Below are 72,089 nucleotides of genomic sequence, written 5' to 3'. Positions count from 1 at the left end.
GTATCTGAGAGTCATACTGTTAAATTAGCTGCAGGCTCAAGTGAGAGACAGGCATTCTAAGATGACATGAAAGTGATTCTTCATGCCACAAGCCCATGATTCTTCTGCTTGAAAGAGAAATCAGCAGGTGTAGATGCAAGACAATATATCTTTGCCAGGCTACTCTGTATGTATTACCAGTAAGCCCCAAAGTAAGGCTTTGTAAGAGACTTAGTAAACGTAAGTTCCGAGTTGGAATTATATATTTGTCATTTATTGACAGAAGGAAACTTTTGTCTCTAACACAAGCTGTCCTGTCCTTTAGTTGTCAGGATGAATCAGCTGTCTTCCTAAGCATGTTTGATTGATCAATTGCTTAGCATCATTTAACAGAAACAGACAAGATGCTAGAATGACACTCTGGATTGAATTCTCAGTGTAAAAGACATGCTGTTAATTCAGGGGCAATATGGCCAAACTATATTTAATTTCACATTTTTTTAAAATATCTTCTCAGAATCTCTTTCAAATTGGACAGGGATTGCCTGCTCTATAGGATAACAGGATATAGTAGTCGACATCCTCATGTTGATATCAAGCTATTCTTTTCAGGATCGACTTGTTCTGAATAATGCTAATAAGAACAACAACAAGAACAAGATTTGTCAAGTGTAGGAGTCATTCTGCTGTTTGCATATATTATCTGATCAAATCCTAACAATAGCTCTAGGAGTTTGGTACCTTTTAAATCTATAATTTATAGATGAATGAGTGAAAGCTCAGAAATGTTAAGAAATGCTTTCTTATTCAGAGCCTCTAAGTAACAGACTAGGTTACATCTGTTTAGAAACTTTGCTCTAACATGCTGCTGCCTCAGGAGACTAGGATCTTACATTACACAACTGTTAAATCTCCCTGTTATTTCACTCATTTGATAGAATGAATGATGGTTTTTCTTTGGTTTTGGGAAAGCTACATTATAAGCTTGACTACTAGGTTATAGGGAGAAGACTTAATAGTCATTTACCTTGGTCATCTGTGATCACCGGGAAGGAAGAGAGAAGGGATAATTTCAAATCTCTTTCCCCACCATGGAGCATCTTTGCCCAGAGTGATCAATTTAGAGACAAGCATCATATGTAGTCACCACTGGAAAGTCACGAGGCGTATTATCATGACAAGGGATCTGAAAGGTACTGCAGAAAAACACTGACTCTTCTCTTTTTTCTCCTTTGAGACAGACAGAATTTTGCTCTTGTTGCCCAGGCTGGAGTGCAATGGTGAGATCTCGGCTCACTGCAACCTCCACCTGCCAAGTTCAAGCGATTCCTCTGCCTCAGCCTTCCAAGTAGCTGGGATTACAAATATGTGCCACCATGCCCAGCTAATTTTGTACTTTTTTAGTAGAGACAAGGTTTCACCGTGTTGGTCAGGCTGGTCTCAAACTCCTGACCTCAGGTGATCCGCCTGCCTTGGCCTCCCAACAAGCTGGGATTACAGGAATAAGCCAACATGCCTGGCCAACCCTGACTCTTCTTCACCTAGCTTTCCCCAAACTTTTGACTGTGATCTTTAATCTATTGATTGTATATCTTAAATAATACTAATATCCAATAGTACTGCCACTACACAGACACAAGATGGGAAACAAAGAACACACAGAAATGACTTGAATTTAATGTCTCCAGAACTGCCTTTATTTTACACTCAACTGAGAAGCAGTGTAATTCATACATAAATAGTCACATTAAAAATATAGAACAGGTACACATGTGCCATTATAGCATTTTTTATAATGGCCACATTGTGATATAATCATATACCTTAAAATGCACCTATTCAGGCCGGGCGCGGTGGCTCAAGCCTGTAATCCCAGCACTTTGGGAGGCCGAGGCGGGCGGATCACAAGGTCAGGAGATCGAGACCATCCTGGCTAACATGGTGAAACTCCGTCTCTACTAAAAAATACAAAAAACTAGCCTGGCGAGGTGGCGGGCGCCTGTAGTCCCAGCTACTCGGGAGGCTGAGGCAGGAGAATGGCGTGAACCCGGGAGGCGGAGCTTGCAGTGAGCTGAGATCTGGCCAGTGCACTCCAGCTTGGGTGACAGAGCGAGACTCCGTCTCAAAAAAAAAAAAAAAAAAAAAAAAAAATTCACCTATTCAAGTGTAAATGTAAGTAGTTTGTAATATATTTACAGCTGTGAAACTATCACCAATATCTCATTTTAGAACATTTCATCACCCTAAAAGGAAAGCCCATACCAACTATAACAGCAGTAACTCTCTATTCCCCTTTTGCCCAAGCTCCTGATAGATACTAATCTACTTCCATTCTTTATGAATTGGCCTATTCTAGAAATTTCACATAAATGGAATCATACAAGATATAGTCTTTTATAGCTATCTTCTTTCACTTAGCATAAGGGCATAAGGTTTTCAAGGTTCATCCATATCGCAGCATATATCAGTACTTCATTCTTTTTTGTTGTTGTTGTTGTTGTTGTTGCGATGGAGTCTCGCTCTGTCACCCAGGCTGGAGTGCAGTGGCCAGATCTCAGCTCACTGTAAGCTCCGCCTCCCGGGTTTACACCATTCTCCTGCCTCAGCCTCCGGAGTAGCTGGGACTACAGGCGCCCGCCACCTCGCCCGGCTAGTTTTTTTTTGTATTTTTAGTAGAGACGGAGTTTCACCATGTTAGCCAGGATGGTCTCGATCTCCTGACCTCGTGATCCGCCCGTCTCGGCCTCCCAAAGTGCTGGGATTACAGGCTTGAGCCACCGCGCCCGGCCACTTCATTCTTTTATATTGCCAAATAATATTCCATTATATAGATATGCCACATTTATTTATCCATTCATCTGTTGATAATTCCACTTGTTGGCTAGTAAGAATAATACTGCTATGAGCATTTTTGTGTGGGCATCTGTTTTTCTGTTCCTTTGGGTACACATTTAGGGGTGAAATTGCTGGGTCACAGGGTCAAACTATGTTTAACTTTCTGAAGAACTGCCAGACTGTTTTCCAAACTGGCTGTGCATTTTATATTCCTACCAGCAGTGTATGAGTGTTCTGATTTCTCCACATCCATACCAACACTTGTTATTTTCATCATTATTATTATTGTGAAGTAGTGTCTCATTATGGCCTTGACTTGCATGTCTAATGACTAATGATGTTGAGCATCTTTCATGTACTTGTTGGCTATTTGCATAACTTCTTTGGAGAAATGTCTATTCAAATTATTGCTGAGTTTTACAATTGGTTTGTCTTTTTATTGTCGGGTTGTAAGAGCTTTATGTATACACTAGATACAAGTTCCTTATCAGATACGTGATTTATAAAAATTCTCTCCCAATATGCAGGTTGCGTTTTCACATTCTTGAAGGTATTTTTGAAGAAATAAATATTTTAATTTGAAATTATGATGAAGTTCCATTTGTTGCTTGTGCTTTTCATGTCATATCTAAGAAATCATTGCCTAATCCAAGGTCATGAATATTTACACACGTGTTTTCTTCTAAGAGATTTATAGTATATAGCTCTTAAATTTAGGTCTGTGACTCATTTTGAATTTTTGTCTATGGAGTGGGCTAGGGTGCAATTTCATTATTTTGCATATGAATATTCAGATTTCTCAAATTGTTTGTTGAAACAATGTATTTTCCAAATTGAATTATGTATTTGTTTCTTTCTCTCTTTTTTGAGACAGGGTCTCACCCTGTCACCCAGGCTGGAGTATAGTGGCAAGATCATGGCTCACTGCAGCCTCAGCCTGCTGGGCTCAAATGATCCTCCTGTCTCAGCCTCCTGAGTAGCTAGGAATATGGGACTATGGCACACACCACTGAGACCAACTAAAAAAAAAATTTTTTTTGTAGAGACGATGTTTCACTATGTTGCCCAGGCTGGTCTCAAACTCCTGAGCTCAGGCGATCTTTTTGCCTTGGCTTCCCAAAGTGTTGGGATTACAGGCATGAGGTACCACACTTGGCCATGTATTAGTTTCTTAAGGCTATCCCAACAAAAATACCACAAAGTTGGTGGCTTAAAACCATAGCAGTTTATTGTTTTGTTGTCCTGTAGGCTGGAAGTCTGAAACCAAGTTGTTGGCAGGGGCAAGCTTCCTCTGAAACCTGCAGGAGAAAATTTTTCCTGGGCTCTTCCAGCTTATGGTCTTTGCTGGCAATCCTTGGTGTTCCTTGTCACAGAGATGCATCACTCCAATCTCTGTCTCCTCTGCTGTCACAAAGCTGTCTTTTCCTGTGTTGTTTCTCTCCTTTTCTCATTGGGACACTGGATTAGAGCCCATCCTACTCCATTGTGACCTCACCTTAACTAATGACATTTACAATGACTCTATTTCCAAATAAAGTGATGCTCTGTGGTACTTAGGGTTAGGATTTTAACATATCCTTTTGTGGAGACTTTAACACATCCTTTCGGGGGGATACAATACAACCCATGGCAGTCTGCACACTGCCTTCCCCAAATTCACGTCTTTCACACGAGAAACATTGACTCATTCAGACCCAGCCTCCCCAAAAGTCTTAACTATTCCAACAACAACTCCAAGTCCAAAATCACATCTAAATAACATCAACTCACAGTTCCAACTCTCATGATATAAATCATTTAAATCAGTGGTGGATGAGATTTGTGATATGATCCATCCTGGAGCAAAATTGCTCTCCATCTGTGAACTTCGGAAGCAGATAAGTTATCTGCTTCCAAAATACAATGGTAGGACCAAAGGAGGATAGACATTCTCATTCCAAAAGGCAGAAATTGGAAGGGAGAAAAGAGTCACAGGCCCCAAACAAGTCTGGAATCCAGCAGGATAAGTTACATTAGGTTTCAAGGGCTGAGAATAATCCTCCTTGATTATTAATCCTCCTTGATTAAATGCTCTGTCTTCTTGGCTTGAAGGGATGGCAGCTGTACCCTCTCGGCCCACTGGGGTGGCAGCCCCACCCTCTCAGTCCAAGGAGGTGCTGTTGGACAGGGCTCTGCATCTGTGGCTCTTTCTTCAGGGTAATTCTTCCTTCATTTCATCCTCTCCCTGTCCCTTTCAGTCCAAGTCAGCAGTGTTTCTGCTGGTATAAAACTAAAAAATTATATGGTTCTCTTGTGCAATTCACAAGACTCCAAATCATGAGACAAGAGAGTCCTCCACATATCTCTCATGGATAATGGATAATCACCTCTCTCTGGCCTCTGTTGAGATGGCTGGTTGGATTCATGGGTCACACATCTAATCTCTTCAGCAAATGATTGTTCAGCCACACTCTTGGCCCTGCTTTCAGAGTACACTATCCAGATAAGCTTAACATTTTCTAAATTATCAAGTGCTATTTCCTTTTTCTTTTATCGATTCACTCCTCAATTTGTCTATTTCTCCCTCACATTTTACTGTTAGCAGCAAAGAGGAACAACTCTGCCCCTTCCACACCTTGGTTGGTAATCTCAACCGGATGTCCAAATTCATTACTTACCAGTTTTATTTTCTATTCAACAGAATAACATAATTTTGCCAAATTCTCTGCCACTTTTCAACAAATATTGTGTTTTTTCCGGTGTCCAATAATATTTTGGTAGTTTCTGAGACACCAGCAGAAGCACTTTTAATGTTTATATTTCCAGTGCCATTGTATTTAAGACGATGTATGTATTCTCTAAGATATTAGATGGGCTTTCAAGATTTTCTTTTTGTGTATTTGGCTTTCAAAAGTTTCACTTTGATGTGTCTAGGTACGGATCTTTTTTAGTGTGTCTTAGAGTTCATTTAACTATTGAACTTGTAGGTACATATTACTGTTTTTTTTAAATTGAATTTGAGAAGTTTTCATCCCTTATTTCTGTAAATATTCCTTCTGTCTCTTTCTCTTTCTCTCTCTTCTGAAATTCCCACTGTGTGCATATTGGTATACTTGATGTTCCACAGGTTTCTAAGGCTCTGTTAAGTTTCTTGATTTATTTTTCTTTTAGTTCCTAAGATTGAGTATTCTCCATGGGCCTATCTTCAGGGTCACTGATTTTTTTTCTTTTGCCTTTTCAAATCTACTGTCGAACCAGTCTAGCAGGTTTTTAAAATTTCAGTTATTGTACTTTTACCTGAAAATTTCTAGTTTTTGAAATAATTTCTATTTCTCTATTGAGGTTCTTTATTTAGCAAGGCAGTGTTCTCACATCTTTGTTTAATTCTTTAGCCATTTTTTTCTTTTGTTTGCTGCATGAATTTCTAATGGCTGATTTAAAGTCTGTGTTTAGTAAGTTTAAATATGGGATTCTTTTGAGGCACTATTTGCTACTTTTTCCTGTGTATGGGCCATATTTTCCTGTTTCTTCACGTCTTTATTTATTTGTCTATTTTTTAATGTTAAAAACTGGGCAGTTAGGCTGGGCATGGTGGCTCATGCCTGTAATCCCAGCACTTTGGGAGGTCAAGGCAGGCAGATCACTTGAGCACAGGAGTTCAAGACCAGCCTGGGCAACACGGTAAAACCCTGTCTCTACAAATATAAGAAAAAATTATCCAGGAGCAGTGGTACATACCTTTAGTCCCAGCTGCCTGGGAGCCTGGAGTGGGAAGATCACTTAAGCCTCACAGGTAGAGGCTATAGTGAGCCACGACCACAGCACTGCACTCTAGCCTGGGCAACAGATGGAGACCCTATCTCAAAAAGCAAAACAAAGCTGGGGGGCAGCCAAATAATATCATGTGACAACTTTGAAAATCAAATTCCCCTCTCCTTAGTGTTCGTTATGGTCACTGTTGTTCTTACTATTTCTGTTGTTTATTTTGTGACTTTCTTGAACTAATTCTGTAAAGTCTATATCCCTGATGGATGGCAAATGATATCTCCGCTCAGTTAGCTTAGTGGTCAGATAATGACAGGACTGTGATCTCCTTAAATGCTATTGAACCAATAAATCTCCTAGTCTGTGCTAAGAAGCTCTATGTGTGTTGGGCATGACTCATTACTCCATCAGTTTCCAACTTTGCTTAGCCTTCACTTCCTGTTTGTGCAGGGCTTCAAGAAGAGCCAGCACTGAGAGATTTAGAGCCTACCTCAGAGGTTAAGTTTTTTTCTGGGTACCCACAGAGCACTGTGCATTTGTGTGGCCTTCTTGATCCCTAGGAATATATCTGAACTTCTCAAAGGCTCCTCTTTCATTTCCAGATTTTCCTTTTAATACTTGTCAATGCTGTGTCCTTTTTATAGATCATCCTGGTTTCATCTTACACATACTATTTTTTAAAAATTGAAAACAAATTTTCATAGCACTGGACTAAACAGTGACAATAACAACAAATATGGCACATAGCCCCACAAGCTTAAATTGATAATTTTCTAATTTATTTAGTATATTTTTAAGAAAACTCACTCTACTGGTTTTGAAAAATCACATACACTCATTATAATGAATTCACATAATGCAGCAAAGTACAAAGATGAAAAATTTTTAAAAATGATAATTGTAAAAATCTTATGTTCTGTAAATCAGTTTAACCTTTAAATTTATCAATACTCATGACCAATACTTTCAGCATATCTCTTAATCCCTAATTTTTAAAATTTTGAGTTAGCCCCTAAGTGGCTGTATTCCATTGTTAAGTTTTTGTTTTTGTCAAGAAAAACTCAAGTTCTATCACGTTTGGGAATATTAGCTAGTTGTCTCTATATTTGATGGATATTTCACTGTATATAATAATCTCCTGTCTTTTATTTCTTCATAATACATATAGGTTATTGTCTTCTGGCATTGAATGAAGCTTTAGAGAAAACTAAGGTCAGTCTACTATTTTTCCTTTTGAATGTCTTCCTGCTCTGTCTGGATGGATACCAGATCTTATCTAGATTATGTCTTGTGTGGAGCATTCTGTTTTCACATTTTTCCTGTAACACAATGTGCTCTTTTTTATATATAAGAATCAAAGTTTGTTTTTCATTCATTTGAGGACAATTTTCTGGTATAATTTAAATTTAATTTATATTACATTTATGACTACTTCAGGAACATCAAAATACCTTATGTTAGATCATCTTATATCTTTTTTCTATACCTATCGACTTCTCTTTAGTTGCATTGATCTTTGTCTTTGTCAAATTTTCATTCACTTATTGTCTGATGATTGCAAGATTTTTCTCCATGCCGGTAATTACAGTTTTAGCAATATCGGTTCTCATCCTTTCTGTTTCTAATTTGTTTATGTTTTAGTTTATTTCATGAAGTTTATAAACTACATTTTAATTTTATTTTCTCGTATTATCCTCTCATCTTTGAGCTTTCATTTCATTGATGTTAATCTCATCATTAAACTTTTGCTGTACTGAATATTCTTACTAAGAAATTGTATTGTTGTTCCAATGATGAAAAACATATTTTCCCATTTTGGGTAGTTATTTTTCCCAGGCTAAATGCTTTGTTTGACTTTTACATGATATGTCTATTTGCCCTCTTTTTGGCTCTAGAATGTTTACATAATTGCTGTGTTATTTCTGCCGTACAGAATTCTGCCCAGACATCCTATTTTCTCTGGTCATATGCAGATGACTTCTTATTTCTGGGGTCAGTTTATTTTTATCTCTGAGCTAGAATTTGAGGCTTTAATATTTCTTGTCCTGCTCAATGCGGGTCAGTAGATACCTGTTTAACATATTTTCAGGGATGCTGCCATTTGTGATGCTACCATTTCATTATGCGGTTTCCAGCATTGCTGTGGTCAATAAGGTGAGATATAATGAATAATTTGTATCTGCTCTCAAGCACTCTGACATATAAATGACATACATCATATATGTTAGATATCATTGATCAGAAATGGCATGTGACTCCAACATAACCAGAGGAGAAACTGGGAAATGTAGGGGTATTCTTAGAAAATTCGATCATTACTGTCTCTTCCATACTGCTCAACATATATCAACATGTTTTTCTATATTTGTTAGCTTTCCTTTCTTCTTTGTTGGATTCAATGTCAGGTTTATCCCTCCCATGACAGAACTATTATAAATTCTATGATAATATTCCACCAGTTTAGCTATCACAGCACTGAGAGAGTTTCTTTTTCTCAATAGCTCTTGCAGATTCCCAGAGATAGATCTAACTGGTCTGACTTAGGTTCCATCTATATCCCTCAAATAATTACTGTGGTCATGGGAAAAGAGTGTTGTGACTGGCCAAGCCTGTGTGTCTGTTGTCTCTGAAAGTGGGGCAGTTCTGTGTGGAATACAGCTTCTGTAAGGTTAATATGTTTGTGGAGGATGATTTGTCAAAAATTATTCAGAGGATCTTGAAATTCAGAGGAGCCCTTAATGGTGATCTTGCTCTTAAATCCTGTTACTCAAGTGTGATGAAAAGAAAAAATAAAATCAATAGGTCTATAGATAACTCTTATCCCAAGTTAGCTTACTAACCTATTAACACAACAAAATGTCTATGTACATTTATATACTCTAAAGATATAAAGGTCCAAAAAGGTTTCACAGACAAACCTTGAAGTAATCCCAACTATTATGGATTGAATTGTGTCCTCACCAAAAAAAGATACTGGGCCAGGTACAGTGGCTCACGCCTGTAATCCCAGCACTTTGGGAGGCCAAGGTGGGTGGATCACCTGAGGTCAGGAGTTCAAAACCAGCCTGGCCAACAGGGTTAAACCCCGTGTCTACTAAAAATACAAAAATTAGCTGGGTGGGGTGGTGGGTGCCTGTAATCCCAGTTACTAGGGAGGCTGAGGCAGGAGAATTGCTTGAACTCAGGAGGCAGAGGTTGCAGTCAGCCAAGATCACGCCATTGCACTCCAGCTTGCAGACAAGAGTGAGACGTTGTTTCAAAAAAAAAAAAAAAAGTTAAAGTCCTAACGCCTAGGACCTCAGAATGTGATCTTATTTGGAAACAGGCTCACTGGAGATATAAAGAAGTCAAAATGATGCCATATTGGAGTGGGTGGACCCCTACTTCAATATGATTGGTGTCCTCATAAAAAGACTGTGATGTGAAGACACAGACATAGGGAGAATGTCATGTGACAGCAGAGGCAGAGATTGGAGTTATACAGCTGCAAACCAAGGAATGTGTGAGATCACTGACCACCAGAACACAAGAGGCATGGATTCTCCTACAGATGTCAGAGGAAGCATGGGCCTGCCAACATTTTGATTTTAGACTTCTACCCTCCAGAATTGTGATGCAATAAATTGTTTTAAGCAACCCAGTTTGTGGTGCTTGTTACGGCAACCCTAGGAAAGTAATATACCAACTTTTATGTATTTTTTATTCAAAGACATCACTATTGTGCTTTAGCAGCATCAGGAAATGAATGCCTAGTAGTTGCCTGGTTAAAAGTTCCTGTTAAATGCCCACTATGTTCCTTACTTCTATACAGTAGCACAGATATACTGGTGATAAATTCTTCCCACTATTTTATGTGAGAAAACATGTTTATTTCACCTTCATTATGGTAAGATATTTCCACTGGGTATAGAGTCTAGATGAACTGTTTTTTGTTTGCTTGTTTGTTGTTTCTTTTAGTACTTTAAAAATGCTGCCTCACAGTTTTCTAGCTTACATCGTCTCCAGCAAGAAATCATCTGTCATTCTTATCTTTCTTCTGTACATATATGTCTTTTCTCTTTGGCTACTTTCAAGATATTTATCTTTGTTACTGGTTTTAATCAATTTGATTACAGTGTATCATGGTGTCGTTTTCTTCATATTTCTTTTTTTTTTTTTTTTTTGAGACAGAGTCTTGCTCTGTCGCCCAGGCTGGAGTGCAGTGGCTGGATCTCAGCTCACTGCAAGCTCCGCCTCCCGGGTTCACGCCATTCTCCTGCCTCAGCCTCCCCAGTAGCTGGGACTACAGGCGCCCGCCACCTCGCCCGGCTAGTTTTTTGTATTTTTTTTTTTAGTAGAGACGGGGTTTCACCGTGTTAGCCAGGATGGTCTCGATCTCCTGACCTCGTGATCCACCCGTCTTGGCCTCCCAAAGCGCTGGGATTACCGGCTTGAGCCACCGCGCCCAGCCTGTTTTCTTCATATTTCTTGTGCTTGGAGTATATTGAGTTTCTAAAATCTGTTGGCTTATAGCTCTCATCAAATTTGGAAGAAAAATGTGGCCATTTTTTTTTTTCAATTTTTTTTCTCCTTCACTCTTTTTTTGGGGATTATAATTACATGTATATTTGCCTGTTGAAATTGCCCAACAACTCAGTAACACTCTACATATTTTATTGAGTCATTTTTCTCTCTAGTTCTTTTTTGGATAATTTCTATTGCTGTCTTCAAGTTCACTAATCTTTTTTTCCTCTAATGTCTAATATACCATTAATCTTGTTAAGTGTATTTTTCATCTTTAGCTCTTCAATTTAAACCTCTTTAATATTTTCCATATGGCTACTTAACATATTTGGTCTTTTCTTCAGCTTCTTGTACATGTTAAAGTAAGTTGCAATTGTTTTACTGGGGTTTTCCCACTACCAGTTCTATGAGCCATGTCATTTCTGCTTGGTGTCTACTTGACTTTTTTTCTTTTCATTATGGGTTGTCTTTTTCCACTTTTCTGCATGCCTAATAATTTTTTTTTTTTTTGAGACGGAGTCTTGCTCTGTCGCCAAGGCTGGAGTGCAGTGGCCAGATCTCAGCTCACTGCAAGCTCCATCTCCCGGGTTCACACCATTCTCCTGCCTCAGCCTCCTGAGTAGCTGGGACTACAGGTGCCTGCCACCGCACCCGGCTAATTTTTTGTATTTTTAGTAGAGATGGGGTTTCACCGTGGTCTCGATCTCCTGACCTTGTGATCCACCCGCCTCGGCCTCCCAAAGTGCTGGGATTACAGGCATGAGCCACTGCACCCAGCCATGCCTAATAATTTTTAATTTAATGCCAGGCAGATAAAAATACATTTTATCTTGTTTGGTGCTAGATATTTTTGTATTCCTATAAATATTTTTGACCTCTGTTTTAGGATGCATTAAGTTACTTGGAAAAGTTCAGTTCTTTTGGGTCTTACTCTTAGACTTTGTTAAGCAAGATCAGAGCAATGTTTCACGTAGGGTTAATTTTTCCCCACTCAAGCAATCCATTCTAACTGGTGAAAACAGGAAATATCAGCCGGGTGTGGTGGCTCAAGCCTGTAATCCCAGCACTTTGGGAGGCCGAGATGGGCGGATCACGAGGTCAGGAGATCGAGACCATCCTGGCTAACATGGTGAAACCCCGTCTCTACTAAAAAAAAAATACAAAAAACTAACTGGGCGAGGTGGCGGGTGCCTGTAGTCCCAGCTACTGGGGAGGCTGAGGCAGGAGAATGGCGTAAACCCGGGAGGCAGAGCTTGCAGTGAGCTGAGATCCGGCCACTGCACTCCAGCCTGGGCGACAAAGCGAGACTCCGCCTCAAAAAAAAAAAAAAAAAGAAAACAGGAAAACAGGAAATATTCCTTCTCTTCTGTGACCTCTAATCATTTTGCATATTTTTAAAATTCTGATCTCAGGTATTAGTCTCACAGGTGCTTTTTAAATTATCTGATAAATACTCAAGGTGGACCTTATGCAGATCAGATCTCTGGGATTCTGTCTCTCTGGGGCTGTCTCCTCTCTGCTACTCTGCCCTGTGGATTCTAGCTGCCTTGGCTTTCCTGGACGCCTACTTCCATTTTTGCAAATCATGGAAACTCCAGGTTCTGCCTGGTTCCCCCAACCTGTACACACTGTGGAAACTCCTAGGCAATAAGCTGGGGCTATTGCAGTACTCACCTTGTTTGCTTCCCACCTCTCAGGGATCACCATCCTTCATTGCCTTATATCCAATGCCTTGAAATGTTTTGAAAGATATCCTCTCAGAATAGGAATCTCTGAGGAAAAAGAAAAAAGAATATTTTGTCTATTTTTTTGTTTGTTTCACATGTGGAGGGGTAAATCTATTTTTGTTACTCCACTGTGTTTGGAAGTAAATTTTGAAAATATGTTTAATTTTGAAACATGAGTTAAACATACTTTTCATAATTTTTCCTTTCATCCTTTTTGCCCTTTAGCTGCCACTCTTTATTTAAGAAGCTGTTAGCCATAAATAATCACTATACCCTAAAGGGTCCTAGCAAATGTGAGTGAGGCCTTGCTTAACAGCAAAGAGTATGGACTAATTACTGAAGGCTGGTGAACGATATTATGGAACTCTCAGGGAATGATGCAAGAGCAGAACAGCAAGGATCTGGGGTCCACTCCTCATGACACCATAGCTTCACAAAACCCTTAGGACTTAGATGCACTGCAACAAGAAAGGAAAATCCTTGAATTAAAGAGATTACATTTCTTCCAATGCAACAGAATACATTTAAATTATATAACTCTCCACATATAAAATATTGCACACTCTTGAGACAAATGGCTTATTAGGAAAGAGGAGATGTTTGTTTTGGTGGGGGAAATGGGAGGATGATGATATATAAATTTTTAGCCATCTTGGATTGAGGTGATAATAACTTATTAGAAATGGATATGGGTAAGAAGATATCAGGACAATTATGTAAATTTAGGATTCACGTGGAAATTCCCATGGAAGTTAAAGAGGCCGCCTGAGGAAATGAGTTTAGAATGATAATAATAAAAAAAAAAGAAATGGTAGGAGGAAGTAAGGTGTGCCAGGAAGCGGAGAAAGAACATTCAAAGTACCAGGCAAACAAAGCAAGTCAGGGTTTGCAGAACAGAGAGTTTCAAGAAGTGTGCTGTCGGTGGTATTTTGGGTATAGAGGGCATGTTATGTTAGGATGGAAAATTCCCAGCATGCATGCTGACACTCCTACCTACTGCATCCTTAGCAGCCAGGATTGCACTACAATGGTATTCCTTGTAATTGGGCCCAGGCATATCCTCACAAGTCTTCTCACGAAGGTTTTCCAAGTTTGCAAGATGAGACTTGTTTAGTCTATTAGACCTAATGTTAGGGACTCTGACTTGTAACTTGACCTTGGCCCCATGATTCTTTTCTTTCATACTTACACCTTGCCTGCTAGCCAAGCCAAATGTATTTCCAGTCCCTTTGTGTCTATTATAGCAACTTGAAATGTCTCAATTTATAATCATGTCTTATATTTGTATAATGCTTCACCATTTACAAAGCATGGTCGTATCTTATAGTATCTTATATAGATTTCAAAATAGAAATGGGATGAGCAAAAATTATAGTCATAACTTGTGGCTCATATAACTGAGAATAACAGGGGTTAAGTGATTTTCTCAACACTGACAGCTACTAATTAGCAAAATCAAGGTAAAACAAATAAATATATCTCTGACTCCAATTTGTACTCCATATTAGTTTAACTGGTTTTCCTCATTGTGTGGATAAGAGTTCTATTTTTTCATTCTCTGCTTTCCACCTTGAGTTCTGTAACATAGGTAAGGCACAATTGCTTTGCTTTGCTTACCTTATTCAGAGGGCTACTTGGGAAAATCACTTGATTACTCATTGTACATTTGCTATTTTATGTAATTTACTTCTTATAGCAACACTTTAAGGTAAATATTATATTATGTTATGCATGGGAAAACAGAAGCTTGGAAAGTCCAAATAACTTACCCAAGATGAGACAGTTGGTTGGTGGGGCTGGAATTCTAACCATCATACCCTGATGAACTAATTCTGTTAGGCCTTTCCGGGGCATCAGTCTCTCTAGAACTAAAACTCTACTGAGAGCTATTTGTTCCTTTAGTTATTTATGCCTCAGACATTTATTTGGACACTCAGACCCCATGCAAGGAACCATGAAAGGTCCAAGGGATAAAAGAATGAATGTTTGGGCCTTCTGTGAGTTCACGGTCCACACATTGTCCTCTGTCTGAGACCCACACACCTAGACCACTATGGTTCCTTGACATGCAAAGCAGTTCATTATTCCTGGAAAAGCCAAAGTGGCTTTTGTTGTTTCATAATTAATCCTGGGACCTTGATTCTTCATTATTTTATATTGCTCTCAATTTGGAGCCTATGTGGATAAGGGCAGAATCTGGAGAGCACCAAACCTTTTAGCAGCCTGTTCTTTGCTGGCATAAAAATGTCCTTATTTCACTGGTGCAAATTTTGTCCCTTGAGGGTAATGTCTGGGCAAACTGACAATGCGTGGGTGGTTATCATCACCATCTGCATTTTGCTTTGTAGGGAATCTTAGAGTAGCACCAGCTGTTATATATGATTTTGGGAAGTTCTGAGTCCTCAAGGAAAAACACAACATAAGGACAAAATCGTCTTTGCTATAAAGAGAATACAAGTGTATAGAACTTGTATAGAACCTGGGGGTGGAGTGAAGGGCAAAGTGATTTCTGCATTTGTTATAGCTAGAGTTGGCTTTTGTGAATACCTAAGTACTGGCAAGACACGAGAAATGCATGTAAATTCAGAACATAAAGTCATGAAACTTGTATTTATGCTTGGCTGGTGGGAAAATGTCATCACAGTGGACATTCAAACTTTCCACCAAAGTTTCAGAAGAGAAGAGTAAACACAGAATTCCCAGGGTCTGGGGTGCAGTCCTAGGAAGGGGCATTTATTTTTAGATTCCTGGTTTATCATAAAAATTCATGATGTATCTGTGTCTGTTTAACTATGAAGATAATGCTTTACCACCAAACTCCTGGAAACATAGATGCCCTGGGAAGACATGATGTTTGTCCTGGGGCTTTGCTTACTTTCTTGTGCATCTTGTATATATGCCCTAGTTTGGTTAGAATTAAGGTACACTGAGAAGCAGATATTTGAGGGATAAAGGTATGGCTTACTTCTTCTTTTCTGATACAAGTTAAAGAAAGTTAAATGTGGTAACCATTTTTTCCTGACACTTCATCACTATAGACTTTCAGGCCTCCCAAGGGTGAAGGGTCAAATTAGAGGAGACCTAATTGCTCAGGTTTGTTTCATTCCAAGTTCACCCTGGGATACTTGGACTCAGCTTTGAGAAAGGTTTTGGAGGTCATTTGTCTTACGTCTCCAGCTTGTTGATTGGCATTTAAAGGCTTCAAGATATTGTGAATGAAAACCATTTTTAGGAGCAGTACTCTGTTTGACAAGACAATCTCCAGTGTCATCCCCATTTGGAACTGAGCCACTCTGTAGTCCTTGGGATCACCTCACTGTCACAGGGACTCTTGCAGGCCTAATGGAGCTCATTTAAAATAGAACCAGTTCTTACAGATCTGAGGGTTTATAATTATATCTGTTAAAGAAAGTGCTTTGAACTCAACAGGGGTGTTGATAGAGGATTAGTTGGTTAATTCCATGAGAAACTTTGAAAACAAGAATTTATCATCATTTTTAAATTTGCATGTGGACATTTAAAGAAATGCTCCATAGCTGTGTGCATAATGCCAGAATATGATTTAATAAAAATAACTTACAGAGAACCTTGAAAGGTGAACACACTTTCTTTTGACCCTTACATATTACTAAAGAACATTTAAGCTTATTAGTTATTTAGCAGATTATATTTCAATTTGCTATAATCTATTTTGTGAACATTAATCAAAAAATAACTAGTAATTGACCTGTACAAAATTACAGACTATCCAAAGTATGCAAAGGTTTAAGGCTGTCCCAAAACTCAAGAAATTAATAGTTTATGAAGTTGGGGAAACATCATTATCTCAGTATTTCCAGAGGTCATATGTTCACAGCTAGTTCTATGTTCTGACATAATCCTTCAATGTTTCTTTAAATTATATCTTCCCAAAATTTCCCAGTTAGAAATAATCCCTCTCCCTCTTCCCACTCTTTCACTCTTTCTCTTTCTCCTCCAGATCTCCCATAGCATTTTGCTTGTATGAATATTATAGCACTTACTATTCTCATCACAGTCTTTAGTATAACAAGAGCCAAACTGTGGCTTCTACATGCCAAGGGCTCTATCTTAATTAAAAACAACAGCAACTTCCATTTATGAAGAAGATTTTATGTGTCAAATGCTAAGCCAAATGTTTAATCTTCAAAATAATTTTATTATATAGGTATTATTACTGTTATTTCAGAGGTAAGGCAATTGAGGATTAATGATGCTATATAACCTGCTCAAGATCACAGATTTGGAAGGTAGGAGTGGTGAAGTACAAATGCAGGACTCTTAACTTTTGAGTCCTTGCACCAGTTGGGACTTCATACCAGCTTTCAACATGCCACATTTACTGTTGTTTTTCTCCCACCCTCACCTCTCGCACTTGCCACAGTGCTCTGATGGATGCCCCATAACTCATTTAGTTGAATGAACATGAAAGATAATACATTGAATGTAGCCATTTACATATAACCAGCTTCTTACAACATAAACTATATGCAGTTGGCTCATTTGCCAATACAAAAGATGGACCAGAAACAAAATCCTGATCTCTTGCTGCTTTAGCCCATCTTTCACAGCTATAACAGAATACAACACACTGGATAATTTATAATAAATAGAAACTGAGTGGCTCACAGCTCTAGAGGCTGGAAAGTCCACGATCAATGGGCTGACATCTTGTAAGAACCTTCTTGCTGTGTCATCTCATGATGGAACGGCAAAGAGACGGCATGAGAGAGGAGAGCAAGAGGAGACAAGTTTATCTTTTAATAAAGGGTACACTCCCATGATAATATAATTAATTCATTCATGAGTGCCGTGTCCCCATGATCCAAACATCTCCCTTTGGGCCCCCGCTCCCAACACAACTGCATTAGAAATCAAGTTTCCAACACATAAACTTTGTGGGATACATTTAAACCATCGAACTTGCTCTTTTCTCCTGGAAGAACCCTGTGTTCAACTCTGGCCATGATCTCTGGTTGTCTAACCCCTTTTAGCAGCCAGATTCCCTGTGATCTTTCATGTATACTTACCTTTCCTGATGTTGATCCTGGTATTATCTCCTGTCATGATATTCAAGCATGCAATCCAGACATGTTATTAGATTTAATGCACTAACCTGAGTAAAGTTACTGAAGGAGAAGTATCTTGCTTCTCTCCTCTCAGGAAAAATATAAATGAACCTCTCAAAACTATAGATAATCTTATCAGACTAATTAGTTCTATCCATGCATGCATTCATTCATTCACTTACTCATTCTCTCAAATGCTCCTTCATTTTTCCAACAAAAAATTTTTTTAGAGCTTGACATAATTTCTACCTTCAAGGAGTTTACATTTAGTGAGGGCAACCAGCAACTAACTAGATGATTATAATAGTGTGTGTAAACACTGATCCTTGAACACAGTAGTATGGTGACAAACTGCCCTGGTTTGCCCAGGACTCCTGGGTTTTCTGTGATGTGGGATTTCATTTTTTCAAAAATGGTATAGTTCCTGGCAAACTGGGACATTTAATCACCTTAACTGTGGGAGTATAGAAGAGGCAATCCACGACTCTGCTTGAAGAGGCAAAAGAACATTTCCCAGAAGAGGTAGTTCTAATGCTGGAATTTCAGACCAGGCACGTGGGAGGTTCAATTCCTTAACAGCCTAGCAGAGTGGTGCCCACCTCATATTCTCATATTCTCCAGGGAGCTCAGGAAGAAGGAGGCTCGTGATGCTGGACTGGACATTTCTTCCTCCTCTTAAACACACACACACACACACACACACACACACACACACACACACACACAGAAACACAAGAACGTAGGCACAAGCAAGCAGGCAAGCAGCTTTGGCCTTTCTGAATGAAATTCAGCTTTTTTTAAAAAAAAAACTATTTTTAAATTCGCAATGAACCGTCTTATACATTTTACTTCTTTCTGTAATCAAACCTTGAGCCATATTTCTGGATGTCTAAAGTAGAATGCATTTTGGAATTTTAAATCTGCTGTATTTCACCCTGCAGATATCAAAGGATGAAGAATCTTCATAAGAGGAAAAGGGCAGCTAAGCACTGTAGCAGCCTTCTCATTTGCTGGGTGACACTGAGTCACTGACGATGGTTCCTAGGGTATGGTAGAATCACTGCAAAGGCTCTCATGAGTGATCCAGGCAGGAGCACAGGCTGGAGCCACTGCTGAGGATAGATGCTGTCTGTTTCAGAGGCAGCATACATCTCTGGAGGCTTGCTATGTAAGGGTGGCACAGAGCTGCCAGAAAACACAATAACTGCTGTGATTATGATTATAAGTGCCTTTTAATTGCTGTTGCATCATGCCAAATATCTTGGGAAGGAAAAAATAGGGCCTTATGAATAAATGATCACTTAAAATATTTAAATAGATGATTATAATACACAACTTTAGAATACTTGGCTTTACCCTGAAGCTAACTGTTTCCTACAAAGTATGGCAAATTCATCGTCAGTAGTAAGCAGTTTAAGTGCCTGGTAACTTGGAATACATACAGTGCACCCTTGTTTAAGAAAACTTGTGTGCATCTGAGTAATGGATAGATCAGAAAGTAATTATGTAACATGGAGACTTGGGATAATTATTTCAGGAATGTATTGGAAAATATGTCATATTGAAAAATGATCTGCTTTTAATTGTCCATTTCCAAAACAAAAAACAATCTTGAAGTTTACATAAAACTAAGCTTGGTTGAGAATGAAAGTTTTTCCTCAATTCCCAAATCTCCCTTCTGTATAGTAAAATACAAGTCTAATATAATATAGTAGAAGAGTTTTACTATAAACCATAGTTTATCATAGGACATAATTCACCCCACATAAAGAAGTAGAAAGCCCTTTGCTGAGAGGAAAAGAAGAGGAATTTAGTGACGATGTCACTAGGATGGGAATGTGACTGCCAGAGTCCCTGAAAACATACCTAGCATCTTGTATCTCCTGGGTCTCGAGCAATCAAAACCCAACAAAAAACCCAGCGAGGTTGAGAGGGAATGAAAGAACATGCTGGCTGTTGCTCTGTTTCTGGGATCAGAATGGTGCAAAAGCAATGAAGCTGTGGGAAGAGGGAGTTTTCTTGATAGATGAACCTGTAATAGTCTAGTCTTCCATAGACTGCATACCAGGAACATGGGTCCGTGTAGGGGAATAGGAAGGGACCCAAGGTCAGAAGACAAAGGCTGCAGGGCAGGGTTTGGCGAACTGTGGTCTGCAGGCCAACTCCTGTTACAGCTTACCTTTTTATGACCCTGAGATATAATTTAAAAAAAATTTTTAAAGGACTGTAGAAAAGAAGAAGATGAAGGAAGAGAGGAAAGAAAATGAGGGGAAAAGGGGGAAGAAGGAGGAAGAGAACAATAATAAACAACAAGAAAAGTTTGTGACAGAGACTGCATGTGATCTGCAAAGTCTAAAGTATTTACTTTCTATCCCTATATAGAAAAAGTTTGCTAACCCCTATTATAGAGCTCAGGGACCTCATACCCATGACAAATTACAGTTACCATAGACTTCAGCATCAGGAGCCAGGACAAGCCCAAAAGTTCAAGTGGGAGTAGGAACATCCGGGTGGAAACCAGCACAGAGTCCAGAGCAAACCAGGCACACCACTAAAGAGACCAACAAGGCAGGAAGGAAAACTATGCCACAGAAGCTTTTCCTCCTAAATCCTTGAGGATAAATAAGGTTCATCCTGAATCCAGATACATCTCAGAAAAGAGGAGAAGGAAGGAAAACTCTGATGGGAAAGGAGGAATGATTGGGAGTTTAAACTTTGAACTGAGTATCACATGTGGCTGAGTTAACCTGAAAAAGAAAGATAGTGTAAGCTTAAGGTTCTTCTTCCTTTTTTTTTTTTTTTTCTTTTTTAAGAGATGGGGCCTCACTCTGTTGCCCAGGCCTGTCTTGAATCCATGACTTCAAGGCTGGTCTCGAGCCCCTCACCTCAGCCTCCCAAAGTGCTAGTATTGCAGGCCTGAGCCACCATGCCCAGCCCCAGCATATTTATCTTTATTTTTTGGGACAAAGGGTCTCACTCTGTTGCCCAAGCCAGAGTGCAGCGGTGTGATCATAGCTCACTGCAGCCTTGAACTCCTGGGCTCAAATGATTCTGCCTGAGCCTCCCAAATAGCTAGGATTACAGGCATATGCCACCACACCTGGCTAATTTTCTTATTTTTTTGTAGAAACAGGGTCTTCCTATGTTGCCCAGGCTGGTCTTGAACTCCTCGGTTTAAACAATCCTCCTGCCTTGGCCTCCCAAACTGTTGGGATTCCAGGCATGAGCCACTGCACTTGGCCAGGCTTCTTTTTTTGTTGTTGTTGCTGTTGTTGTTTTAAATTATTATACTTTAAGTTCTGGGATACGTGTGCAGAACGTGTATGTTTGTTACAAAGGTATACACATGCCATGGTGGTTTGCTGCACCCATCAACCCGTCACTTACATTTCTCCTAATTTTATCCCTCCCATAACCCCCCACCCCCTGCAGCAGAACCTAGTGTGTGATGTTCCCCTCCCTGTGTTCATGCGTTCTCATTGTTCAACTCCCACTTATGAGTGAGAACATGTGGTGTTTGGTTTTCTGTTCCTGTGTTAGTTTGCTGAGAATGATGGTTTCAAGCTTCATCCATGTCCCTGCAAAGGACATGAACTCATCCTTTTTCATGGCTGTATAGTATTCCATGGTGTATATGTGCCACATTTTCTTTATTCAGTATGTCACTGATGGGCATTTGGGTTGGTTCCAAGTCTTTGCTATTGTGAACAGTGCTGCAATAAACATACGTGTGTAGGTATGTGTCTCAGTAGACTGATTTATAATCCTTTGGGCATATACCCAGTAATAGGATTGCTGGGTCAAATGGTATTTCTGGTTCTAGAACCCTGAGGAATCATACTGTCTTCCACAATGGTTGAACAGGCTTCTTAATTTAGGCATCTTACCTTGTTTTCTGGGATATTAGAATGGGACTCTGGGGGAATGGTTTCAGTTAGGATGAGCAAGTCCTGGAGATATGTTGTGCTATGTGGTGACAGTAATTAATGTATTGTGTGATTGGAAATTGCTAAGAGCTTAGATCTGAAATGTTTTCATCACAAAAACTATGTCAGATGATGGATGCATTAATTAGCTTGATTTATACATTTCATAAGGTATACATATATCAAAATATTTTTGGGCTGGGTGCAGTGGTCCACGTCTCTAAACCCAGCCCTTTGGGAGGCTGAGGCGAGTGGATCACCTGGGATCAGGAGTTGGAGACCATCCTGGCCAACATGGTGAAACCCCGTCTCTACTAAAAACACAAAAATTTAGGCATGATAGCAGGTACCTGTAATCCCAACTACTCAGGAGGCTGAGGCAGGAGAATCACTTGAACCTGGAAGGCGGAGGTTGCAGTGAGCCAAGATCGTGCCACTCACTCCAGCCGCGAAACTTCCATCTCAAAAAATAAAATAATAAAATAAAATAAATAAAATAAAATAAAAAATAAATATAAAGAGTTGTATACTGTGTGTATATATATGTATTCATAATTTTTGTCAGTTATATCTTAATAAAGCAAAAGAAAAATTGAAAATTTTCAAACTTAGAACTGAAGTTCCCAACCTTTTTGGTACTAAGGACCAGTTTCATGGAAGATAATTTTTCCACAGATGGAGGGGTGGTTGTTTTCAGGATGAAACTGTTCTACCTCAGATAATCAGCCATTAGATTCTAATATGGAGCACACAGCCTAGATCCCTAACATAAGCAGGGCATAGTGGGGTTCCTGCTCCTATGAGAATCTAATGCTGCAGCTTATCTGACAGGAGGCGGAGCTCAGGCAATATGCTGGCCCACCCACCACACCACTCACCTCCTGCTGGGCGGCCCTGTTCCTAACAGGCCATGGACAGGTACCAGTCAGTCCATGGCCTGGGGGTTGCGGACCCCTGCCTTAGAAAGTGTGATCTTTAGGTGTTTCCATTGTTTATACCTTGACAGAGATGCTGAGAATTTTTAAACAAAGTTGCAAGTTTTGAAGTCAAGGCTAAATGATAAATGTTGAGCAATACACAAGTTAAATCAAAATAATAAAAAATTTGAAAAAACTAAACTTATGAAAAACAGAGTTTGATTTCCCAAGATAGATTTTAACTATTATAAACGGTTGCTAAAATTGTTCTGAGTTTGGGAGGTAGAACATCTATACTAGGAAGAAGACATTTAACTCTGTGATATTCGTAAAAAAATTGTTTTCTCAACACCACTTCAGAAGTTTAAGGTATCACATGAATGGTCCTATCATGCATTACTAGGGTAAACCTGGCCAAATCTAATTAATATTTTTGTTTTTCATGAACATGTTTTAAATGTTCAGTATTAATGTCTCTATGATTGAAATATGTATTACGGATCCTGGGTATTTGTAATATTCTCTTGCAGCACATACAGTGGTTTTGGTTGCATCCACTTGAGTCTCTAACTCAATTTCCTGCAGCTGAGTTCATCCTGTGAAACAAGCTGCATGGCTTAATGTCCCAAGACTCATATATCCCAAAACATACTGAGGTCCCCACTCAGTCTAATTCAAGTTCTTACCTAAAGCCATCTGTAATTTATTTCTTGGACACATTGATATCTTTGAGATTAATAACTTGGTACGTCTTACCTAGTAAGGATTAAAGCTCTAATACTTAGAAGATCACAGAAAGGAACACACTGACACTGGCTTGTCTATTGCATATTGGTCTTTTTTATTAATTAATAGGTGTTATTTTCTAAGAAGAGTTTTAGATTTACATGAAAATTGAGCAGATAGAGTTCCCATGTACCTCCCCACAATTCCCCACATTATTAACATCTTACATTATTACAGCAGATTTGTTATAATGAATAAATCAAATCAACACATTATTAATTAAACTCCATAGCTTATTTTTATTTCCGTAGACTTTCCCTAATGTCTTTTTTTCTGCTCTAGAATACCACATTATATTTAATCATCATGTCTCCTTAAGCTCCTCTTGGCTATGAAAGTTTTTCAGATTTTCTTATTTTTGACAACTTTGATGAGTTTAAGGAGTACTGATCAGGTATAGTGTAAGGTGAGCATGATGACCACTGCACCACGGAAACCCGTAAGGTCAGGTGTATTGTAGAATGAGCCTCTAGGAGTTTGTTTTGCTCACAATTAGGCTGAAGTTATGGTTTTAGGGGAGAAGCTTACAAAGATAAAATGCCTCTTTTTGTTTTGGCGTGGATAGACTACTTTTTTTTTTTTTTTTAACAGAAAAACTTGAGATTTCTTGTGTCCTCCCTGCTCCACACATGCATAGCTTCTCCATTATCAATGTCCCCTAACAGAGTGGCACATTTGTTAAAATTCAACCTACACTGACACGTGATTATCACTCAACGTCCCTAGTTTACATTAGGGTTTACTCTTGGCGTTATACATTTTGTGGGTTTTGACAAATGTGTAATGATATGTATCCGCCATTATAGTATCATACAGAGTGCTTACACTTCACTAAAAATTCAGTCTTCTCCAGCTAGTCATCCTTCCCTCTTCCTAACCCCTGGCAACCACAGATCTTTTTTCTGTCTTCATAGTTTTGTCTTTTCCAAAATATCATATAGTCAGAAGCATACAGTATGTATCCTTTTCAGATAGTCTTCTTTCACCCAGCAAGATGAATGTAAATTTTTTCCATGTTTTTTCATGGCTTGATAACTTATTTCCTCTCAGTGCTGAATAATATTCCATTTCATATTATAAATGTACTACAGTTTACTTAGCCATTCACCTACTGCAGGACATCGTGATGGTATTCCAAGCTTTGGCATTTAAGAATAAAGTTGTTATAAACATTTGTAGCCGGGCGTGGTGGCTCAAGCCTGTAATCCCAGCACTTTGGGAGGCCGAGACGGGCGGATCATGAGGTCAGGAGATCGAGACCATCCTGGCTAACACAGTGAAACCCCGTCTCTACTAAAAAAAATACAAAAAAAAAAAAAAAAAAAAAAACTAGCCGGGCGAGGTGGTCCCAGCGCCTGTAGTCCCAGCTACTCGGGAGGCTGAGGCAGGAGAATGGCGTGAATCCGGGAGGCGGAGCTTGCAGTGAGCTGAGATCCGGCCACTGCACTCCAGCCTGGGCGACAGAGCGAGACTCCGTCTCAAAAAAAAAAAAAAAAAAAAAAATTTGTGTGTAGGTTTTTGTTGGACAAAGAGTTTTTCCAACGCTTTGGGGTAAATAGCAAGGAGTGTGACTGCTGTCTTCCACCGTGGCTTTACTATTTTGCATTTCCATCAGCAACGACTAAAAGTTCCTGTTGCTCCACATCCTTACCCCGCATTTGGTGTTGCCAGTGTTCTGGATTTTGGCCATTCTAATAGGTATGTAGTGGTTATCTCTAAAATGCCATTCTCACGTTCTGTTCAGTCCACACATAAGGAGAGATGAGTCATTCTCCTCATCTTTAGGGTGAAAAATCTACATAATTTATTTCTAATACTTCCGCATCAGAGAATTATCTCTCCTTTTCCATTTATTAATTTATTCTATAATTCATTTACTTCAGTATGAACTCATGAATATTTCATACTCTCAGTTATAATCCAATACTATTTTTCATTTTGTTACTCAAACTATTCCCACTTCGGCCTTTTGGAGCCCTTTCATTTGGCTCCTGTACCCTCTTGACATACCCACATCAATAATATTTTGTTGTTTTTGTTGTTACTGTTTTTGACAAGTCTTCACTTTTTGGCACTATAAGATCTCCTGTCCTCCTCTTGCGCATGTCCTCCCAGATCTAGAATCAGTAATTTCTTGAAGCTTCCCTGATTCCTTTTATCTCAAGATCTTATTGAAAACTGAGATCTGTCTGGGAGTTGTATGTGTTTATTGCTATGGGGGTATCACTTCCTTTTGATCCTCTCAGCTGACAGAACAGAAATGTATACATATATATTTGATAACTCCTATAGGCATACATACCTATAAATATTTCTATATGTAACCATCCGCATCCATATTAAATTAAACATAAGTTCTTACGATATCTCCAGTTCTAATCCATTACCACACGCATGGATCATTCTAACCTTGCTTAACCCTGAACTCTTATCAGTGAGAAATTTGATTCCTACCATCTGCCATCCATTTACTGATTTGTTCAAACCCAGTAAACAAGTATAGGGTGATCAGAATTGTTAACTTGCAGTCTCAAAGGAAATAGCTTTATCAACTAGAGTACAATGTTTCCATTCATTTCCAGAGTTACTTAAGTCAACACCTCTTCCCTACATCCTCTTCAGTGAAATTGCTTCATACCGCTGTAACAGAATTAGATTCTCTTGTCATGGTCTGTGTTCCTTTTAGGGATCCTTCAACCTCTATTACATGATTTTTTAAAAATGTGCATACATTGAGTTCACTCTGTGTTGTACAATTCTATGGGTTTTGACAAGTGCATAATGTCATAGATCCACCATTACAGCATCATACAGAATAGTTTCACCATAATAAAATTCACCTGTTCTTCACCTATTCATCCCTCCCCTTTCCCAGAACCCCTGGAATCAGGGATTTTTTTTACTATCCTTATAGTTTTGTCTTTTCCTAAATGTCATGTAATTGGAATCATACAGTATATAAATTTTCAGATAGATCTCTTTCACTTAGAATCATGCATTTAGAATTTTTTTACATCTTTTTATGGCTTGATCTCTAATTTCTTTCCATCACTGAAAAATATTCCATTGTGTGGATGTACTATAGTTTATCTGTTCACCTAATGAATACATCTTGGTTACATCTAGGTTTGGGTGATTATAAATAAAGCTACTATAAATATTAGTGGGCTGGTTTTGTGTGAACCTGTTTTCAATAAAATTGTGTAAGTACCTGGGAGCACAATTGTATGGTAATACTATGTTTAGATTTTCTAGAAGCTCTCAAACTGTCATCTAAACTTGCTGTACCATTTTGCATCCATACAAGCAAAGAATGACAGCTCCTGTTGCTCTACATTCTTTCTGGCAATCGGTATTGTCAGTTTTTGTTAATGTTAGCCATTCTAATGGGCTAATTCTAATAGTGGTAACTCATTTTCGTTTTAATCTGCAATTCCCTAATGACAAATGATATTGAGCATCTTTTCATATGCTTATTTGCCATCTGTATATCTTCTTTTGTGAGATGTCTGTTCAAATCTTTTTCCAAGTTTTAATTGGGTGTTTGTTTCCTTCTTGTTGAGTTCTAAGAATTCTCTGCATATTTTGGATATGAGTCCTTTGTTAGATATGTGTTTTGCAAATATTTACTCTCATTTTGTGAGTTGTCTTTAATTTTTCTTAACAAATATCTTTCACATGGCAGAATTGTATTTTTAATAAAGTATAATTTATCTATTTTTAAAAGGTTGGTGTTGTATATAGAAACTCAAGCCCAATGTTGCTTAAATTTTCTCCTGTGTTACCCTCTAGATGTTTTATAGTTTTGCATTTTATATTTAGAAGAGTGATCCATTCACTCTTATTACTATTGGAAGGTATAAAATCTGTATTTAGGTTTCTTTTTTCTTTTGCATAAGGATGTCCAGTTGTTCCAGTACGATTTGTTGGGGAAAAAAAAAAAAACACTATTTTTTTCCTATTAAATTTGCCATGGCTCTTTTGTCAAAGATCAGTTGACCATATTTTTGTATCTATTTCTAGGCTCTTCAGTCTGTTCCATTAATCTATCTATCTGTTCTTTTGCCAACACTATGCTATCTTGATTAATGTAGCTTTTATACTAAGTTCCGAAGTTGCATACTGTTAGTCCTCTGATTTTATTTTTCTTCATCAATATTCCATCTTCTATTCTGGGTTTTTTTCTCTCCTCATACAAACTTTAGAATTAGTTTGTTAACATCATAAAATAACTTGCTGGGATTTTGATTGGAATTGTGTTGCATCTACAGATTATACTGGGATAATTGACATCTTAACAACTCTAGTCTTCAGGTTCATGAACATAGACTATGTCACTAGTTATTTAAATTTTCTTTCTTTCTCCAGAGTTTGATCCTTTTACACATGCTGATTCTATAAATATTTTGTTAGTTTTTTTGTGCTAATGTAAATTGTACTGTGTTTTTAATTTCAAGTTTCCAATTGTTTATTGTGAGTATATGGGAAATCCATTGATTTTTCTGTATTATCACATCTTGTGACTTTGTTATAATTACTTAATTTCAGGTGCACTTTCTGTGAATTCTTTGGAACTTTCTGAATAGACAATCATGTTATCTGCAAATAAAGATAGTTTTCTTTCTTTCTTCTCCATCTGTGTATAGATTACATCAATTGACTTTCAAATGTTGAACCAGATTTGCGTACCTGCAGTAAATCCCATTTAGTTGTGGTGTATAATTATTTTAATATATTGTTGAATATGATTTTCTAATATTTTGTTGAGGATTTTTGCATTTACCTTCATGAAAGATATTTGTCTTCAGTTTTCTTTTCTTATAATGTTTTTATCTAGTTTTGGTAGTTAAGAGAACGCTGGCCTCATAAAATGAGTTAACTATTTCCTCTGCTTCAAATTTCTGGGAGAAATTATAGGGTATTAATATCATTTCATTCTTAAATGTTTGGTAGAATTCACCAGTGAAACTGTGTAGGCCTGATGTTTTCTTCTTTGGGAGATTATTAACTATTGGTTCAATTTCTTTAATATATGCATATTGAGATTACATATTCTACTTGTATGAGTTTTAGCACATCATGTCTTTTAAGGACTTTCAACCGAGGTATCAAATTTGTGGGTGTAGAATTGTTTGTAATATCCTTTATTATCCTTTTAATGTCTGTGGGATCATTTGTGATGGCCCCTATTTCATTTCTGATACCAGTAATTTATGTCTTCTCTATTTTGTTTTTGATTAGCTTGTGTAGAGTATCAATTTTGTTGATCTCCTTAAAGAACCAGCTTTTTAAAATTGTGGTCAAAACACATGAGATTTATCTTCATAAAGTATATGATACCTTATTTATGACAGATACAATGCTGTACAACAGATGTCTAGAGATTATTTATCTTGCTTGACTAAAATTTTATGTCTGTTTATTAGCAACTTCTCATTTCTCCCTCTCTCTGGCTCCTGGCAACCACCATTCTATTCTTTGTTTCTATGAGTTTGACTATTTTAGATATCTCATATAAATGGAATTATGCAGCATTTGTCTTTCTATGACTGACTTATTTTATTTAGCATAATGTTCTCAAGTTTCATTCACGTTATCATATGTTGCAGCTTTTCCTTCTTTTTTTTTTTTAAGGCTAAATAGAATTCCATTATATGCATAGAACACATTTTCTTTGTCCATTTCTTTGTCCTTTACATGGACATTTAGGTTGTTTCCTCATTTTGACTATTGTGAGTAATGCTGCACTAGAGAGCATTTGTTTGCTGTTTATTGCAGCGGTATTAACAATAATAATAAAAGAGAGAAATAATATCTCTTTCAGTTACTGATTTCAGTTCTTTTAAATAAATACCCAGAAGTGAGACTGCTGGATCCTATGGAAGTTCTATTTTTAACTTTCTTGGAAACCTTCATTCTGTTTTCTATTGTGGCTGCACCATTTTGTATTCTCATCACCAGTGTGCAAAGGTTCCAATTTCTCCACATCCTCACCAACACTTTTTAACTTTTAATTTTTGTGGGTACATAGTGTATATATTTATGGTTTTTTTTTAAAGAAATAATAGCCATCCTAACAGGTATGAGATGACAGCTCATCATGGTTTTAATTTGCATTTTTCCGATGGCTTAATGATATCGAAGATCTTGTCATATACCTAGTGACTATTTGTATATCTTATTTGAAAAAATGTCTTCTCAAGTCCTTAGCCCACTTTTTAATCATCTCATTAGATTGTTTTTTGTCTATTGAGTTATAGGAGTTCATTATATATTTTGGAGATTAACTCCTATCAGGCATTTGGCTTGCAAGTATTTTCTCATTTCATATGTCATGTTTTTTTCTGCAAGAGTTGGAACTTCCAAGGTGGCTTCTTCACTCACACATGTGGTTCCTCCAATGGGATGCATGGCAGCCCTGGGCCCAGCTGAGCAGTCCATGCTAATATTTCCACCTCCCTTCCATCTTTCCATGGGGTCTTTTGAGCAGCACAGCCAGTTATCTTTATATGGTGAATCAAGTCTGCCTTAGTGTGTGTTCCAAAAGAACAAGTCCCAGCGTCTAAGGGTTTATCAAACTTTTGTTCATGTCATACTTGCTAATGTCTCATTGGCTACAGCAAATCATGCAGCCAAGGGCAAGACAATATGGGAAAGGGATACACAAAGGAATGAATATCTATAATAGCAGTCTAGCACATTTAGTATGTCATTAAAAGGGATGACATACTAAATGTTGATGAAGATGTGGAGCTACCAAAACTCTCATAAATTGCTAATAGGAGTGTAAATTGGTACAGCCCTGTAGGGAAACATTGGTGGAATCCACTAAAGCTAAATACATACTTACCTATGACCTAGCAGCTTTGCTCCCAGCAGGACTGAGTAATCACATTCACAAAAAGACTTACTTATATGAGAATGTTCCTAGATTTATTCATAAAATCCCCAAACTGGAAACATCCCAAATGTACGTCAACAGGATAATGCATAAATTGTGGAATAGTCATACAGTGGAATGATACATGGCAATAAAAAGAACAAAACCTCACTTCAGCCTAGATGACTCTCACAGACACCATGTTGAGCAAAAGAAGTCAGACACAGAAGAGCACACACTGTCCCACTCCATGTGTAGGGTGACCAATTGCTTTCATTTTTGCACTGAGAAATCCACATCCCAGAAACCCCTCAGCTCCAGGGAAACCACAATGGCTAGTCATGCTACATTCATACAGAGTTTAATAAGAGGTATGATTAATCCACATTTATAGAAGTAGACTAGAGGGTACCTCTCGGGTGCATTTTGAATAAAAAAGGGGCAAAAAGGAACTTCCTGCAGTGTGAAAATACTCTTGAACTAGATGGTGACTACTTGAGCATATACACATGTAGAAATTCACTCTTTGTACATTTAAGACTAGTGCAGTTTATAGACTTTATTAGATGAACATTATACCTCAATACAAGTTTTAAAGTAAAAAAAACCAAATAAGCAGAAAACATGTCTGTAACTTACTGGTTCTGTGACCTTGGCAATTTCGTAAAACCCTCTGAGCTTAGCTTTCTCACATGTAAAGTGAAGATAATGATAATGGATAATTCCCACGGTCCTTGCGAGATTAAATGAAAGGGGTTACATTTTATTTATAAAACACCTACCATATATTAGACACTCAATTAATATTGGGTCACATCTCTGTAATTCTGATGGGAAATGTCTTCCTTAAGGGAAGATTTTCTGTTTCTGGAATTTCACTCCCTAGAACTTTCCATGCTTGAGTCATGCATTAGCTTGTGACAAGTTATTTTATTTAACTCTCCCTCTTGGCAATCACTACCTGTGATGACACACAAAGCAGGAAACTACATCCCAGCAGCTACAAATAATAGCAAGCAATCTTTTGAACTATTTGCCTTGAGGAAAGGATAAAAAGTTATTGAGTCATGAGTGCAGTTTGCCACATCACGACGTATTTCCCACTGTTTTCTTAGGCTATTTTCTTTGCCTCCTTTAAGATATTTTCCAGAAACTTTTGCTGAACAGTAGCCAATTGGAGCGAATGCTCTGCAACCATCTCTTTCTGAAAGTAACTCAGAGATCTCATTTTGGCACATGGAAGACAGCAGACTCTCTACTTCTCTTCCCTTAGGTCACAATGGCCTATAGGATATCGCTTTTAGAAGCAGTGCTATAACGAAACCTTTTTCTTGCCCCACGCGGAGTTAAGTCAGTTCTAAATGCTAGGCAGCAGGTTTTTGTGCTTGCAGGTCCAGAACTGTGCAGACCCATTTCATTCACTCGCGTGTATGCCTTTATGGAATAAAATGTTCAGGTTTCTTTTAGGTTAACTCCCTGAGCATTCAGAAAGTCTACAATTTTTGACTAAGAATTCTTGTGACTTTGGGAGGCAGCTCGGTAGAGGTCCAAGAATACTCCATATGCCTGTCTTCCTGTGCAGCACAAAGTTCTATTTAATGCTTCATTTGCCTCCCTTTACATAATGTCTGGGAAAAGTTCACATTATAAACAAATATAGGGAAGCATATTCTTTAACTACAAAACTCTTTTGAGTGGCATTTTGTGAGAATTAGAAGTATTCAGAGATTTGAGTTTAAGAAATATGTTCCTATATATTGTTTCCATGAAAAAAAGAAAGAAACCTGAGTTTGAATCCAGCTCCACTCTATAAAGCTGTACAACCTGGAATGAATTACCTAACTTGCTGCATCTGAAAATTTGGAATACTAAATAATACCTACCCCTCTAGATTGCTGTAAAGAAGTCATAGGAGGTTAGTACAACATCACCTCCATAGTCAGTGTTTCATATGTGAAGGGTTTATGCCTTTATCCTCATTCAAACGGCTTCTTAAGGCTCAGGAAGTCCCCCTGGAGACCAAAAAGGAAGGACAGAAATCGGAATGATAATATCTTTACCTCATCCACACACATTCAAAGTTCTGCAGCCCAGGGTAATGTTTCACCCCCCCTTCTGCATTTTGCTTTTAGTTCAGTGCTCACCATTGGGAAGTGTTCTGTATGTTGAACACATGATGAGCCCTTTAGAAACGTCAAATAACAAAGCCATGAGTCGCCTCAAGAAATTAGCTGCTCCTCGCCTGCTTGCTTCTCAGAAAATCAATAACTTTTGACACGTTTTTGAAATAAAGGAACTGCGTCTTACAGAACACTGAAGATTTTAAGGCATGCACTGTTTCTCCCTTTTCTTCTGCCTTTGTATCCATATGTTTCAAAAAGAAATTCGGCACAGATGAAAGAAACCAGCCCAGAGCAAGAATGGCTTGTACATTATGGTGAAAAGAATTTCTAATTTATTTCATACGAAGACTAAGTCACATATTTTGTGATTTTTTAAATAGTTTGAATTCCATTTGCAGCATTCAGTCTACTGATTTGATGCTGGCAATGATATAAAAATTTAGCTTTATTGAAACATGTTGCTTGAATTTAAAGCATACTGGGGTATTTATGGCCTCTGTTAACTCATTTTTTAAAACACCCACTAGTAGAATGACTTCATTGGTCAGCATAATTGCTCAGCTCTCTCCTTCTCTGGGAGTTGGAAGGGAAGTGGATAGTTTAGAGCTTAGAAGTAGACTTAGTGATGTGATTTCACGAAGCCAGAATTGCCAATTCCTCCCCTCCATGTCCTCCATGATGCCTGGCATTCTACACAGAAAACCTACTCCTTCATTAAGGCTTTATTTCTTGTTTTATTATATTTAAAAGCAAATCCCTTTGATTGGCACCACTGTTCTATTCCTGGGCCCTGGCGTGCCCTCCTGTCTCAGTGATATTAAATGTCAGGAGAGGCCAGGTGTGGTGGTTCACGCCTGTAATCTCAGCACTTTGGGAGGCTGAGGTGAGTGACTGAGGTCAGGAGATAGCGACTATCCTGTACAACATGGTGAAACCCCGTCTCTACTAAAAATATGAAAATTCGCTGTGTGTGGTGGCATGTGCCTGTAGTCCCAGCCTCTCAGGAGGCTGAGGCAGGAGAATCGCTTGAACCCAAGAGGCAGAGGCTGCAGTGAGCTGAGTTCACACCACTGCACTCCAGCCTGGGTGACAGAGCAAGACTTAATAAATGTCAGGAGAGCAATCTGAGGTAAAGCTGTTGATAGCATTGCTAAAAACCTGGTCAGTGCCTCTCAGGGAGACGGAGCAATTAGCCCTCTCCCAGCCTGGGCTCCTGGTTATCCTGGTTTTCTTTCTAAGCAGTAGTTCCAAATTTTACCCAGTAACTGTCTCTGTCTAACCCAGGAAGGAGTCAGTCTTGTTATATATTAGTCACATTCTTCCCTTTCATGACTTGCTTAGAAGCACAAATCTGGCCAAAACTGCTCTCCAGGCCTTTCCCTAAAGAATGTCCCTGACTCCAGTTACTATTTTTGTTTTTCTCCCCATAACACTGCTACCATAAATTAGGAACCTAACTACTATAGCTCAGTTAATGAACTGTGCACAATCCAGATGTAAGCAAAACCTTTACCTCTATTTGATCGGGTTCCTATTACTTGCATATGATTACAAGGATGCAAACTGTTCCATCGTCCCACATGTTTTAGTTCCTTGATTGATCTCTCTCCTTCCTGGAGGTTTTATCATCTGCATAGTTTTACTGGAATGTACTAATTTCTTTCTGTTTCCTCCAGACATGGTGCTTTGCCCTTTCTCCTATGCAGTAGATCCCCTCTGGTTGGTACTTCTCACACATTCTCTTCTAGCAACCTGTGACTTTAAGGTCATCACTAGTCTTAATGTAAATGAAAACAGATGTTACATTTGCTTACATGTAAATGTAAACACTTAAATGTATATGGAGATCTGAGAACAGATTTGGCATTATCACTACCTCGTTATGACTTAGGGACTGACTAAGTCCAGTATTATGACTTCAGAGGCTGAAGCTAGAGTGAGAACTATGATCTGAGACAAAGGCTGAAGAATGAACATACTGAAAAATCAGTTAGGATTCCAGAAGAGGGATCCTGAGAGTCCAGAGAAGTTCTGCCCAATGGAACTTTCTGCAAAGATGGAAATGTTCCATAATATTCTGTGTTGTAGCCACTAGCCACACGTGGCTACCAAGTACTTGAAATGTGACTAGTGCAACTGAAAAACAGAATGTTAAATCTTATTTTCTCTTAGTTAATTTTAATTTAAGTAGCCACAGGTGAGTAGTGGCTATTCTATTGGACAGTTTAGAGGAACTGTACATATTCTAAGTGGGGAGCAGGGAATGCTGAATCCTACATGTAGATCCTGTAGTGGGGAACCAAGAGGACATTATACTCAAAGGCAAGCTGGATAGCTGTAAAAGAGAATGTACAAGAGGCTACTCCAAGCATCTTTCTAAGAAACTAACCTCACTACTTGCCTTGTTGGACAGGTTGAGTTGTGTTCAGAGCTTTATAAAGGAGCCCTGAACCAAAGATATCTAGATGATCCTTTTGGGCTCCAACTTTCCTTCTTTAAGAGATCGGTGAGATCTCTCTGAAAGGTGGTCCAAAGCTCAAACACCATAAAGATCAGCACTAAAGCTTTAACTTTTGAAAGTCAACTATTATTTATTTAAAAGAGTTTCAGTTAAAATGTTTAATGTTTCCAAAGAATCTATATGGATTTATTATTGAAAAAATGTTCCTCATCCTTTAGAGATCTCAGGGCACTTGTTTTAAATAAAACATCTAGAAATAGCTGTAACAAAATTAGCTTAAGAATGGGATCAGATAGGACCTCAAACAATCAAAGGCAGGCCTAGAAACCGTGGCAGCTTGTTTTTCTAGGCTGTATAAGTTTCCAGGAGAGTATCAGCCTTTATCATTGTGTACTGTAGCAGAAATCAGAATCTACTCAAGAATGTTTAAGAAGAAAAAGAATTTATTATTTGTTCATTTATTTAATAAATATTTCACATGTCCAGCACCATCCTGGGAGCTAGGTATAAAGGAGTTACAAAATAGATGTATCCCCTGCCCTCAGGAAGACAAGATGATTAACAAATATGCAACTAATAAATAATATAATGTGTCAGAAATTGATTAATGCTACAGAAAGGACCAAAATAGGACAAAAAAATCATGAACTGAATGCTGGATTATAGGGGGATTATTGCTATTTTACACTGGGTGTTCAGGGAAAGCATCATGATAAGACAGTATTTGATCATAGACTGGGAAAAAAAAGTGAGCCACATGCATATTGGAGGAAGACCTTTAAGACTGAGGAAGCAACAAGCCCAAAGGTCCTAAGGGGAGAGCCGAATGCCATGTTCAAGGAATACTGAAGATTGTTCTGGGGAAAACTGGGGCAGAAGATCTGGGGGAGTGGTAGATCTTAGAAGGGTAATAGGAGCCAGGTCATGTTGGGCCTTGAAGGCTATTATAAACATCTTTGATGCTGAAAAGTGTTATTCAAAACTGTGAGATCAGATGCAATCACCTGGGACAGTTTGGGCACTCCAGACAGTTACATATCAGAAAAATGAGGAAGAATCCATAAAAGAGACTTAGAAAGAGGGGCTAATCCTGTAGGAGCAGGAGTATAATGTGCCAGAAGGCAAGTAAAAAATCTTTCAACAGGAAGAAGTTATCAATGTAAGTGCTATTAATAGGTCAAGGAACATAAGGGATATGAACTACTGTTGGATTTTGCAAAGTGAAAGTCTTGGTGATTGATAGAGTAGTTGGGAGTGATTGACAGGGTAGTTTGGGGATAGGTGAGAAAAAAGGAATTCTTGCAGTAGCTCAAGTGATAATGGAAGAGGGAGTGAGGAGACAGTGAATTAGGAGATTCTTCTACAGAGTTTTGTTTTAAAAGGGAAGATAGTGTTCATGGGAGACCATGGGACTAGAGATGGACTTGCAAAACTGGCAGAAATTATACTATATTTGTGTCCCAATGGAAATGATAGAGCAGAGAAGAAACTGTGATAATCTAGGAGAGTGAGGGTAATTGCTGAAGAAGATGCTTTTGATGAGGTGAGAGGAGGTGGGATCTGGCACACAGTTGGAGGAGGTGGCCTTAGACAGGAGCACAAACTGGTGCCAATACAGAACAGAAGGAAAGCACAAGGGTATAGGTGCAGGTAGGTAGGTAGATGTTGGGATGGTAGTGTGTGGAAGCCCTTTTTTATATTTACATTTTCCCAGTGAAATATAAAGCAAGGTGATCAACTGCTGAAAGAGAGATACTGGGCATTCAAGAAAGAAAAGAAGGTGTAAACTAGATGTCTAAAAGGGTGAATGAGTAAAAGTCATCTTGGTGGATGGAATTAAAGGAACCGAGAGATAGATGCTTCTAGCCAAGAGAACTACACTGAGCATCTCAAGTGTGGCTGGTGTCCTGGCAGGGATGGTGTGCATATGAGATGGGATTGGTAGAGAACGTGGTGGAAGGTGAGGTTAGAGAAGGAGACTGAAGCCTGACTGTGACGTGTATACCTTTAAGATGTTTTAAAATATCCTGCAGGTGAGGAATTGTCGAAGTATTTATGTTTGTCTATTGGCTTGATATTTCAAGACCCCTTTATTCAAATCATGCATGGGGTGTCTGTACTAGAGTTTCCTTGGCTAAACTAAGAGACAGGAGATAATACATTTCCACCATTTCCCCCTTGTTGGTCTGTGAGGCACCTGTATGGACTCCTGTGGTTCCAACAGTTTGAACTGTGCTGACAGAGGGTTGCCAAAGGACCATCAACTGGGAATACTATGATTATTTCATGCTTTAAGCTGATCACTTTGAGGTGTATGGAGTAGGAATTGAAACTGGGAGAATCTAGGGGAGGAGAGACAAATTGGAAGCCCACTATAAGTGGCTTACTGCTAACAGGACAATAAGGGTGTACAGGGACTGGAAGGGCAGGGGTGGGGGTGTGGGGAAGACAAATGAGGCTATTGTGATGACTGGAGTTAGGCAGAGAAGGAGAAAGAAGAGTCAATACTTTGTATTCATGAGGTGGTAATAGGCAATTCAGGACATTCAGGAAAAGCAGAAATTTAGGGAAAATCAAGTAGATAATAAGTTAGTTTTTGTATAACTTCAGTTTGTGGTATTGGAAAGATATTTAGATGGAAGTATTCAATATATAGTGAAAGTGGGCCTAAAGTCAAGGAGAGAAGTGGAGCTAAAGATATGGGTACAGTAATACTGGCAGCTGACACCACAGATATGGACAGGCTGGACTCAGGAAAACAGGCAGAGGGAGAGGAAAAGGCAGCAAGGACAGAACTCGAGAGCATGCAGCATTGTGAGAGGCTCAGACAGAGAAGAACCAGCTGCTGTGACTCAGTAGGCACAGTCAGAGAAATTGGAGGAGACCCAGTTAGTGTTGATCTTACAATTTTCTCATCTTTCATTCTGCTCATGCCCGTCTCCACACCCCTGTAGAGGAAGTGTACTCACTTAAGCCAACGGATGCTTAGCAGTCATGGCACACACCACATCTGAGCAGCAGCTTTAAATGTTGTGCACGCAATGTCTCTGTTTCTTTTGTTTCTATCATCCACTGTGACAACAGGATGGGCCAGATGGTAGCTGATCCTTCATCATGGGTTCTGAAGGATCCCCGCCAAGGCTATAGCCAATCTGCAGGTCCCATGCAATGTGAACAAGAAATATATATTGGGTTTTGAAAGTCATTGATTTGGGGGTTGTTTGTAGCTGCAACAAATGCTGACTAACACTCTAATATTAAGGGAGTTGTGGGAAAAAGAGTAAAGGAAAAGGTGGTGTCAAATACTGCAGGGACGACAATAGCATGGGAATTGAAAAGAAGCAACTGACTTTAGTAAGCCCCAAGAGTGTGAACAGCAGTACACGCCTGTATGAGTCCAGCGTCAGGGCTTACCTTGGGCTAGACAATACAGCTTATTTTGGACACTCCCTGTCTTTTGGTTACCTGACCTTTCCCATGTATTTTTCTCATCCTAGTATCTCCTGGTATCCCTCAAAAACAGAATCCTTGTTTATGTAGTTAGCTGTCCTTTATATGAGGGTCTCAGATTCAAGAGACTTTGAGACTAAAAGATGTTTAGACTCTGTGAAAAGAGTGAGTGGATATGGGTGCCTCTCAGCTGCCTACCCAGAAAAAATTCTGTCCTCGGTAGAATTCCTTATTCTTACCTTGGCTTCAAGTGGTCTTTTTCATATCTGTTTAAAATTTTCCAAGATCAAAAGGGTTATCCAAGAGTTATACATTCTGCCTAACCACATATAATAAAAGAGCACTCAGCAGGGCATGCAACTTGAAGGTCAGTCCCTGGTGACCATGTGCAGCGGACAGTGGCTGTGAGCTTCATCTTTAGGTTTCATATCCAGACTCAGCAAATTCCTAGATGTGTGAACTTGGACAGTTGTTTAACTCTACCTTAGTTTCCTTTTTTATAATGTAGAAAAAGAATAATGTCTTTTATAGAGTTTGATAGTGTTTAAGTCAGAAAATGCTGAAGAAGTACTTGGAGTGATTAGTACATAGCCCCAATGAATGTTAGTCATAAGTATACGTATAATGCTTTTCATATAACTACGCTGTTTCTTAAATTTACTTTTACATGTAATAGAAGTCACAACTTCTATTTAGAAGGATTTAGATATGACTGTACATCAACTAGCAGGGTTGCTGCCAGGAGTTCATTTGAATGAGGGTTTGTTTGTTTGTTTGTTTATTTATTGAGACAAAGTCTCACTCTGTCTCCCAGGCTGGAGTGCAGTGGCATGATCTGAATGAGGGTTTTTAGTGAAAGGAGGGTTAGAGAGCTTTTTCCTCTGCTGACAAGTGGACTAAAAGAGACAGCTTGCAGTGGGTCCCATTCCTGGGTCTCCATCTCACAGTTGATAGGGTCCCATTCTTGGCCCAGCCCAGCCAAGTCCAGCTGATTCAGTTCTAAGAACTGAGAACTGAAATCTATGGAGAGAGGGGCTATATTTCTCATGAGGTACTATTTTTACAGTGATTCTTCTGGATAGGAGGGTAACACAGCATTGTTCACTCAAGAACCTGAGAGTTGGGGAGGCTTTCTCACTCCTTCCATATGGAGCAGCAGCTCCAAACTAGACATGATTATGATTGCTTGCTTCACACTGACACCTCGAGGCACTTGGACAGCTCCTAAAGACAGCATCTTTGCTGAGAACGCCAGATTCCATGGTGACACGGGCTATAGCCATGAGACATGCATGCACCAGGTGGGTTCTTGGGCAATGAACTTCAGTGATGAGATTAAAGCAGAAGAGTATGAAAAGATCACTTGAGAATTCCTACATAACTCTTCAGAGATTCCCAGAGATAATTTTCTGAGATACAAGAAGCGTGTTAGATGCCGTGGCTAAGAATGAGCAAATCATGGATAGGTATTATGAATTGGCCACATTTTAATTCCTAGTGTGGTGTAGCTTGAGACCAGAGATGACACAGGCTTGGAGTTACGTAGTTGAAAAGGGGCTACTCTTACAAGACAGCATATACCCTCCTGGTAAATTGATTGGATTTTTCATATCCTCAAATTTCCTCCACCTCCCCCAGCATACATGTGAAATTCCACATTACTTACCATTTTACATCCCTTCATTTCTGGGATTCAAAATCCATTTTTTCTAGAAAAAAACTGTAACTTTTATTAGAAGTAGTGCTGAGTTTATGAAGATAATACAAGGCTCTATTTTTTAAGACAGCAAGTGTGAAGAGCATGAGGATATAAATTTGGTTTATGAAATAAGTTGGGGAGGGGCTAATAGTGGAAATTATGGAAAGGTGGGAAAGTCACAGAATAAAGGTTAAAAGCATAAAGGTTGTGGCATGGAGACAATTTTTGTCAACTTCACAGCTCTGATTAGGCTCTACGCTAACACTCAATTTAACAAAGTAGAACTATGCATTCTCTTACCAAAGCACTACAGAGTTGGTCTTTTATTCAAGTGCTGAGCATATCCTAAAGATGGTGTCTCTGTGTGTTACATAACACAATACTAGCTGCTGTTTCAGCTAAACCTTAACATTTCAGTGGTTCAGTGCAACAGAGTAGAGGGTGGGGGTTGTGTGTTGGACTTGGCCATGCTTAGCTTTTGACTTTCAAGGTTGCCCTGGGTGTGGATACAAAGATTCACCACCTCATCATCCTTCAAATAAATACTTGCTGCCCCAGCTGTAGGGCATGTCTTCAGATGTCATCTCCTTTCAGAATTGCCTCTACTATAGAGAGCTGCCATACCTGTGGTCACGGTAGAGTGGCCCACAACCAGAGACTAGTAAGCTCAGTTTCTATGGGCTGTTTTAGCTCTTGAGTGCCCATGGGGTCATCCAGGCCTGTCATCAGGCCTGCTTTACAGCCTGACTTGTTCCTCTGCCCAATCCTGCTTTTCCTCTGCCTCCCGTGGGTATTTATCCCAACACACTCCCTAATGAAAATCTAGCTCAGAGTGTAACCTCCATTGCAGAGTCTGCTTACAACATAATGCAACCTAAGAAACTGAGAATGAATTAGTAGCTGGTAATGGGAGAAGGCAAAGGAGGTCACTCATGGACAGTTTTGATCTGAAAGGAGCACATATCACTTCCACTCACAAAATTAGTTAAAACTCAATCATCTGGTCAATCATCTTGTGAAGAATCAAAGATGCCCTGAAACATTGAATGCCGTACCCAAGAAGATAACGCCTAGTCTACAATTCAAGTTATTGGGTGCCTCATCCTTCTGAGAATTTTGTATGATTTTCTTGTTCACATTAGACAAAGAAAGCTTAACTCTCTATCTCTTCATTTTGTCTTTGTTTTAGGAAAGTTCAGAAACAAATTCAGATATAAATTATAGCAACTATGTAATCCCTTACAGAATACATTTCTTATTTTTCTCAATGTCATCTAATTTATCTTTGCCCTGATAGTCTTTTTTCCCTTTTTCATTTATATTTGATCATGTTATTGTGTTTATGCTGCAATCATCTCAAATTCTTTTTTTAAAGAATGAGTCAGGGTATATGTAAATAAGTGAATAAATAAATAACTAGAGCATGATTCCGTATTCTGTATACCATAGCATCCTATTACAAACCCTTCCATTACAGTTGGGTATTATCACAGGAACATTTCCATCTCATTATAAAATGAATTGACTAAACGTACAGAAGGCCTAGTATGAATAAAAATGACATGCCAAGCACCTATTAAATAGCTCCTATTAGAACTTCTGATTTCCAGGCAGGAAATGGTAATGATTTATGATTCATTCTTAAACTTTTAAAGAATAGGTACCTATCTCACAGATAACATTTAATTATATTTAATTTTTCTCAAAGGAATTATATTATTGTTTTGGCAGCCACTCACGTTATGTATTACAATCCTCCATTTTATGGCTGACAAAACGGGTTTGGAGAGGTCATCGCTCATAGCTACAAAATTAAGATGCAGAAGCACTGGCCTCCTGGGCTATTTTTTGTAATTAAATCCTCTGTCTAATTTAGAAAAACAGCCCCATACAGGATTTCAGTGCCACTGTAAAAAGAACATGACAGCCAATATTTGTGTGTTTCCATTCTACCATCTTTGACATACCCACCTACAGAGACTTTTATTTTCAGTTATGTGCTTCTGATATATTTTTTTAAAAAATCAAAACAAGGTCTTGCTCCACTGTCCAGGGTGGAGTGTAATGCATGCCCATGGCTCACTGCAGCCTCAACCTCCTGCGCTCAAACAATCCTCCCACCTCTGCCTCCTGAAGTGTGCACTACCATGCTCTGCTAAGTTTTGTATTTTTTGAAGAGATGGGTTTCACCACGTTGCCTAAGCTGGTCATAAGCTCCTGGGCTGAAGTGATTCTCCTGGCTGGGACTCCCAAAATGCTGGGATTGTAGGTGTGAGCCACCCTGCCTGGCTACTCCTGACATTTGAAATGACAATTCTACTTTGGGCTTTCTCTTTCTTCTCCTCTCATCATCCTGTGAGCATTTGTTCCTCAAAATCCAGCCCCACTCTGTCCTCTCTACTGGTATCCCCATTTTGGTTTTCATTTCTTACTCTCAAGGCAGGTAATGGGTCTTGTCCAATTCAGCGCTTTAAAGAAGATTTGTGTGTATGTGCTGTGCGGTGATAGGCATCCAAAAAGTGTCTCAAGAGACCCTGAAAAAGGCAGAGAGCCTTCTGTGGCGAAATCCAAACTTGAGGCTCAAAAAATCTCAGCCAAGGTGAACTGTTTTCTGAGAAGTCTTTGGTTTCTAAATGCTTTCTTATCACTCAGGGGTAGCAGGTGTTTCTCTGGAATTTGGTTATGTGCCTTTTAGCTGATGCCTTTCTTCATCATTATATTTTAAACCATATATCTGGGAGATCTCAAACTCCAACTGGGCTCTGAAAGAGGTGACACATTGATTTAGAATCAATAAAGGAAGTACAGCTCTGTCCTCCACTGATAATTCACTTCTATGGAGTGACTTATAGCTTAAGCTTCTCTGGTATGATACATCAGCCATACCCACCCTTTACATCTTCCTAGTAGGGTATATATTCTTCTCAAGATTACAGTTGTGCTTGCAGTTCCCTAAGTGAGTTTGCCTCGTTGAAACAATGATATTTATATGTTTGTGTATTTATTTACTGCTTATCCATTCACTCATTTCCTCATCGTTCACCTACTTATCCGCCAAACATTTGTTTATAGCCTTCTAAGAGCCAAGTGTTAAAATATAACTTCCATGAAAGCAAAAGCCCTGCCGATTTAGTTAATCGCTATATCCTCAGGCCTTAATACTATGGCTATATCACTCAATAAATATTTGGTAATTTAATATAACAACTATTGCAGCAGAAATTGCTAGTTGCTTACACCAGCATCCATTCTTTCTTTCCTCCCTGCTTTAGAGAACCCTGATTTTAGATAGGCATATTGCCACTGAACCTTTCTTGCAGCTAGTTATGGCCATGGGATTTTATTCAAGTCCGTGGCATTCAGAGTGACTGCAGTGTGATACTACTGGGGAACTTCTTAAAAGGGGTTGGTTCAGCTACACAAGATTCTCTTTTTGACCATCTATTTACCTCCTCTTCTAGCTTGCAACATACATTGTTATTCACTGTTGTGATTGAGAAATAATAATTCATATAGAGAAGGTGCACAAACATTAATCATGTAAGTCAATGGATTTTCACATGCACATATACTTGGGAAACCATTACCCAGATTAAAATATAAAATATTTTCAGAACCTCAGAAACCTCCCTTATGACTGTCCCTGTCAATAACGTTCCCAGAGGAAAAAGTTGGATTTGTTTTGCTTGATTTTGAATTTCATGTAAACAGGATCATACAGTTGATCAGCCAAGGTCTCATCAGGAGACAGAAACAATATCATGAATTTGAACAGGGAAAAATTAATATAAATCATTAAACAGGAAAGAATAATCACTAAAATGGTTAAAAGAGGATTATAAGGAATACAAAAGTAGCAAAACAAACTGCATTTAGAGCTGAGGGTGGTCAATAAACTAGGAATTTAAAGAAGGCTGTACTCTCACCCCTAGGATTTATACCTGGTTGGAGAGGGTTTAGTTGTCACGGGAACAAGCAGCCTGCTGTGGCCGAGAACTTTTCTGGAAGGTGTGAACTAGAACTGGCCTATAGAAGTGGCCTGCCTGTTGATGGAAGAATTTGCTGGAGGGCACAGCCCTGCATGGGTCTGTGGGGGCTGCTGGAGTGAGCACTACTGGGCAACTCAAATGCTAATCTGCCAGCTGCAGGACACACCAAAAACATTATCATTGAGCCATCAGGGAAAGCCGCTTTGGCTGCAGATTTGCAGTGATCCTCGACAGCCATTTTTGGACAAGCCTAATATTGAGTAAACTGGCTAAGGAGAATGTTTATAGGGTCAAGTGCTAGTATCACAAAGGCAGGGCAGAGTAGATGTGGAGCTGAGAGGCAATAAATCAATAACTGCCACACATAGTATGTACTTTTTTTGGTGCCTTATTTCATTCCTAATTATTGTGAAGACTGGATTTGATAGCTGGAGCTCCAGCAACTGCCTGGAACTATGAAGTGACTTTGAACATGGAAGCCATGTTCTAACATGGTAAACAGAATGATAAGAACCTGAGTTCCTGTTGTGAACTTATTTCATTCCTAATTATTGTGAAGACTGGATTTGATAGCTGGAGCTCCAGCAACTGCCTGGAACTATGAAGTGACTTTGAACATGGAAGCCATGTTCTAACATGGTAAACAGAATGATAAGAACCTGAGTTCCTGTTGTGAACTTATTTCATTCCTATTATTGTGAAGACTGGATTTGATAGCTGGAGCTCCAGCAACTGCCTGGAACTATGAAGTGACTTTGAACATGGAAGCCATGTTCTAACATGGTAAACAGAATGATAAGAACCTGAGTTCCTGTTGACAGCAATAGAGCATCCCTACAAGACCAGGACTTCTTAAATCTGAACTTTTTTTTTTTTTTAACATGAGAGGGAAATACTACTTTCTTTTGTTTAAGCCATGTGATTTTTCCCCATCAAATAGCAACTAATACGCTTGTTTCAGATTGTTCCTAATGTGGGTGAGATAGTCATGTCAACAAAACCAATATCTAAATGAGAAAGGTAAGTGAAGGGATGAGTATTGAGTCTTTTGTCTCTTCCAGGCCCTGTGCTAGATACTTGTGTTACTGTGGAGATTCAGATATTCCTATCATTTGATTTTGTGCCCATTCATTATATCAGCCAGCACAGATTGATTTTGAATCTAGATTTTTTTTTTTTACTTCTAGTTCTCTGCTTTATTCTTTAATAACCCAAACGTCACCTGATTACACTTAAGAACTAAGATTTCCTAAATATTTAGTTTTGCCCCTCCCTCCCCTACCAGAAGCCTAAAATTTTCCCTCAAATTTCTGTCAATTCAACAGTTGTGTGTGAGGATGGGGAAAGGTTGTTGTGTAATAGGTTTACGTTCTTACAGTTACCTCTGCCTTTGAACCACTTCTTCAGGTCGCAGATCGATTTTGTATATTGTGCATATGCTAATATTCCTACTGTGTGAACTCAGCTATGAAACTCAACATTTATCAGCTTCCACAGAAACACTCACTTATACAACTCAATATCTAAGTGTGATAGTCCTTATTGAAAATATAACACAATAGTAGTCAGAAAAATCTCTATTTTTAAGTTTATATTTTTTATGTCTTTTGAAAGGTAATATATTCAGATGGTTCAATATTAAAGTCAGAAATTGTATATAAATGACCAAATTTCTACTGGATTGTTGATCTTTTATCAATTGGTAGAAGCTCTTAATATGTTAAATGAATTCTTTGTAATAAGACTGCAATATATTTTCTGAATTTGTTTTCTTTTGATCTTTTCATAGTGATTTTTCCATGAATACTTATTTAAAATTTTTATATAGCCGATTTTTTCAATTTTTTCTTTTGTTTTATGGCTTTAGGGTATTGTTTTTAAGTAGAAAGGTCTCCTACACTTTGTGATTATAAATAATTCTTCCACTATTGTTATATTCTCCTGAGAATTTATTCTTAAATAAAGTGCTGGTTTAGATCTAAGTTATATTTCTCTACATGGCTAACCCAGTTACCCCAATATCATTTAATTCTTAATATTTTTCTCATAGATTTAAAATACCACTTTTATTTTCTATTAAATTACCATTGGCATTTGTTTATATAAGTGGATTTTTTTTTTCTTTCTTTTTTTAAAATTATTATACTTTAAGTTCTAGGGTACATGTGCACAACGTGCAGGCTTGCCACATATGTATACATGTGCCATGGTGGTGTGCTGCACCCACCAACTCGTCATTTACATTAGGTATATCTCCTAATGCTATACCTCCCCCTGCCCCCCTCCCCACAATAGGCCCCAGTGTGTGATGTTCCCCTTCCTGTGTCCAAGTGATCTCATTGTTCAGTTCCCACCTATGAATGAGAACATGTGGCGTTTGGTTTTCTGTTCTTGTGACAGTATACTGAGAATGATGGTTTCCAGCTGCATCCATGTCCCTCAAAGGACACAAACTCATCCTTTTTTATGGCTGCATAGTATTCCATGGTGTATATGTGCCACATTTTCTTAATCCAGTCTGTCACTGATGGCCATTTGGGTTGATTCCAAGTCTTTGCCACTGTGAATAGTGCTGCAATAAACATACATGTGCATGTGTCTTTATAGCAGCATGATTTATAATCCTTTGGGTATATACCCAGTAATGGGATTGCTGGGTCAAATAGTATTTCTAGTTCTAGATCCTTGAGGAATCGCCATACTGTTTTCCACAATGGTTGAACTAGTTTACGGTCCCACCAACAGTGTAAAAGTGTTCCTATTTCTCCACATCCTGTCCAGCACCTGTTGTTTCCTGATTTTTTACTGATTGCCATTCTAACTGCTGTGAGATGGTATCTCTTTGTGGTTTTGATTTACATTTCTCTGATGGCAAGTGATGATGAGCATTTTTTCATGTGTCTGTTGGCTGTATGAATGTCTTCTTTTGAGAAGTATCTGTTTATGTCCTTTGCCCGCTTTTTGATGGGGTTATTTGTTTTGTTCTTATAAATTTGTTTGAGTTCTTTGAAGGTTCTGGATATTATCCCTTTGTCAGATGAGTAGATTGCACAAAATTTCTCCTGTTCTGTAGGTTGCCTGTTCACTCTGATGGTAGTTTCTTTTGCTGTGCAGAAGCTCTTTAGTTCAATTAGATCCCATTTGTCAATTTTGGCTTTTGCTGCCGTTGCTTTTGGTGTTTTAGACATGAAGTCCTTGCCCATGCCTATGTCCTGAATGGTATTACCTAGGTTTTCTTCTAAGGTTTTTATGGTTTTAGGTCTAACATTTAAGTTTCTAATCCATCTTGAATTAATTTTCATATAAGGAGTAAGGAAAGGATCCAGTTTCAGCTTTCTACTTATGGCTAGCCAATTTTCCCAGCAGCATTTATTAAATAGGGAATCCTTTCCCCATTTCTTGTTTTTTTGAGGTGTGTCAAAGATCAGATGGCTGTAGATGTGTGGTATTATTTCTGAGGGCTCTGTTGTGTTCCATTGGTCTATATCACTGTTTTGATACAAGTACCATGCTGTTTTGGTTACTGTAACCTTGTAGTATAGTTTAAAGTCAGGTAGCGTGATACTTCCAGCTTTGTTCTTTTGGCTTAGGATTGTCATGGCAATGTGGACTCTTTTTTGGTTCCATATGAACTTTAAAGCAGTTTTTTCCAATTCTGTGAAGAAAGTCATTGGTAGCTTCATGGGGATGGCATTGAATCTATAAATAACCTTGGGCAGTATGGCCATTTTCACAATATTGATTCTTCCTATCCATGAGCATGGAATGTTCTTCCATTTGTTTGTGTCCTCTTTTATTTCACTGAGCAGTGGTTTGTAGTTCTCCTTGAAGAGGGCCTTTACATCCCTTGTAAGTTGGATTCCGAGGTATTTTATTCTCTTTGAAGCTATTGTGAATGGGAGTTCATTCATGATTTGGCTCTCTGTTTGTCTGTTACTGGTGTATAACAATGCTTGTGATTTTTGCACATTGATTTTGTATCCTGAGACTTTTCTGAAGTTTCTTTCAGCTTAAGGAGATTTTGGGCTGAGACGATGGAGTTTTCTAAATATACAATCATGTCATCTGCAAACAGGGACAATTTGACTTCTTCTTTTCCTAACTGAATACCCTTGATTTCTTTCTCTTGCCTGATTGCCCTAGCCAGAACTTCCAACATTATGTTGAATAAGAGTGGTGAGAGAGGGCATCCTGTCTTGTGCCAGTTTTCAAAGGGAATTTTTCCAGTTTTTGCCCATTCAGTATGGTATTGGCTGTGGGTTTGTCATAAATAGCTCTTATTATTTTGAAATACGTCCCATCAATACCTAGTTTATCAAGAGTTTTTAGCATGAAGGGCTGTTGAATTTTGTCAAAGGCCTTTTCTGCATCTATTGAGATAATCATGTGGTTTTTGTCTTTGGTTCCATTTATATGCTGGATTATGTTTATTGATTTGTGTATGTGGAACCAGCCTTGCATCCCAGGGATGAAGCCCACTTGATCATGGTGGATAAGGTTTTGATGTGCTGCTGGATTCAGTTTGCCAGTATTTTATTGAGGATTTTTGCATTGATGTTCATCAGGGATATTAGTCTTAAATTCTCTTTTTTTGTTGTGTCTCTGTCAGGCTTTGGTATCAGGATGATGTTGGCCTCATAAAATGAGTTAGGGAGGATTCCCTCTTTTTCTATTGACTGGAATAGTTTCAGAAGGAATGGTAGCAGCTCTTCCTTATACCTCTGGTGGAATGCGACTGTGAATCTGTTTGGTCCCGGACTCTTTTTGGTTGGCAGGCTATTAATTATTGCCTCAATTTCAGAGCCTGCTATTGGTCTATTCAGGGATTCAACTTCTTCCTGGTTTAGTCTTGGGAGAGTGTAAGTGTCCAGGAAATTATCCATTTCTTCTAGGTTTTCTAGTTTATTTGCATAGAGGTGTTTATAGTATTCTCTGATGGTAGTTTGTATTTCTGTGGGGTCGGTGGTGATATCCCCTTTATCATTTTTTATTGTATCTATTTGATTCTTCTTTCTTTTCTTCTTTATTCATCTTGCTAGTGGTCTATCAATTTTGTTGATCTCAAAAACCAGCTCCTGGATTCATTGGTTTTTTGTGTCTCTATTTCCTTCAGTTCTGCTCTGATCTTAGTTATTTCTTGCCTTCTGCTAGCTTTTGAATGTGTTTGCTCTTGCTTCTCTAGTTCTTTTAATTGTGATGTTAGGGTGTCAATTTTAGATCTTTTCAGCTTTCTCTTGTGGGCATTTAGTGCTATAAATTTCCCTCTACACACTGCTTTAAATGTGTCCCAGAGATTCTGGTATGTTGTATCTTTGTTCTCACTGATTTCAAAGAACATCTTTATTTCCGCCTTCATTTTGTTATGTACCCAGTAGTCATTCAGGAGCAGGCTGTTCCGTTTCCATGTAGTTGAGCGGTTTTGATTGAGTTTCTTAGTCCTGAGTTCTAGTTTGTTTGCACTGTGGTCTGAGAGACAGCTTGTTATAATTTCTGTTCTTGTACATTTGCTGAGGAGTGCTTTACTTCTAACGATGTGGACAATTTTGGAATAAGTGCAATGTGGTACTGAGAAGAATGTATATTCTGTTGATTTGGGGTGGAAAGTTCTGTAGATGTCTATTAGGTCTGCTTGGTGCAGAGTTGAGTTCAATTCCTGGATATCCTTGTTAACTTTCTGTCTCATTGATCTGTCTAATGTTGACAGTGGGGTGGTAAAATCTCCCGTTATTATCGTATGGGAGTCTAAGTCTCTTTGTAAGTCTCTAAGGACTTGCTTTATGATTCTGGGTGCTCCTGTATTGGATGCATATATATTGAGGATAGTTAGCTCTTCCTGATGAATTGATCCCTTTACCATTATGTAATGGCCTTCTTTGTCTCTTTTGATCTTTGATGGTTTAAAGTCTGTTTTATCAGAGACGAGGATTGCAACCCCTGCTTTTTTTTGTTTTCCATTTGCTTGGTAGATCTTCCTCCATTCCTTTATTTTGAGCCTATGTGGGTGTCTGCATGTGAGATGGGTCTCCCAAATACAGCAGACTGATGGGTCTTGACTCTTTATCCAATTTGCCAGTCTGTGTCTTTTAATTGAACCATTTAGTCCATTTACATTTAAGGTTAATATTTTATGTGTGAACTTGGTTCTGTCATGATATTAGCTGGTTATTTTGCTCGTTAGTTGATGCAGTTTCTCCCTAGCCTTGATGGTCTTTACATTTTGGCATGTTTTTGCAATGGCTGGTACTGGTTGTTCCTTTCCATGTTTAGTGCTTCCTTCAGGATCTCTTGTAGGGCAGGCCTGGTGGTGACAAAATCTCTAAGCATTTGCTCGTCTGTAAAGGATTTTATTTCTCCTTCACTTATGAAACTTAGTTTGGCTGGATATGAAATTCTGGGTTGAAAATGCTTTTCTTTAAGAACGTTGAATATTGGCCCCCACTCTCTTCTGGCTTGGAGAGTTTCTACTGAGAGATCTGCTGTTAGTCTGATGGGCTTCCCTTTGTGGGTAACCCGACCTTTCTCTCTGGCTGCCCTTAAGATTTTTTCCTTCATTTGAACTTTGGTGAATCTGGCAATTACGTGTCTTGGAGTTGCTCTTCTCGAGGAGCATCTTTGTGGCGTTCTCTGTATTTCCTGAATTTGAATGTTGGCCTGCCTTACTAGGTTGGGGAAGTTCTCCTGGATGATATCCTGAAGAGTGTTTTCCAAGTTGGTTCCATTTTCCCTGTCACTTTCAGGCACACCAATCAGACGTAGATTTGGTCTTTTCACATAACCCCATATTTCTTGGAGGCTTTGTTCATTTCTTTTTCCTCTTTTTTCTCTACACTTCTCTTCTCACTTCATTTCATTCATTTGATCTTCAATCACTGATACCCTTTCTTTCCGTTGATCGAATCGGTTACTGAAGCTTGTGTATTTGTCACGTAGTCCTCGTGTTATGATTTTCATCTCTATCAGTTCTTGTATGGCCTTCTGTGCATTGATTATTCTTGTTATCCATTCATCCCTTCTTTTTTCAAGGTTTTTAGTTTCTTTGCGCTGGGTACATAGTTCCTCCTTTTTAGCTCTGAGAAGTTTGATGGACTGAAGCCTTCTTCTCTCAACTTGTCAAAGTCATTCTCCGTCCAGCTTTGTTCCGTTGCTGGCGATGAGCTGCATTCCTTTGGAGGGGGAGATGCACTCTGATTCTTTGAATTTCCAGCTTTTCTGCTCTGCTTTTTCCCCATCTTTGTCATTTTATCTGCCTTTGGTCTTTGATGATGGTGACGTACTGATGGGGTTTTGGTTTGAGTATCCTTTCTGCTTGTTAGTTTTCCTTCTAACAGTCAGGACCCTCAGCTGCAGGTCTGTTGGGGTTTGCTTGAGGTGCACTCTAGGCCCTCTTTGCCTGAGTATCAGCAGCAGAGGCTCCAGAAGATAGAATATTGCTGAACAGCGAGTATTGCTGTCTGATTCTTGCTCTGGAAGCTTTGTCTCAGAGGTGTACCCCGCTGTGTGAGGTGTGAGGTGTTGGTTTGCCCCTAGTGAGGGATGTCTCCCAGTTAGGCTACTCAGGGGTCAGGCACCCACTTGAGCAGGGAGTCTCTCCATTCTCAGATCTCAACCTCTGTGCTAGGAGAACCACTGTTCTCTTCAAAGCTGTCAGATGGGGACTTTTACATCTGCAGAGGTTTCTGCTGGTTTTTGTTTAGCTATGCCCTGTCCCCAGAGATGGAGTCTACAGAGGCAGGCTGACCTCCTTGAGCTGCGCTGGGCTCCTATATAAGTGGATTCTATTTTGTTACAGCATTGCCTCTTCTTGAGCCTGTATCACAATGCTATAATTATTTAGGTTGTATAATATGTTTTAGTATCTTACAGGGTTGGTTCTTCTTCATTACTCTTATTTTTCAGAATGTTTTTGAGTTTTCTTGACTTGTTCATATTTTCATATGAATTGATCATTACTTTGTCCAGGTGCAAGAATAAAATCCTATTGGTATTAATATTGAAATCATATTAGAGCTACTGATTGACTTTGGAGAATTTACATTCTTTTGAGTCTTTGCGATATTGTGTCTTCCCAGTCCATACTTTCCATCTTTGCATTTGTTCACGACTTCTTTTGTCCTTGAGGAGTGCATTATTGTTTTGTGCTCATAGACCTTATACATTTCTTGTTGTTCTGTTAATTCTCTTGATTAATTCATGGTATTTAATATTATCTTCAATTATTGATAAATACTTTAAAATGTCAGCAGTTGAGCCTGAAGAAACCCCTGTACTACACTATACTCCCTTCCAGCTACCAGCCTTCTCTGTGCTCTTAAAATATGCCAAACTTCCCCCATTTTAGGACTTTTGCATGCTGTTTCCTCTCCCAGGAATGCTCGAGATTTTTACCTAGCTGTCTCCTTGTCTTTCAGGTGTCAGCCTAAATACAACCTCTTTAGACAGTCCTTCCTCAACCAACAGCAAAGGAAGTTTCTTTACAGAACTTATCACTTCTGATACTTTAAAAATGGATTTGATGGTAGTGACTTTTTATGTTATGTACTACTAACTACTGAATCTCTAGTGTCTAGAAAAATTCAGTCTTCCTGACATCACATTTTACTTTTTTTTTTTTTTCTCTTTTGAGACAGTCTTGCTCTGTCGCCCAGGCTGGAGTGCAGTGGCACGATCTCGGCTCACTGCAAGCTCCGCCTCCCGGGTTCACACCATTCTCCTGCCTCAGCCTTCCGAGTAGCTGCGACTACAGGCACCCACCACCATGTCCAGCTAATTTTTTGTACCTTTTTTATTTTTTTTTTTTCTCTTTTGAGACAGTCTTGCTCTGTCGCCCAGGCTGGAGTGCAGTGGCACGATCTCGGCTCACTGCAAGCTCCGCCTCCCGGTTCACACCATTCTCCTGCCTCAGCCTTCCGAGTAGCTGCGACTACAGGCACCCACCACCATGTCCAGCTAATTTTTTGTACCTTTTTTATTTTTTTTTTTAAGCAGAGACGGGGTTTCACCGTGTTAGCCAGGATGGTCTCGATCTCCTAACCTCGTGATCCACCCGCCTCCGCCTCCCAAAGTGCTGGGATTATAGGTGTGAGCCACTGTGCCCGGCCAACATCACATTTTACTTCTGTCCATCAGCTCCTCAGTTTAGGAAAATCTTATCTTCCTAACAAATAGAAAACCTTGTAGCTCAAACAAGAGGAAAAGATGAGGCCTAATATTTAAAGCCCTGATGGATTCAAAGTCCTGATGGAGTCCCTGCACTCCTCGTACCTGAAGTCTGAATGTTTGTCATCTCAGATTATCTACAACTAATGAGGGAACATGACTTTTCTTTGTCCCAGAGTGGACGGGTTATTCTCCCTCCCAAGACTAACCACCTTGAGGAAAAGATAAACCTTATTGGCATAAATGACTGAGATTGTTCTGAGGTTGTTTATAGATTCAAAGAAATTGCTGCACGGACTAGAATAAGTCCTCACACCACCAAGATTATCCCCTTTTCTTCAAGCAGCCTTCTGCCTACCTATCCTGCATTACCAAAAACCCAAAAACAATGGCAATAAAAGCAAAGTAAATAGCTTGGACCTAATTAAACTAAAGAGCTTTTACACAGAAAAAGAAATAGTCAGGAGAGTAAACAGACAACCCACAGAGTGGGAGAAAATCTTCACAATCTATGCATCTGACAAAGGACTAATACCCAGAATCTACAATGAACTCAAACGAATCAGTAAGAAAAACACAATCCCATCAAAAAGTGGGCTAAGGACACGAACAGGTAATTCTCAAATGAAGATATACAAATGACCAACAAACATATGAAAAATGCTCAACATCACTAATGATCAGGGAAATGCAAATCAAAACCACAGTGCAATACCTCCTTCTTCCTATAAGAATGGCCATAATCAAAGAATCAAAAAACAGTAGATGTTGGTATGGATGCGGTGATCAGGGAACACTTCTGCACTACTGGTGGGAATCTAAACTAGTATAGCCACTATGGAAAACAATGTGGAGATGCTTTAAAGAACTTTAAGTAGAACTACCATTTGATCCAGCAATCCCACTACTGAGTATCTACCCAGAGGAAAAGCGGTCATTCATTATTCAAAAAAGATACTGGCACACGCATGTTTACAGCAGCACAATTCACAATAGCAAATTCATGGAACCAACCCAAATGCCTATCAATCAACAAGTGGACAAAGAAACTCTGATACGTGTGTGTGTGCGTGTGTGTGTGTATATATATATGATAAAATACTATTCAGCCATAAAAAGGAATGAATTCACAGCATTTGCAATAACCTGGATGAGGTTAGAGACTATTATTCTAAGTGAAGTAAACTCAGGAATGGAAAACCAAACATCTTATGTTTTCACTGATATGTGGGAGCTAAGCTACGAGGATGCAAAAGCATGAGAATGATACAATGAACTTTAGGAAGTTGGGGGGAAGGGATAACAGATAAAAAATAATGTGCAATGTATACTGCTCAGGTGATGGGTGCACCAGGTTCTTACAAATCTCCATTAAAGAACTTACTCACGTAACCAAATACCACCTGTACCCCAATAACTTATGGAAAAATAAAATGTTTTTGCAAATGATAGGATTTTTTTTCTTTAATGGCCAAATAATATTCCTTTGTGTACATATACCCCCATTTTCTTTATCCATTCATTTTTTAGATCTATCCAAATGAATGGATCAACTTAAGTTGATTTGATATATTGGCTATTATAAATAATGTGGCAATGAACATGAAGTAGAGAAATCTCTTTGACATACTAATTTCATTTTCTTTGGCTATGTGCCTAGAAGTGGGATTACTGGATCATATGACAGTTCTATTTTTAATTTTTTGAAGAATCTCCATACTATTTTCCACAATGGCTGTACTAATTTACATTTCCATCAGTAGTGTGTAAGGATTCCCTTTTCTCCACATTTGTTGTCTCTTGTTATCACCAACACTTGTCATATCCTTTTTTTTTCCTTGATAATAGCCATTCTAACAGGTGTGAGGTAGTATCTCATTGATGTTTTAATTTGCATTTCTCCTATGATTAGTTATGTTGCAAAAATATTAATCTAAAGGGAGAGATAGACTACAATACAACAATAGTAGGGGACTTCAACATCCCTCTTTCAACAATGGACCGATTGTCCAGACAGAAAATCAATAAGGAAACATTTGACTTGAGCTACACATTTGACTAAATGTACTCAACAGACGTATATAGAACATTTAATCTAACAACTGTAGAATACACTTCTGAAATACACACACAACATGTTCCAGGTTAGATCATATAGGCCACAAGGCCACAAAACAAGTCTTAACAACTTTAAGGAGATTGAAATCATATCAAGCATGTTTTCTTGGCCACTGTGGTATGATACTAGAAATCAATAACAGGTGAAATTTTGGAAAATTCACAAATATGTGAAAACTCCACATTTTTTTGATTTAATTTTGGGGAAGGAAATAAATTTCTCAGAAAAGACAAAAAGGCTTAATGAAGAATGATTTATTAAGAGAGTCAGAAAAAAATATGGCTTTCTTATTCTGATTTCCTCTGCAACCTGCTAGGCAGAGCATCTCTCTGACTCTTACAAAGGAAGCTGAGCCTTAAATTTTATTACACTTCCAAGGATGAGATCAACAGAAATGAGAATAGACTCTAAAAGGTATTTCGCACTTTCTGGAAACAGATGCTGATTAGGTATATTTAGTTGGTGGACCTGTTTATTGTGTTTCTTGTTAAATGCAATGTTATTGTTAATACCTCTCGTGAGTTTCAATACATGATACTGATTATGACACTTTATCTTGACTAAGTACGTAAGAAAGAAGACTTAATGTGTTGTGTTGCTAAGGCAATACATTCTCATGGAGGTACTAAGGACCAGAATAAATAGCAAGGCATTTTTTTTTCTCCCACTATTACATTCACATTTGCTGTGTGGTATCTTGTTTTGTCTCATCTTACTTGCCCTATTTATTTACTGGTCATGGCATGAAATGTTAATTGTGGCATAGCTGGCTGTCTCCATATCAAAGAAACATAAAAGCAAGAACACAGGCAGTCATCCAGAAACTGCTAGGTGATGTTCACTAAGGCAGAGTGAAGGTGCCAAGCAATTATCTGGTGAGTAAGATCAATGTAGACAGCAATACCAGCTAATTCATTCCTCACTCTGCAATCTTCTTTTTCATTTTTAGACCAGAATTATGAGAGAAAGCTGCAAAATCTTCACTTAATGCTACTCCTGTAGGTTTGTGTTGACCAGAGTCAAGCACCAGGGCTCAAAGACCTTTTTCTATTTTTCTTAGCACACCACAGTACCTCTCAACATCAGAACTAAAGGATGTTTCTCCTTCTAGTCAGTGATAGCACAGCATTTTCATGATAAACTATTTAGGGCTTATCAAAATTATAATTCAGTATGTTTTTCAGTAAGGCCCAAAGCTTATTCATATATGTAACAAGATGTCCAGTGGGATACCAAATGTTATCCCAGAATTGTAGCTGAGGCCCAAAACTGAGGATAAAAACTACTACATGATCCTTTAGTGAGACTGACCAGTGAGACAGCAAAAATCACAGCCACCTCACAGTGCGTCAATACGGCAAGACACAGAGAAGGAGAGATAGTGTGTGATGGTGAGCGTGGTGCTCACAGAGAAGCCATTACTGCTACTGTGTGGAGAAGGAATCACAGGGAGGGGACATTGAAAAAATAACTCATAGCAAGTTGAGTTGACTGAATGAACGGTAGACTGGCATCTATTTTCTGGCTATATTCTTGTTGAGCTACCCAAAGTCCTGCACACATTTACACCACCAGCTGAGTGCAAGCTGGTAAGAGAGCTCCAGGGAGTGTGTCCTGGGCCCCAGGAGCAGGGCTGCCACTTGGTCAAACAGTTGTGTGGGCTCAAGGCCACAGTTCTAGGTGCTCTGCTTGCATCGTAGACATTCAGCAGTGCAACACTTTGTCATTGCTCTTTTTCTTCCCTGCTGTGATGATGAAGGGACCAGTTATATGTTCCCTGGAGTTTTGGGGGTATAGCAGACCACGGAAGGTTGAAATAAAGAAGGGGGAAAGTGTATTCAAAAGACATACATTCTTTCATCTTTCTTTCATCCAAGCGTGTGTGTGTGTGTGTGTGTGTGTGTGTGTATCTCACATCTAAAAAGTACCTCCACAGCAACATCTGGACTAGTGTGTGACCAAACAACTGGACACTATAGCCTAGCCAAGATGACACATAAGATTAGCCATCACTTGGTTATTTTAAAATAAGGTAATTATTATTTTGAATTCATATTTACAGACTAACATATTAACCTCCTTGATGAACTTGTTACGCATCTTAAATGAGAACTAGGAGAAAAGGAAGAATGAAAAAGTTGCAAAGTGTTGGCTCTCCTAAACAAAATTGTAATTGTGGCTTATAAGTGCATGGGGGTTGTATGCCTGCATATATGTAAAACAAAAAGTAGAAGCAAGAAGTATATTTTTTGTTTCTTTTGACTTTTCTTCAGAGATCTGACAAAGCTGTGCAAATACATAAAGGACCTTGTGTGTTCTAGGTTCGGTGTCACTGATTCACATTTGGATGTAGAATGGAGCACTGTGACTGGATGCTACAGGTCACCACACACCTAGCAAATAACGAGGATAACGATGATTATGATAATTGAGAATCTAGGGAAAGAGGAGAATCACTGCTGGAACTCAGATCATGTAGGGTTTCAATTATGAATATAAACCAAGAACCAGTAATGTAATTAGACTTTTTATTTTAATGCTGAGAGAATAAGACTGAAGTTTGATATTAAATCTTGTACAGATTGGCATAATCCAGGTACATTTCAAAGAAGGCAAAGTGTGTGCGTGTGCATGTATGTATTCATGAACACATGAGTGAAAAAAAGATTAAACCTTATATGTTAGTCTCGATGGCTTTCCCAAGCTAGGAACCTTATCTTCCTTGTGAATTTGGGATTGGGACGGTTTTTATGGCCACTCTTGTTTTTCTGAGACGTTGCTCTGTCGCCAGGCTGGAGTGCAGTGGCACAATCTCGGCTCACTGCAACCTCCACCTCGCCACTCTTGTTTGCCTCATACCAAAGATTTCCTGCTATGTGTTGCCTATCTCTGTCATGTTCACTATCACGAGGGTCCAAGTGCAGTCTTACAAAGCACTCCCTAATTCTGTAGATCCCAGAGGCTAAATTCACAGAACTAGGTTAAACAAAACTTTTCAAGTTACTTGTCACATGAAAGAATGTCCACTTCCTTCCTCCAAACCAGAGGATGCCTAGCAGAGAGACTGCATGTAATATTAGTACCTTTTCTTGATTTATTTATACCAAAGCATTCTATTACCTAATTCAAGAAATTATTCTGAAAGTCCTGTTACAGAGCCAGAATAATATTATTTGAAGTTATGCTAAAGCAATTAGAATTCAATTAAAATAATTAATGTATCCACAAATATACTATGTAGCTAAAAACCTTTCATAAGCATATCACTAGCAATATTATCTGATTCCTTGGTATTTTTATTTAATTAGGTAGGTAATAGAAGGAATGTCAGGTCAGGTTTTGTTTTTCTAGAGAAAAGCCCAGATAGGGATTAATTGCAAATATCTATTGAGTACTGATTAACTGTCAGCTCCTATGCCTGTCCCCGAGGAGAACTTGGGAGTAGAAAAAGCATGAAAGACCAAAAAATGGGATGAGACAAATAATTGCAAATCTTGTTTGAAATACATATTTCAGCACCCAACACATTTGTAATAATGTGATAAATAAGGAGATATGAACCATAGAAACTGTAGGAGTTTAACGGGGGAGGTCAACAAAAGATAACATAAGTAGGAAAGATTTAGTGAGAGAGGTGGTGTTTGAACTGGGTTATGAGGAACGGCGCAAAATTAGAAAATTTTTCAAGGCATGGAGGAGGAGGAGGGCTAGAATATCAACAAAAGGTTAAGGACCACATACCCAAAGGTGAAACAGGGAACAAAGAAGATTGTCTTGTCTAAAGTTGAGGCTTCTTGTTGGATCGGAGTAGAAAATAGGTTTGATGATGAGTTAGTCTGTTCTTGCATTACTATCAAGAAATACCTTAGACTGGGTAATTTACAAAGAAAAGAGGTTTAATAGGTTCATGGTTCTTCAGGCTACATGGGAAGCATAGTGGTTTCTGTTTCTGGGGAGGCCTCAGGGAGCTTTTACTCATGGTGGAAGGCAATGCCAGGGCAGGCACATCTCACACAGTGGGAGCAGGAGCAAGAGGCAGAGGGGAGGTGCCACACACTTTAAACAAGCAGATCTCAGGAGAACTCACTATCGCAATGGCTACACTAAAGGGGACGGTGTTAAACGATGAGAAACCACCCGATAATCCAATCACCTCCCACCGGGCCCCGCCTCCAACACTAGGAATTGCAATTTCACATGCTATTTGGGTGGGGACATAGATCCAAACTATATCAGATGGCATGAAAGACTAAATATGTCAGACAATTAAGGAGAGGATTTTATTCCTGCTATTTCAATAAGAAGGACATTCATTAATGGGGTATGATTCAAAGATGAGAGGGAAAAAAAACTGAGGTTTTATATAACAAAGGCATCATTGAGGAAGAATAGAAGTGGGTCTTATTTCAGCATATGTAAGAACAGGGAAGTCTTTGCTGTTAGAATATAAAAGAGTGAGGTGGTTCCGTGATTGTTCCTCTTTCCAGGGAGCACAAGGCCCAGGTAAAGTTTAATACTGTTAATAGTATGCAGGTAGCTATATCACGTAGGTCCTTAAGGCAGACAGAATGTGAGAGCTGAAAGGGAGGCTAACAGAGGACCCACATAGGCTATATTGTGAATGAAACAGTTTAAACAGAAAAGAAATGCATCCTATCCTGCATTTGGTTATGATGTGTGGGACACGGTAGGCTGGGCAAGTGAGAGACAGCACAGGTAGATTACACAAAAGATTGCTAGAAAATTTACATGTGAGGGATGAGGGGCTACAGAGAGGGCTTGGAGGCAGAGTTAAAATTGATAGGGGAGGGTCAGTTAGTAAGGAATGTATTTGGCAAAGAAAAAAAGATGGTAATTAGTTTTTGAAAATAATCAAAAGTCTATAAAAGAAGGAACTAAGCAAAAATACAGTTTGGTAGGATATTTTCAATCTACTTTGAGATTCTGATGCTATATAATGTTCACTAGGAAATGATTGACGGTAATAGTCTCATGTTATCAAAAATATGTAATCTAGTGAAATGCTCACCAGACTTAGAATCAGAAGACATGGACTCATGTTTTGCGCACATATTGTGTAATCCTGGAAAAACCACTTCACCTCTCTGAGTGAATTTCTGTCACAAGAAAAAAGGGCTATTTTTTTTTTTTTGTCAATAAGAAGAAATAATGTTTTAAAGTAACCCGCACAATGCAACTGCTATGCAAATGTAAATATCTTATTTTACTTTACTTATTCACTTTTCACTTACTGCCAGAAAGAATTTAGGGCAACTTAGAAATATATAAAGAACAGAATGCTAAAATAAATACAATAATCATGGTATCCTCTAGTTCTTGAACATTCACTATATGCAAGTTCTACATGCTTTATATGCATTGCTTCCATAATAATCTTCAGGAGCAGGTACTATTTCTATCACAATTTCCCAGATAAGAAAAATGAGACTTAGAGAAGAAATGAAAAGGTCAGATAGCAATGGTAAAGCCAGAGTATAACCCCGCATGTGTCCTGCTCCAAAAATTTAGCTCTTAAGAATATATTATATTGCCTTTCAGAAGTCAAATAGAAAAATCAAAGTAAGGCAGTCATTCAAAGAAACTGGTGCCAGGTATGAAGTTTCAGAAAATTTCACTCCATAGAGTCCTATATACTAGCTATCAGCCAGATCTAAACTAGGCTCTGAATTTTACACAGAAAGAAAAGTATGATCAGCAACACAATACACATTGTCAAGACAAAGTCAAACACAAGTGCTACAGAAAAATATTTATTCTAATAACACTTGGAAGAAATATTTCCCAAGGGTTCTTTCTTAGCAGTGTCTTCAACTTAGATATACAATGAGGCCTATCAGATAATGTAATATTATTATCATTGTATATGTACCAGGATGTTAAAATTAGCTTTAACCAAGAAATACAGTAGCTGAGAATGTCCAAAGCTAGACGGCACATGCACACATATTCTACCACTCTGAAATCTCAGCTAGATCAGTTATGTAGCTTGGCAGAATGAAGAACAGGAGGATTTGTGGAGTTGTGTCTTCAGAAGATCTGTTGTAATGCTGAGTCCCATCTCCATCCTAGGGTGGATAGGTGGGTTGCTGGGTTGCTGGCAGGTGTTAAGGGACTGTCATCTTCTTTAACTTAAGCCTAGTGAGAAGTTAGTATTTTGTGTAAACAGATACTTGTGTATCCAGTTTTGTTCTTTCTCATGGCTTTTATTTATTTTTTTTTTTTGCCAAAGAGTCTCGCTCTGTCGCCCAGGCTGGAGTGCAGTGGCACAATCTTGGCTCACTGAAAGCTCCTCCTGCCCCAGCCTCCTGAGTAGCTGGGACTACAGGTGCCCACCACCATGCCTGGCTACTTTTTAATATTTTTAGTTAGTAGAGACGTGGTTTCACAGTGTTAGCCAGAATGGTCTCGATCTCCTGACCTTGTGATCCACCTGCCTCGACCTCCCAAAGTGCTGGGATTACAGGTGTGAGCCACCATGCCCGGCCTGTCCTGGGTTTTTCCCTCTGGCAATTTGATCTGGCGCCTAGGGAAGGGGAATTGTTTTTGTTTTTGTTCCACTTCACTGACATGACAGTTTGAAACAGAGAAATGATAGTGAAAGAGGATCAGAATAAAACCAGCCACTTCAAGAGATGGCATCCTGGGAGCCAACGGCTCCAAAAGTCACCACCAGGAATTAAAGAGGAGAAGGCTACTGATATCCAACCACAGTAGTGTAAGCAGTTCTTGACCTGAAGGTCTATCAGCCCATCGCCAAGACTCCAAGAACAGAAAGCTGTCACTGGTGATCAGGAGAACTAGCTCCCCTTCCTGGACTGTCTCTCTTAGAATTGGGTGTCTGCTTCTTCCTTTCCAGGTTGCAGAACCATGTTCTTCATTCTTCCTTCACTTACTCAAACTGGACATCTTCATTATTTTGACTTTTCTAATGTTTGCTAATTGAATTGGTTGGCTGGTCTCTATTAAAGTCTGCCTTACAGCAGAACCTTCACATAGGGCCAAATGAGAACTAAGAGCTCTTATAAAGAAGCACTTTAACACTCATTAATTTTGTCCCTTAATTTTAAGTCTTCTGCTCTATTTGCTGAGTTAGAATAGCCTGCCATTTGTGGAAGGTGCTGACTCTATTATCCAGGGCCCTGGCTAGGTGTCATGACAGAGCTTATTGTTAAATCCTTCACTTTGACTTAATGGAGCTTTTGTGCATACAACATGTGCCTGATATTTCAAAGAAACTCCTGTTCTTTTTCTTGCTTAACCTAAAGATTTATCTGGATACTGAATATTCTGTCCACCTACTGATTTCTCTCTAGTCTTAATTTTTGCTGCTTATGAAAAACAAAGGCCATCATTGTTTAAATGGCCCTACTCATTTCCTACAAGTCTTTGTTTCCTACAATTCACAGGAAATTAAGGTTATTATGAAGGTAGATTTTCATTCCTATCCAGGGTCGTCCATACATCAGCACTGAGGATTAACCTTCTATACCATTGTTCTCCCTGTATGAACATCAAGAATCTTACTTTTTTTTTTCTTCCCAGAATGCAAGGCTGAGCTAAGCCATTGAAAAGAGTTCTGATGTGGCTGAAAAAACCTCTCTGTAGGGCACCTGTGGGCAGCCCTCTGTTGCATGGTCGATGGATTCTGGGTAGGTAGATTTTCTTATAGCTCAACCTGGGCCAGAAATTTCCAATTTTCTAACTTCTTAGTTTCTGTTTGTTCATACAAAGGCTTTGTTAAACATACCACTTATACAATGCTGTTAACTTTTCAAAAATGGCTAATTACACGATCATACGTTAGCGTAATTCTTGTGGGATAGAAAGGAAAAACCACCGAGATTGGAAGAGTTAGACCACAGAAGACTGTCTTGCCTACATTTACACAACTTATAAAGAGAGTGCAGATAAGAATTGATTCTCTAGCCATCTGGCCCACCTGAGTTGAAAACCCTATCTCTATCTCCTGCTGCAACCGCAAAAAATAAAATAAACATTTTTATAAGAATAGATTTTTCATTTTTGGTCCAGCAATGTGGGAAACATCAAAATAGTTGGTGATTTATCTTTTCTTAGATTTTAGTTGACAACTGAAAGGATTTCTGTAGTTTTCACTAGTAGTAGAAAAATGTGTACATTTTCTGTGATTTATAAGAGGATAGAGGAAAGTGTGCATTCAATAAGTCTGATCTTTCAAGCAATAACAGCCTATAAATTCAATTTGCCCTTTTCAAGCACAAATTTTAAGCGAAGTTCTTCTATATTCCTCATCTGTGCATTTCTGATTACCATTTGATTTTGTATTTTGTATTTGGTGTTTGGATATATGACATCTAATTCCTCCCTGCTTGCTTCTCTTATTTTAATATGGTCCTGTATCAAGATCTTTTTGACCAAAATGCTGTCATTTGATAGTAGCTGGTCAGTTTTCCAATTTGAGGCTTTAATAACTTAAACCTGGGGGTTGTGACCAATCCCGTTGTGGTAGCTGTTTATGGTTAGAGGGTCTAACACTAATTTAACGCATCTAATTAATCTATTTGTTGAAAGTTTTATGACAGAAAAACTTCTTAATTTCTATGATTTCACTCTAAGAATTCTTTGGGGATTAATGTCAAATACAGCCTTTTCTTTGTTCCTTGACCTTATGATGAGTGAACTAGTTTCCCCTTATTGACTCTCTTCACTACAATTAATTATTACTTTTATATCTGGTTCTTCTAAGTCTCTTCTAATATGGATCTGATTTAGGTTGGTACATAGCTAGAAACATACGGTTTGCTCACCTTATCCTTTTTGTAAATTGTGTTTGGAGGTTATTGCTTGTAACTATTAGTTATTAAAATAAAAACAAATAATCTCATCCTCAAAATAGATATTTCATCACACATTTAAAGAGACACACAAATTAAAACAAGCGTTAAAAATGTAGACTATTTAGGTATAGTCTGATAATTTTTTGATGAATTTTCCACTGTTCTTATTAATTACTGCTAAATTTAACTTTAATCTTCTTTATACTAACGTAAAGAGAACATTTACATTTCTTAAGTGATTAAAAATAAATGTTCATTGGAGTTCCCATGTGCTTGCTACCACATAGTTAGCTGAAGCCTATTTTACTTCAAAAGTTACACACTCACCTTTAACTACCTGCTTTAAAATTATCAAAAAGAAAACACTAAGCTCCTTTTCAACACTCTCAATTAATTTCTTAAGACACCGACTTCCCATTTTGCCTCCTCTGCATCATTGTCAGCTCACCAAGAAAAATCGCTGCTCACTCTTCCGAGCTCCTCAACCTCAGCGTGCTCTCTCCTTGTTAAGTGGTGACGAACACAAACAGAGCTATGAACACACAGGCTCTGGTTCTCTCTGGAATGAGACTCTGCTGTGATGACATTTTCCCAATGTTGCTTCTCTTTGTTCTTGGGACTAAAGGTACACATTTATTATTTGGCCTGAATTGTGTGATTGATCAGTGTAGACAAGAATCACCAAGGAGACTGATAAAAACCCAGATTAGATGGCTGACTCCCAGAAATATTGAGCTGGGAGCTCCTGCGTGAGAACCGAAAGTACCATTGTAAACAACCAGTCACATAATTCGTGTGCAGGTGTTTGGATGAATCATTTAGAAACACTGCTTTATTGTTCCCAGTTTTACAGCCTGATTCTTATTTGCTACTGCTGTGGTTTGAATATATGTGTCCCTCTAAAATTAATATGTTAGGACTTAATCCTTAAGGTGAAGGTATTAAGAGATGGAGCCTTTGGAAGGTGATTAGGTAGAGAGGGCTCAGCCCTCACAACTTGAACTAGTGCCCTTACCAAAGGGCTTAAGGAGCCTTTAACTTCTTCAGTCTTTTCTGCCATGTGAGAATACCACGCAGAGACGCCCTCACCAGACACCAAACCTACTGGAATCATAATCTTGAACTTCCCCAAGCAACTATGAAAATTACATTTTTATTGTTGTTTATTTTTAAAATTTTTAGGCTCAGGGGAACACGTGCAGGTTTGTTATATAGGTAAATTGTATGTCATGGGGATTGGATGTACAGATGATTTTATCACCCAGGTGATAAGCATAGTACCTGATACATAGTTTTTTAGTCCTCACCCTCCTCCCTCCCTCCACCCTCAAGTAGGCCCCACTCTCTGTTGTTCCCTTCTTTGTGTCAATATGTTCTCAATGTTTAGCTCCCACTTATAAGTAAGTGAGAACATATGGTATTTGGTTTTCGGTTCCCATGTTAGTTTGCTTAGGATAATGGTCCCCAGCATCATTCATGTTGCTGCAAGGGACATGATCTCATTGTTTTTTATAGTTGTGTGGTATTCCATGGTATAAATGTCCCACATTTTCTTCATCCAGTCTACTGCTGATGGGCATTCAGGGTGATTCTATGTCTTTGCTATTGTGAAGAGTGCCGTGATGAACATATGAATGCATGTGTCTTTTTGGCAGAATGATTTCTATTTCTGTGGGTGTATACCCAATAATGAGACTGCTGGGTCAAGCGATAGTTCTGAGTTCTTTGAGAAATCACCAAACTTCCTTCCACAATGGCTGAACTAATTTACATTCCCACTAGCAGTGTATAAGCATTTCCTTTTCTCTCCTCCAGCCTCACCAGCATCTGTTTTTGTTTGTTTGTTTTTGTTTTGACTTTTTGATAATAGCAATTCTGACTGGTATGAGATGGTATCTCATTGTGGTTTTGATTTGCATTTCTCTAATGATTAGTGATGTGGAGCATTTTTTATATGCTTCTTGGCCACATGTGTGTCTTTTTTGAAAATTTCTATTGTTTATAAATGTTTTAAAAGATCATTCTGGCTGCTGTGTGGATTGAATAGAAGGTAGCAAGAAGGGGAAGTTAGAAGATGTAAGATGAAGTCCGCTTGGACTTGGATGACAATGATGGAGTTGAAAGGTAGATGAATGCAGAATGTGTTGTGAAGGTAAAGCATAGGACTGGTCAGTAGAGTGGATATGTACTGTGACAGGACAGAGGAGAATATCATTTGCAGTGAATTATGGTGCCCTTTAGTGAGATGATATGAGTAGAGAAGTGCAGGTAGGAAGATAAATATTTAAGAGTTCTTAAATGTGTTGTTTGAGCTTCCTATGAGGCATCCATATGCCAAGAAGGTAATTGGGTATATGAGCGTAGCATTTAGGGGGGAGGCCAATAGTAAGATTATAAATTTGGGAGTCTTCAACATATAAATTATATTTAAAATTATTGAACTGTATAAAAATCACCAGAGGAAAGAATGTAGATTAGAAGAAAATAAAAAATTTAAACACAAGTATTTAATTCATTGAAATTAAAAGAAACATTGTAAATCAGTGTTTCTTTTTTTTTTTTTTTTTGAGGCGGAGTCTCGCTCTGTTGCCCAGGCTGGAGTGCAGTGGCGCAATCTCGGCTCACTGCAAGCTCCGCCTCCGGGTTCACGCCATTCTCCTGCCTCAGCCTCCAAGTAGCTGGGACTACAGGCGCCCGCCACCTCGCCCGGCTAGTTTTTTGTATTTTTAGTAGAGACGGGGTTTCACCATGTTAGCCAGGATGGTCTCGATCTCCTGACCTCGTGATCCGCCCGTCTCGGCCTCCCAAAGTGCTGGGATTACAGTAAATCAGTGTTTCTTTAGAATGAACCTGAGAAAGTAATTCTGATGGTATGAGTATTATAAATTCTCAAAATATTATACTAAGAAACATCAAATAGAGAATATTAACCTCCTGGGACCACAGGTGAGTACTCAACAAAGAGTACAATGAAAGACTAGGTAAATGAGGAAGTTCTCCTTTACATTTAATGAGATTCTGCCATGCCTTTTATTTACTAAAGGTGAACAAGAAGCTTATAAAAAATCCAATGTCCCAGAAATCTGACCTTACAATATTACTCACAATAATGAATAATTGGAAAAATTATCCTAAAACTACTGTACTTAGGAGAATAGATACATAAAATATGATATATTCACACTACAGAAATGATGAAACTGTTGAAGAGACTGAGATATGCCTATATCTTGCCAACATGCACAGATCTGAAAAATATCACTTCGAATGAAAAAAATAAGATTTCAGAGAGACATTTTCATTGAGATGTCCATGGACTAATGTAATGTCATGAAGTTATTCTATTAAATGTATTACTATAAAATATGATATATCTTACTTACAAGAAAATGGACATGCAAGCCACAGAATAGGGAGGCAGAATGGCTAACAAACATCTGAAAAGACATTCAGCTTCATTTGTAATCAAGAAGGTACACATTAAAATGACATGTTGATACCTTATACCCATTAATTTGAAATGAATTTTAATTAAAAATGCTTATACTGCTATTCACTAACAACCATGGCAAAAACACAGCTAGCATATAGTGTTGGTGGGAGTAAATCTGGTATAACATTAGTGACAACGAATTAGCAGCATCCGTTAAAGTTGAAAATGTGTGAACCCTACCTTCCACCAATTCCACTTTTGGACACATCCCCTGAAGGAAATTTTACCCATGTGCACAGGAGAAATACAAAAGGGTATTCAACGCAGCATTACTCACGATAATGAATAATCGGGAAAATTATCCTGAAAACTACTGTACTTAGGAGAATAGCTACATAAAATATGGTATATTCACACTACAGAAATGATGAAACTGTTGAAGAGATTGAGATCTGCCTATATCATATCTTACCAACATGCACAGATCTGAAAAATTTCACTTCGAATGAAAACAATAAGATTTCAGAGAGACAGATACACTAAAAATCACTACATTTCTTGTAGATATCCATATAAATGTAAAACTATATAACATTGAACTTGGAAAGATTCACACCAGAGTTACCATAGTAGATACTTTTCTGTGAAGAAAGGGTGCTTAAATTCATTTTATTCATTTACAGCATTAAAGAACATACATTAATTTACTAAAAATTGTACATGTAGGGATGTTAATTACATGTGTCTCTGATATACTATGCTCGATACTTTTCTATATTTTTTGTTTCTCAAATACTCCATACAAACAAAACCATCCAAAGGAAAATGAGCATTTCTACTAGTAAAAACACAACAGGCAATTAAAATTGGGTTATTTTGGGGCCCCATGCTTAAGGAATAGAGTTCTAAAGTAAAATTAACTTTGTCAATTTCCCATTCCTATTTGTTTTACAATTCAAGGTCCCTCCAACCCAGCATGTATCTATTGAAAAGGGTTACCTGATTATAAAAAGGATTCCCTTTTATCTTAAAGTATTTAATATTTACTTTTCTTGTGGTTGAGAACATTGACCTATATAGTTTTGGCAATTATCAGATATATTAATACCAAAAAAAGGGAGAGAACCCAACCCAAGCTAGTAACTCTGGTACAAAGGAGTCATGAGATCCCAGATATTTCAAGATATTCTTTTGGTGCTTACAGAGGCTTTATGCTAAAAGTTTCCAAAAGTCCCCAGGAAGAAGATATATTGATTAGAGTACATGCTTCCAAAGGCTGAATAAATTATAAGAGAGGCTTACATATGTTAAAAAAATTTTCCATGTTATGTCTCAATAGAAAAATATGAGGATCAATACATTTAAACAGTCACTAAATAATTTACTTCTGTATGGGATTGTTTCATGTCCAAAAGTGAACAGCAAATCCAAATGATGTCTAACCTTCCATCCAGGTTTCCAGTTTGGGAGAGACCTTGCTTCAGCCTGCCCACCTCAATTGCCCTGATCTGAAGGCACAAATAGATCATGTTGGTACCAACACTATCCATCAAAAAGCCAGTTGGCCTCTAGGGGAAACTACCCTGGTTTTATCAGGGTAGTTTGTGTGTGTGTGTGTGTGTGTGTGTGTGTGTTCACAGAGAAAAAGTATTGAAGAGGAAGAAATTGTCACATTTCTGATTATTGCCAACTATAAAGCCTAATTCAACTGTGGCTTGCCTGGCAGTCACGATTCTTGGATAATCACACGTGGCCATTTGTAAGATTAGAGGAAAAAGACATTTCCAACCATGAGACATGGCTTTATATGCAGTTTGCTTGTTTGCACAAGCTGAAAGAACTGGTAGTTCCTTGGTTCTAACTAACTCATGATAACATTGATCAGGGAAAAGGATGTACAGCTTCCTTTTATCTAAATCTTTCTGTCTTCCAAGCACACTGGTGTGCACCTCAAATACTGCAGAACCAGGGCTTTCCAGATCGCCCATCTGAGTATAATTTTGTTTCCAAAACCACTGAAAAAGGGAAGGGTAAAATGTTGTCAGATCAAGTCCTCAAATTCACCATTGCAGAGTCACTATCACAACCATGTCTAGCTTTAACTTTCTTAGTTTGTAATGGTGAGAAAATTACCCAAGCAAACTTTCCCTATTCCCAACTCCTATCAGACTAATGAAAAGTCAGAACTGTGACTCACTCTTTGCCATCACTGATAACCTGGCAGCCTTGTTTGTGTGCACGTGTGTGTATATCAGTGAATACGTGCATATGTACGTGTGTGTGAGATTTATGTTAGCATGTGTGTATGTGTGCATATGTTTGTGTATGCCGGTATGTACAGTTTTGCACATGTGTCTACAGGTAGATGTGTTTGTGTGTTTGTGTATATGTTTAAAGGGAAAGAGTTGCTAATGTGGAAGTGTAAAGTTGCAAGTATCTTCTTTTCTACTTTTCTGACATTGTGAGCTGAAGGCTCACAATTGATAGATGATAGTTGTGGCTGTCTTCCCATCACCACAAAGGCCTGCTGACAGAACATCTTTTACTACACTATGCTTGCTGAGGTGCTCTTGACTAGGGGAAATTGGTTTATGTGCTGGCAAATGTAAAGAAGCTATGACTCAGGAAGCTAAATGCCAGAGAAATTGGAATCAGTGTTTGTGTAATGCTTTACAGTTCACCAAAGTCTTTCCATGTACATTAATCTATTTGCTCAGCAACAAGTCTGTTCCTACTTGTGGGAATAATTATAATACTCCTTTTATGTAAGACGAAACCAAGGTCTATAGAGAAGTTACCCATAGTGAGTTAGAGGCAGAGTGAAAGAACAAACTTTAGGTCAAGTAACATTCCAGCCCAGTGTGACATTCAAATAACATGCAAACCCCCCATGATGCCAGAGGGGCCACAGGATTGAAGTGATTCATTATCAACAGCCAACATCTTCCAAGTAGATCTTATATTGTGTGCATTTTTAGATTGGTGAAGACCTTGTCACATAGTTCATTTAGAGATTTAGTTTTAAAATAAACACACAATAAAAATGTGTTGGGTGTTGGAAACTCAGCACTCTCTCGAATTGTAGAAGGTGGGGTCTGGGCCTTCAAAAGAGGCAGGGTTTAAGAAGTACTTGGCCATGCAAGTTGACCCATGTAGCAGAGCACAGGACAAATCTGGCTTTGGGACTTCAGGGATAGGAATGGGTATATACTATAGTGGTGAACAACCTCAACATCCCAGTGGCTCCCCAAAACGAAGGATCATTTCTCATTCATGCTACATCTCCACCCATGTTGGCTGTGGCACTGTTTCAGGTAAACCTTTATGCAACCCAAGCCCTGGGCCGCTATGGTCTGAAACATTATGGGTCTCATGCAGGAGGACTGAAGATGAGATTAGTCTGCTCTTACAGCTTCTTCCTAGAAATGACATATGGCACTTTTCTCACAGGTACCTTGCCCAAGGGAAGGTACACAGTGATTCCTACCATCAGAGGCATGAAATAAACCTCCCCCAGGAAAGAGCAGAGAATATTTATGAAAATAATATAAAGTTTTGCTATAGAATTATGTTTTTACAACACTTTCCTTCTCTTGTCTTATCACTTACATTTACTTATATAACAGTGTTTTTAAAGACCTTAAGAAGAGATGGAAAATCAACAGAGGAAGAGAGTCCATTCATTTGCCCATGAGTAAGCCTTTCTTTTGGCAGAGCCATCTGCCAAGCAGTAGCCTTCCTGGTGTGGTATCCTCCAAAGGAGTAAACACCCCCCAAATCGTTTTTTCCACGGAGGCTGAAAGGAGGCCTCAGCACATGTTTTATTTGAGGACTCAGAATAGAGACCGCTGTTCCTGCCTGTGTGCCAACCAAGACTTTTCAGACAGACAGAAACTAGCATTCCTGGGATGCCTGTGGCCACCACGCTTCACTTGTTTTATGTTTATTTCATTTACTTCTCATACCAGCCAACAGGGGTAGCTCCTATTACTCTGTTTATATAGGCAAGTCAAACATTTTATGCAACTTATTCAAGGCCGCAAAGCAGTGAGTGCTAGAGCTATCATTTGAACTTAAGGTTACCAAAAGCAAAAGCCATGCTTTCTATATTACCCCACATTTTAACTTAAAGTAACAATAGCAAATCTTTTCCCTACAAATATTGGTGTCAGAAAGGAGACCTTGCATCTTCTTTGAATGACATTTCTGCCTACAGACCAAAAAGTATTCTTATCTCTAATCTAAAATAAGGCTCTTTTCTATTGCTCTCAGCTTAGCAAAAAAGAAGCACATTTTCTTATTACCTTTGATACAGTCCTCTGAGGATGCATTTAAAATTCTCTAAAAAGATAAGAAAACATTTTTAGGGCCACAGTACTTAAAGCTAAAGGAAATGTAAATGATAGATTATGACACACATATAGACCTTACTATAAAT

At 38.6% G+C, this 72,089-nt stretch overlaps 1 long non-coding RNA gene across 2 annotated transcripts; it reads right to left on the bottom strand.

The window, feature by feature from the left end:
- Nucleotides 1-12,730: 12,730 nt before the first annotated feature.
- On the bottom strand, nucleotides 12,731-64,735 carry LOC117063447. Of its 2 annotated transcripts, none has more exons than XR_004428931.1 (3): nucleotides 64,667-64,735; nucleotides 32,268-32,396; nucleotides 12,731-12,833 (listed from the first exon to the last, which is right to left on the bottom strand). It is a non-coding gene; the product is annotated as an uncharacterized LOC117063447 (long non-coding RNA). The 2 variants fall into 2 exon arrangements; XR_004428932.1 differs by having other exon boundaries at nucleotides 12,754-12,833; nucleotides 32,316-32,396.
- Nucleotides 64,736-72,089: the final 7,354 nt, after the last annotated feature.

Source organism: Trachypithecus francoisi, unplaced genomic scaffold (assembly GCF_009764315.1).
Source record: "Trachypithecus francoisi isolate TF-2019V2 unplaced genomic scaffold, Tfra_2.0 Lachesis_group18, whole genome shotgun sequence".
In the NCBI taxonomy this organism is placed as follows: Eukaryota; Metazoa; Chordata; class Mammalia; order Primates; family Cercopithecidae; genus Trachypithecus; species Trachypithecus francoisi.
The sequence above is the reverse complement of the archived record's forward strand: the minus strand, read 5'-3'. Positions and strand labels throughout refer to the sequence as shown.